Raw genomic sequence first — 57,237 nt, forward strand, 5'->3', positions numbered from 1 at the left:
TAACTAGCATAAGCCAACATGAAAAGTGGATATGGAGTTTGTGTATTTTATTTATCTTCTTTCCTGATATTAGCAATTTATTCCTTATTTGATTCTGCATATATTTTTTCACTAGTTTATTTATGAACAAATAAGCTCAATTTATTTTAGATAGGTATTTGGGGGTGGAAGTCACAAAGTACACACATTCGGTCTATGCATTTTTTTAACATGTATATTTTGTGATACATAAATGTAATATTCAATGTTAATTATTATTTATATCAATATAATTTATATTCCATATATCAAAATAACAATGCATTGAGATAAAAAATCACCCCACGACTCAGTCACATGCAACATGAGTTGACTTCAAGACGTCAATAACTTTCTTTAGTGGCATTGTCATTGGTTTTAAACCCTATATGTAAGGAAAAAGGTGTTTTCTTACTAAAAGGATGTGTAAAATATTGTTTTTTTGAAATCTATAGGGAATTCATGATGAATTGTCATGGAACCAAGAAATTTAATTCGACCACCAATGCACACCTAATCCACTCAAATCTTTACTTTAGCTGGGCCTATGAAAGTATCCAGAAATCTTACAAAGCAATGAATTGTAGTTGGATAAAAGAAGAAAATAACATTTAGGTAAATGCTTAAATTCATGTCTTATATTTATGATATTACATAAAGATGAAAAAATAAATTTTCAAGTTCAATACTCAAGTTTCAAAGACATAAACAAATAATTAGAAAGATAGAAAGTAAGGAAGAAAGACATGAAGTGTATTTGCTCTTATCAATTAGTTTTTAATGATTGATTATATAATTGTATCCAAACGAGCCAACATGAAGAATATTATTTCAAATCTTTGACCTTACAATACAATGATTTTTCAATGAATCTTAAGACACCAATTACTTAAAGAAAGTTGACTAAATAAGGGCACTCTTAAACAAGATGTCATGGACCTTGCATTATGAATCCTTTAGAGAGAAGTATATTCAAATCTTTCTCTATTGCATCACCTAATATTTTAAGTATTTTCTTATTTTATAAATATTTATTTCAAAATTTATGGGTATATAATTTAATTTATTAAGATATTCATGTTTATGGAGTAGCGAGCCAAGTTGTATCCTCCTGGTATTAATTTTTCATTATGAAAATGTTTTAAAAAATTTAAGAAAATTAATTCCTTATTTGCTATAAATACTTTATTTTGGATGTGTGATAAAATCATATTTAATAAATATTATCACAAATATTTTTTTACCGATTTTTTAGTCAAACTAATTCATATTTTAGATGTAAATTTATTTGTATTGTTGGGTGATTAATTGAATAATTTATATTATATGATAGAAGACTGAGGAAATTTGTCTCAGTACAAGAGCTTTCAAAAATTATTTAGTGAAATGTGATGAATGGCACTTCGACAGAGAAATTTTTTTTACCTTTCCTCACAAGTTCAGAATGTCCTTATATTTCTCAATACTTTAAGATTATAATATTGTTTTTCTTATCAGTGAATACAATTATATATATAATCACAATTCACATTGATAATAGAATTTGAAATATATTAAGGTAAAAAATAAATACATGTAAATCCATATTTAATTTACCTTTCATAATTATGACAAGAATTATACGGATAGTTCATCTTACATAGGATTCACATTAGTCTATCTTTCAACATGGTAAATTATTTTTAAGGTCATCAAAAAAAACTCAAACATTGTACATAAAAAATAATAGGGATGAACAACACAAGTAGAAGTGGATGGTTTGACTTATGGAATACATATTTTATTCTCTCTTAGTTTACTAACTTTACACCTATTTGTAAATGAATAAAATGTGACATCCGAATATATCTAATATAAAGTCATGATTTATTGGTTGACTTATAATTGATCTTAAAACATATCTCCTTTCGTTAACTTTAACTTTAAGACATACTGGTATTATTTAACCAGAAGAAAGTGATGGATATTATGTGGTCATCAACCCAATCACACCACCATGTTTATTTAAGTTCATTGAATAAAATATTATATTCATTGTTATTCTAGTGTGTGTTTATAATGAAGTCCATGAATAACTACAATGACATAGTGAATTATCATGAGATCACAATACAATGATCACTAGTCTTTAAATATGTATTCTAAATATTCCTATTCAATGAATAGTCGACACGGACATTGAATTAACCGAATAGAACAACAGTAGCTGATCCTACTTATACGATAAGTATAACTGGTCCTGTGGCTAACAGTGTGGCAACACTAAGGACTGATAGTGTGTGCTCTTTGGAGAAAGAGTTCACTGAATTGATCCGTACAAATCCCGGAATGATATTATACCTAAATCAGGTTGATTCAAGTCATGGTTGTATAAGTGATCCACCGACCTAAGACACCAAGGACATCTCGTGAGTGGACAACTACATTTTGACTACGACTTAAGAGCCTCTAATCATGGGATTCAAAAATATCATAGCTCAGATGTGGTAAGAAGCTCATAGAGATGATTGAGTGGCCAAGAAGGATCATCCGTCCTCGGTATAGGAGGAGATCGACTCAAGGAAGATGATGCAGAAAATCCCTAGCCAGGGCATTGAGGATACTAGAGAAGGAGTTCTCCAATGATCCTCGTTACACATTAGTACTAATCGAATGACGTATTAGGGTTTGACGATGAATCATACCCTAAGTCATTCGAGAGTTTCACGTTGATGATGGATTATTCATATACGGTAACCGATGAAGGTAAAGGTTCCACGAGAGAGTTCAACATTACTCGATATCTTCTAAAACACTAGGCGTAGCTTGGCACCCCACGGGCTAGAAACTTAACCTATTGATTCAGTTAAATCGATCCATAGTTAATTAATCTATATGTTGATATAGTTAATTAATAAGGTTGGCCAATAATTGTTATTGGGCCACTAAAGTTATTAACTAGAACGAAATGGGCCTAGAGGGTCACACACATAAGGTCACAAGGGCATTGGTGAATATATTTTAGTTTTTAGGGTTTTTGAGAAAAACTTAAGTAAAATATAAATAGGGAAGGGGCATTCATTGCAAGCACCTAGGCCAGCTAGATTTGAGAGCCCCTCCCTTTCTCCACTCTCTTCTCCACTCATCCGAGAGTGTCATCATGGTGAGAAGATCTTCCACATTTTCAAGAAGAATTGAAGAAGAAGACGTGGAGATCCAAGCGTCGAGTAATCGCGTGGATACTTCTAGAGGACAGACGCATGAACCACTTCAGAACAATCTCGGATTGGCAAAGTCAAGGGTGGAACGAGTTCCCCTATAGGTAAACTAAATGTATGATTTTAAAGATCAATTATAAATCGATCAACATGCTTCCGCATCCATGGAATCATGTTTTCCATGGACGAACCACGGCACAAAACTCAACAGAAAGGACAAAAGTATACAAAGAAAACATATGGTATCAACTAACTTAACTAGGATATATTAATTTTATATAATTTTTTAGAAGGTCTTACCTATAAATGATAATTTTGTTAAGATATATTTTATATTCTCCATGTCCTGATTTTTTTACCATAAAAAAACAAAGAAATAACATCAAAATTTGTTTTAATGTGAGCTTGAAACTTCTTCAAGTAATGATTCCTACAAAATGTTTTATCAGTAGTAAGAAAATTGAGATATTAATTCTAAACTAAGATCTAAAAGACGTCAATACATATTTTTGAATTCAAATATTTTGCTTTCAATCTCTATGAGATAGGGAAGGCAAGAAATTGTAACCATTTTTCAATAACAAATGTGCAACACAGATTTATCGCATGTACAACTCAAGTATAAATACATGTGGGAAGTGTCATTACTCTAAAATACTATCTTTCAATAAAAAATTGAGAAGGGATTAGTAATGGTGCACAGTCCTTGTTGGGTTAGTAGGGTATGATCTAGTGCTTCAAAACATTTTAGAATGCAGCAAAACGTGGGTGATGAATTCAAATATTATCTATAAAGCAAGAATAATCCGATTACCTCGTGGAAAGTTTCTTCCACCCATAATTTTCTCCTTGGGATAGTGTCCTTAAGCGATTCACATATGCAGTCTCTAGATGTATTGACAATATCAAGGGATTATTGGATCTCCTCTTCTTCTTTAAATATTTTTGAAGATTTAGTTGATCTTCTTGCCATCAAGACCTTTTAGTAGAGTGAGTGGAGAGTAATAGAAAAGAAGAAGGGGAGGGGGCTAGGTCTGGCTGTCATAGGCACCTAAAAGGGGTATCTCCCTATTTATACCTATTTAAAACTTTTTCATAAAAGTCATTATGAATCAAATATATTGACCAAAATCTTTTTATCTTATTTGTGTGATCCTCTAAGCCCATGAATCAATGTAGTTATTATATTAGTGGACCAATAAGATTTATTGTCCAACTTGATTAATTACCTATAAACATATAGATTAATTAATGGAGGATCAATTTAACCCAATTGAAAGGCTAAGTACTGGGCCCGTGGGGTGTCAAGCATAAACACATTATCTAGAAGATATATAATACTATTTATACTTCATCATGTAACCTTTACTATCATCAGTTACCATAAATGTATAATCCTTCATTCATACAAATGACGTAGGGTATGGTTATATGTCAAACCCTAATTTGTCATTCCAATTTGTACTGATACATAATGGGGATTAGAGAGCATCTTGTCTAATATCCTTACTACCTAGCTAAGAATTTTGTGCATCTTATTCTTCTAGTCAATCTCCAATTGTATCAATGGCAAACAATCCCATCTTGACTACTCAATCACCTTCGTGCATTTCTTGCTATGTTTGAGTTATGACATGTTTGAGTCTCCTGAACAGTCCTGCAATTCTTGGTCAAAATATATACATCTATGCACAAGATATCCTTCGCGCCGCATGTTGACTATGACATAAATAACCATGATTGACGTTTAGGTATAATACCATTCAGGTATTTATGTGAATCACTTCAGTTAAAAATTCCTTCAAAAAACATATAATGCATATCCTTAGAGTCTCCACCCTTATTGCCACATGATCAACCATAAGTATGATTATATAGTGTTAATGTAATCAAATAGTTTGATGTCCTTGTCAAATAGCCATCGTCTTAAAATATTTAGAATTTTGGCTTCAATACTAGTGATCAACATATTATGATTTTATCATAATTCACTAAGTCATTGCATGCATTGAAGGACTTCAATATTTACATGACACCAGAATAATAATGAATAAAGAATTATTTCAATGAATCTAGATAAAATATGGAGGTATAATTTACTTAAAGGCCACATTATATCTATAAGTCCCAAGATAGTCACCTACGTTGCATTAAATACAGGTCATTTGAATGAAACTGAACTCAACTAAGTCAATCGAAATAAATCTTGATGGAATCCTTTTTGGACATTGAGTTCCACCAAAGGGAGGAGCGCATTAAAGGGAGTCTATTGTGTGTATTCTCATATTCATATGTATTTAAGGCTAATAAGAAATCTTAGTTATTATCCATTATGTATATATTACATCTACGTAATCCATACGCTTTAATGCGATTATTGAATCAGATTCAAAGTGGGTATCCAATTGATAATATATAAAAATATCACATTGAAATTCATAAATGATTTGGTCTAATTTCCACATCATTCTTACACCAGTATTGAGAAGGGAACCTCAATGATAACCTGAAAGGCAGCGGGGTGATCTCATGAAGTCTACCTGAGGGAGTTGAGATGTACATGAAGCACTAAGCAACTACATCAGAAGTGGCATAATACTAGTGTGCATGTGTTTTATAGTGATTTCCAACGGTAGAATCATGTAGCATTTGGTATACATTTGTTCATGGTCAATTAAAGTTCTAAGCATAAAATATGAGGTAAAGTGATGGAAATATGTAGCCAGATAGTCAATCACACATTACATATTTTATTTAGTGTTCATTAATACAATGTATTCAATATAGTGCACACATGATGCTCAAAATGAAAATGATCACAACGGCGTCTTGTAAATGGATGGGTGTAGTATGACTAAAGTTAACAAGTTTCCATTCAATTGAAGTTCACAAATACAATTTAGCGGTAAATATGGGATCGTGTGCCCTCAATATAAGGGAAAAAACTCAAGGAATATGATGTGATGAAGTCCTTGGATAAGGAAGTGGAATATCAGAGAAGAATTGTTCGATGATTTTTGAATGCATTAGTAGTAACTATGCTTTGAAACTTGAGTATACCCTTTGTCTTGCGAGGAATGCCAAGAGGATGATGGGTTATACATGTAAGAGAAGTGAGACAAAACTTTCATGATTGAACCAATACAATCCTATGTGTCTTCTAGATCACGAGATGTAGCTTTGCACCCCATAACCTTGAAACTCAAACTATCATCTGGGTTAATTCAGTGCATGATTAATTAATCTATGGTAATAATAATAATTAACTTGGAAGGCCAATAAAGGTTATTGGGCCACTAGAGTTGTTATCTACATTGATACATGGGCCTATAGTGTCACATGCCAATGGTCTTCTAGATGTCAGGCAATATACTTAAAATTTATGATTATAAGTAGGAGAAGGATTTTAAAAGAATTCACTGAGGCTAAATTTTTTTGGTGCCCAACCTTCTTATCCACTCTTTCCTTGGCTCCCTTCTACTCCTGACTTGAATGTAACAACATAACAATGATGATGTGATGAAAAAGGGATCATCTAGATGAAGGAAGATATTCCATGTGCTAGGGATCATGTGAATACATTTTAAGGCTGGACCATGAGCAACTCAACACATCTCACTCGAGGAACTGAGAAATTGGATCCACTCTGCGCACAGACGATTTGCTCATAAGCTGTAGAATGTTGTTAGGATTCCATTTCCAATCTTCCACAACATGAATCATATAGGTTTCATCTCAACCCAGGCCCTAGTACCCTGTATAAACTTGGGTAAAGGGATCTTAGGGTCCCCAAACTTAGTTAAAAAATTGTTAGCACAAGCAAAAAATATGAGGTCTATGTAACTCAAGGAATCTAAAAGGAATTGTACCAATAAACATATGCATGTACACTAATTCACCTTGTCTTAGTGAAAACCATTACTTCTAATGTAGGTCATCTTAAGCTTGTCAAGGGTGCACATTTAGATTTCATTTTATTGTGTAGGAAAAACCAGTTAACATAACCTTAATTTCGTAAAAAAATCTCCAAATGAAATTAAAAATCAATAAAATTATCATGAAATGGAAATAAAAAATTATTCTCGACATTTTTTCTGTTTAGACACTCGTAAAGTAAATTATTTATTAGTTAGATAATGGTGGGGGGGATTTGTACCATTAAAGCCAATAATTTGTAATATTTTCCACGCACAAAAGTAAAGTTCCCCATTTCCTATGTAATACAGATAAGTGATGAAAATAATAATTTATAGTAAACAAAACCATTTGTTATCAGTCAGGAATGTAGAGTATTTCACATTTATTAAACATCAATAATTCAATTAAATATTGATTTCTAATAAATTGCTATCTATGCACATTATCATAGTTATAGATAGTTATATAAGAATATAAATTAATAATAAAATCACATTAAATACATATTGCGGTGCGTTAATTAAATTTATTATGGTATTGTCTTAATAACCAAAAAATATTGATTAAGTTCAATTTATTAAATTTGATGCATATTTATTAATGTAAGTAATTTATATGCTCAACCTATCTTGAAATTTCATTGGTACACAATTTTTTGATCATTTTTCAAGAGTTAGCATAACTATTTAATCTTAACTCATTTTCAATATTTTTCATAACTTACAGCCTTTATATTCAAATACCTACACCTGAATAACTCCATGGATAAAACAATTTGTTAAATTTGCCAAAATAACTCTATGTACAAATTTTAGTGGGTTCCTTCATGGCGAGATGTATTCACCTGATAAATATGACTAAAATCTATACCAGAGGTTATGTGGACCAAAGACTAATGGACTAATGGACTAATGCCCAAGCCCCACCGTATGAAGTGATGGCACCACCCCTAGAGGAGGCAACCTAGGTAGTGACATGCCCTCACTGTCATCCCTAAATCTGGGATCTGAAATTTAGTTATTATTAGGATTCAATTTTTGAGTTTTCTGAATTTATCATCTGTCTCCCAATGCTTATAAGTGGGCCCTTGTTGTATTAGACCATTTGGTGATTTTTGGAATTGAGATTTTGTCTCCAGAATTGCGACAGCTTCCTCTTTACTACTATCACCCCAACCTCAGAGTCGGGACAATCTTGTGTAAATCTACATGTTTGTGTTGCCTCATCACTCTATTGTCTCCCCCCTCAACGTGTCATGATGTGGGACACCACCAGTCCTCTTCAGTAGCACCACACATCTCACACCATCTTAGGCTCCATTGCACGGGTTCACCTTGCTCCATACCACGCCGCCTCACTCCCACTATCTTAGGGCCCACTGCACTGTCTCACTAGTTTGCACTGATGTTAGCGCACACCATACCAACACCCTTACCACCGACTTCCCCATTCCTTGCAATCATTTGCATCTGGCCGTATCAAAATGCACATCATCCACCCTCGCCATCGAATGCCTCCCCTATTGTTGGCATCACCCTACTTCTTTATGTTAGTGCTGCATGCCCACTCTTCTTTCTTTGGTAACCTGTATTACTCCGTGCAATTTTTTCCGTGTGTTTCCATTACCGTTAAATTTAGTAGAATAGGTTAGTGGAATATGTTTGTGTCTTTATGTAGTGGACTGTTCAGGATTTCAGATTTGGTATTTTGTTTTTACCGCAGTGGTTGTAAGACATTCCTCAATGAAAGGGGCTGCCGCATCATTCTTTTCTCCAAAATTTCAGGTTTGAATTGATCCTCTCGATTTAAGGACTATTTATTTAGCCTTATTTTGCCAAAGTTCCATCCTGCGTCAGTCCTAATGATCCTATATCAAGATGACCGCGCTATATAAAGTCCCCAATTCAACATGATAGGTTAATGGTTACAAATTATTATATGATTACCATCCCTTTTGATAGATAGTAATCTATTTAATGTAAAACCATCATGTAGATGACATATGTTTATACATAGGGGAGATACTTTTACATCTCATATACAATTAATTTCAATATCATTAGTTACATCATTATTTAATGACAACGCTGTCTTCCTGGTAAGATGTAACTAGTATAACCCATCATGAAATATACAGATCATTTCGGTTAAGGAACATAAGTTTACCGGTCATATGACATGAATTTAAAAAGTTGATTTGGTTTCCCTGTTGATATATTCAGTTTATGCAAACTGAATAGTTGAATTCAAGGACAATGCGCTTGCTCTAAACATAATAAGAGATTTGTCACCCGTAGGAAATTTAAATGATCCGATTCCGATAACATGTTCTGAATATAATCCTTTAGATTTGATTAATTTAACGATTTTTTTTTCACAAGAATTAGATTTATATCTTCAACGTTGGAAAAATAACAACATCTAGTACTTCACTATGGACTGAGGTGACAGAAATGCTGTCTGCCACGTCGCAGCAGATTCAGCATCACAGTTATAAAATATCTGTCAGACACTTGTAGAAGAGGAAAGAGACATCCTATTGTCTTTTCACTTAAAAGCATAGCTCCTTAAATTCTCATTGTCTAACGTATCGTAGATAGCAGGAAAATTTGTCCACTTTACTCTCTCTCTCCAACAAGATTTAAGTTATTTTTAGCGCAAGAGATGGGGAGATGTTTCTGTGTGAAGGAAAAATTGGCAACTTCGGCAAAACTCATATTCTCTGAAATTTCACCGTCTTAAGCCAAGGGAATAGACGTGAAGGAAACGCTACAACCAAAGCCATCAGAGTAGGTAGTCCCTGGGGAAGGCGAAGGGACAGGACGAGACACATCAAGAGGTGGAGAGAGAGAGATACACGCACAGAGGGAGAGACAGAGTGAGAAAGATATACAGGAGGAGAGAGAGAGCAAGAGAGGGAGAGAGAGCCAGAGAGGGGGGGAGAGAGAGAGCAAGAGAGGGAGGGAGAGCCAGAGAGGGAGAGAGAGAGAGAGCAAGAGAGGTAAAGAGAGCCAGAGAGGGGGAGAGAGAGAGAGACACGTAGAGGAGAGAGACGTGGAAGGGAGAGAGAGAGCCAAATAGAGAGACGCAGAAAGAGAGAGAGCCAAAGAGAGAGACACAGACTGAGAGTGAGAGAGCCAAATAGAGAGACGCAGAAAGAGAGAGAGAGAGCAAAAGAGAGAGACACAGAAAGAGAGAGAGAGCCAAATAGAGAGACACAGATTGAGAGAGAGAGAGAGAGCCAAATAGACAGACACAGAAAGAGAGAGAGCCAAAGAGAGAGACACATATTGAGAGAGAGATGCAAATAGAGAGACACGGAAAGATAGAGAGAGAGCGCCAAAGAGAGAGACAAAGGTTGAGAAAGAGAGAGCCAAATAGAGAGACAGAGAAAGAGAGAGAGAGAGAGAGAGAGAGCCAGGGAGAAACACAAACTGAGAGAGAGCCGGAGAGAAAGACACAAAGGGAGTTGAAAAGACCCAGAGAGGACAGCGGGAGAGGGGTAGAGGGAGAGAGAGAGAGAGAGAGAGCCAGAGAGAGATATCCAGAGAGAGATACAGATGGAGAGAGAGAGAAAGAACCAGAGAGAGATGTCCAGAGAAAACACAGATGTAGAGAGAGAGAGATGCACGGAGGGAGAGAGAGAGGGAGAGATTTTGGTGCAATGAGTTTCTAAAGATGTCCATTAAAGCCGGGAGGGAGAAGAAAAAAGCTTTAACCGGTGAAGGCATGCCAACCAGAACTCGAATTCCTCATATTTAATATTGGAGGAAACAAAACATAGTGATAGACGCCACAAATATGTTAGTTGTAAAACAATCTTGCAGATAGCTCATGGTGAAGATGAGAATTTGGTTAATCTATGTTTTAAAAAATTATGGGCTCTTTCAAAAAGCCAAATATAAACAGAAATGTAGGCCTTTCATTGTTGCCGATATAGAGAAATAAAATTTAATTATTTTAATAGGGGAGACGATCATAGTAATTTTGCTGACCTCTGATTGACCTGTTCGATGATATATAGATCAGCTAAGTACAATTTCATGGAATTTAAATAAAGAAATTGTTTCCGCCGCTCAATAGTTGTGGAATTTTAGTAAAAGAATATTGTCCAGCTCCGGTTTCTTTCCTTTATTGTTTCAATTTTTTTTGGCACTTTTACTTGTGCTGCCTACCACTTTTCGTTTAACTTGTCAATATGCGGTGGTCTATTTATCGTTGCTTATTAGTTACAATTGAAGATTTTGTAATACAAAAGGATCCCGATTTAAAAACATTTTTTTTAAAAGTATGTGGTGGACTATGAAGTAGGTGAGTTTTCGTTTAAGATCCGACAGGCTCCTACATTCCCACCAGAGTTATACCTTCTTTATATTCTGTCTATCAAATCGCCCTCTACTGCCTCTTGCTGTTCCTCGTCCCCTCGCATCATTAAACAATCTCTGGGTTGCTCTCCACGCTGCTACTGCCATTAAATCCCACCGAGATTCACTCTCCAGGAAAAGGAACGTCGCCTCACTCTATCTCTATCTCTCTCTCTCTCCCTCCCTCTCTCTCCCTCTCCCTCTCTCTCCCACTCACTCCCTCTCTCTCTCTCTCTCTCTCTCTCTCTCTCTCTCTCTTCTTCCCTCTCTCTGTTTCTCCATTTCTCTTATTTCTCTCTCTCTTCTTCCCTCTCTGTGTCTCCATTTCGCTTATTTCTCTCTCTCTCTCTCTCTTCTTCCCTCTCTCTGTTTCTCCATTTCTCTTATTTCTCTCTCTCTCTTCTTCCCTCTCTGTGTCTCCATTTCTCTTATCTCTCTCTCTCTCTCTCTCTCTCTTCTTCCCTCTCTGTTTCTCCATTTCTCTTATTTCGCTCTCTCTCTCTCTAGCATTCGTATTGTTTGTCTTCCATTGGCCATCGATTATAGCTCTCCCTGCCGCTGCTGCCATTAAGAAGAACGCAAGAAGAGTGCTCGTCTTCTCCCTACAGCAAGAATAACGCTCCTCTTCTCCCTCCCTCTCTGTCTCTTTCCTTCTCTCTCTCTCGAAGCAAACGAAGAAGAAGAGGGAGAAGGAGAGAGTTCCACAAAATGGGGAGGCCAAGCTGCTTCAAATGTTGGCGTATACTAATGGTCGTCTATGCCGTTCTTCTGCTTGGTTGTTCATCTCTCACCAGCGGTGCAAGGGACGAGAATTTTCTCTCGGCGGCGCTTCCAAGGCGACAGATTCTCTCATGGATGCCCCCACGATTTCACCCCCCAAAAATCTCAAGTGGCGGCCCCGCCTTCCCTCTCCTCCCATCCGTGAGCACTCTCTCTCTCTCTCTCCTCCCATCCGTGAGCTCTCTCTCTCTTCTCCCATCGGTGAGCACTCTCTCTGTCTCTCTCCTCTCATCGGTCAGCTCTCTCTCTCTCTCCCCCTCTCCTCCTGTCGTTGAAGACTCTCTCTCTCTTTTTCACCGTCTCTCCCTCTCTCTCTCTCTATCTTTCTCTTATCTCATCTTTCTCATCTGTCTTATTCACCCTCTTTTCCTATCACCACCCTCTCTAAGTCTTCTTCTTCCTTCTCCGTCTTCCCTTCTTCTTTCGTACCTCAGTTCTCTCTCTTCTCTCTCTCACTCTGTCTCTCTCATCTCATCTTTCTCTCCAGTTCTTTGCCCATCGTTGTCATGTGTCTTATTTACTCTCTTTCTCTCTCTCGGTCTCTCCCTCTCTTTCTCATTTCATCTTTCTCTCCTGTTCTTTCCTTATCGTTTCCATCTGCCTTATTTACTCTCTTTTCCTCTCACCACCCTCTCTAAGTCGTCTTCTTCCTTCTCCGTCTTCCCTTCTTCTTACGTATCTCAATTTTCTCTCTCTCACTCCCTTCTCTCTCATCTCATCTTTCTCTCTTGTTCTTTCTCTACCGTTTCCATCAGTCTTATTTGCTCTTCCTTATCACCACCCACTTTACGTCTTCTTCCTCCTCTGTCTCCCCTTGTCCTCTATTTCTCTCTATTTTTCTTCGATCTGATGACGCTCTGAATTTCTTCTCGTATTCTCTATCTTAGATCTTTCTCTTTACGTCTTTATTCCTCATTTTCATTCTTCTCTGTCGTATCTTTCTCTCTCTTCTCCATCTGTCGAATTGTCTTCCTCCTCTCCTAACCTTTTTCCTCTCTCTCTCTTTCTCAAGAAGTCTTTCCCCGTCTTCTACTCTCAGACTCCCCAGTTTACGTCTATTCTCTCTCTCTCTCTCTCTCTCTTTCTCCGTGTCTTTCTCTCGTAAGCTTTCTCTTCCTTTCTCTTTCTTCATCTGTCAATTTCCACCTTCTCTCACCGTCACCGGTTCGCGGGTTCACGTCTATTTTCTCTCTCTCTCTCTCCGTGTCTTTCACTTGTAAGCATTCTCTTCCTCTCTCTCTCTTCATCTGTCAATTCCCTCTCTTCTCATCTCTCTCTCTCTCCTCATTCTCTCATTCTCTCAAAGTCTCAAGAATTCTTTCTCCGTCTTCTCCTCTGTCTCCCTGATTGACGTCTATTCTCTCTCTCTCTCTCTCTCTCTAGTTCTAAAACTCTTTCTCCGCTTTCTCCTGTCTGCCTGGTTCACGTCTATTCTCTCTCTCTCTCTCTCTCTCTCTCTCTTTCTCTCCCTAGTTCTAAAATTCTTTCTCTGCCTTCTCCTCTTTGTCTCCCTTGTTTACGTCTATTCTCTCTCTTTCGCTCTCTAGAATTCTTTCTCCGCCTCTCCTCTCATTCTCGCCAGTCCTCTGTTCTCTCTCTCTCTCTATCGGTGTCTTTCATTTTTAACCATTCTCTTCCCCTATCCATCTTCACCTATCAATTTCCGCCATCTTCTCTCTTATTATCTCTCTTTCTCTCAAGAATTCTTTCTCCGCTTTCTCCACTGTCTCCCCGACTGACGCCTATTCTCTCTCTCTCTCTCACTCAAGAATTTTTTCTCCGCCTTCTCCTCTCAGCCTCCCTGGTTCACGTCTCCTCTCTCTCTCTCTCCGTGTCTTTCCCATTTCTCTCCCTCTATCTCTCTTCTTTCTTACTCTCTCTCTCTCTCTATTTCCCTTTCTCTGTCTCTCTGCTCTCTCCTCTTTCCTTCTTTCTTTCCCTTGTAAGCATTCCATTCTCTCTCTCTCTCTCTCTCTACGCATCTCCATCGTATTCTTCTTTCCTCTCACACTCTTAGTCTCCTTTCCCTTGTATTCTTCTTACACCACACAACTCACGTTACGTATCCCAGTCGGTATCGGAGGTGAGCACCAATCAACGACTGCCACGCGTCTTCCACGTCACCGATTTCGGCGCCGATCCCACCGGGTTGAACGATTCCGCCGGACCGATTTCCCTCGCCGTAGAGGCTGCCGTCGCCGCCGCCTCTTCATCAACTCGTAATCTCCTCGCTGGCATTTCCGACTTGGGAGGTGTCCAGATTCACCTCGACGGTGGAAGATACCTCCTCAGCCGGCCCTTACGCTTACCCACCGGTATTGGTAATCTCAAGGTACGTAGTTACTTCTCTCTATCTTCTAACTGATGATTAATTTTTCTATAATGCTATGGTTGTTATATTTCTCACCACGTAATTCTGCTATTACTTCTCACAATCTTCTAAAGTTTTTAGCAAAGACCTAAATGTTGCTTAGAGTCTGAAAACTGTTTATGTTAGAATTCTGCTCCTGTCTTGTCTGTCAGGTTGACTAGTTAATGTTAAAGTCAAAGTAGAAAACTCATGTTGATGATTACGTTGACCTTAAACATAGCTTTAGAACAACATGTAACTAATGTGCCTTCCTTTTTCTTACTTCTCTTTCTTGCTCTCCCTACTTCACTCAATGGATTCTCTCAGCCCAAGCAGGGTCGGGAAGGTGAAGCAGCCAGGTGAGGGGAGCAAGAGGGAGGCGAGAAGTGTATGTATAGATGACTTTTAGACTTTTACTAACAAATATAAAATAAATATTTAATAATTACTTAAGGTCTGGTCTGGTTTGAATCTCGACCCTTATTCTATCCATTTGGCCAGTCAACCCTGCAGTCCCAGTTTGGTCTGACCAACCCCCGGTCCTAAAAGGACAACCCTAATAGTAAGGTCCCTTGTTACATAAATGTGTTTTGCTTTACGAAAAAATAAGGCAAATTTTAGTCCAACCTACCTTCCCTTGGCTACCAAATTCTTCAAAATGTTATCCACCCTACCTTCCCTTGGCTACCAAATTCTTCAAAAACTGTGTTTTCTCCGAAGTTTACGTTTCCTTACTGTAAAATAGTATATTTTTTATTAATTCGCTTCTTTGCTTTGTCCTTTATATTCTATTACCCGTACTTAAATTAAGTTTTTGTTCTTTCTTTCCCATACCCAACTTTTCTACTATCTTATATCCTGCTTTGTTTGCACGACCCGTTTTGAAAGTTATTTGTGTGAATAGCTGAATGATTATATTCTTTGGGTCTAGATATAATTGTAGAAAAGTTGACTGATTAATTCAGTGATAATTCTCGAACTAACCGTTTCACAGATCTTCCCATTTCGAGTACATCACTTCATCTTGCCTCATACTCTTGGATCCTTTTTTCTAGTTCACTAACAATGAGGTTTCAAAGAACTGCATCTCATTTTGTGGATTGTCTTTGGATGAATCTACACGTGTCATAAATAAACACCAACAACGACTAATAAATATTCCTGCAGAGTTTCTTTATGCGTTTACTAGTCTCTTATTTTTCCCTCTTCCCAAAGATCCAGATCCATGCAGCCAACTTCTTACCTTCTGTAATATTTTGGAAAACCTATACCTATATGTTGATCATCTGTTGATTCAGGAACATGTTTTACTGAAGAGACAAGTTCTGATCGATCAACGTTTCATGGATGATGTTTCCTCCAATAGTCCATTAAGCATATACTTTTAACATACAGTGCATAGAGCCATGCATGACGAATAAAACCGCATCTTATATTAAAACCTATTCCACCAAACAAATTTTTCCAAATATTTTTCCAGTTTCGTAGGTTATCGTCCTCTTTTTCTTCTCCCGCAACCATGCCTGTGTCCTGATCATCTGTAAATTCAAGAACATTTCTACTAACGAGACAAGCTCTGATAAATCATTCTTTCATCGATATTTCACCAAACAGTTTAGAGCGAGAAATGAGGACAAACCCATAATATCATCCCAGTTCTTCTTCATATTCATCATCATCATCATCATCATCATCATCATCTTCTTCTTCTTCTTCTTCTTCATCATCTTCATCATCGTAATCTTCATCATCATCATCTTCTTCTTCTTCTTCATCGTCATCATCATCATAATCATCTTCTATAGTTCAAAAAAAAAAAAATCATCATCTTCTTCTTCATCGTCATCATCATCATCATCGACATCTTCTTCTTCTTCTTCTTCTTTTTCATTTGATAGGAACCACTCATGCATGAGTAAAAATATATACCTCCAGTTAATAAACACAAAAACCCATCTCAAAACATCTCTACCGAACTTTCTTTCCCAAAAAAAAACATCTCCACAGAGCTAAATTTCTCTAAATCTTTCTAATTTCAAACACTATCATCCTCTTTTTCCATCTTCCGCCATCTTCGCTAAACTCCGAGCGTGCATGCATGCAATCCAGATCCAGGACGGATCCCTGCTAGCGTCCGACGACTTCCCATCCGACGGCTATTTCACCAAAAACTTTTTAGAGCGAAAATTAAGGACAAACTCGTAATATCGTCCCTGTTCTTCTTCTTGTTCATCATCATCATCATCTTGTTCTTCTTCTTCTTTTTCATTTGATAAGACCCACTCATGCATGAGTAGAAATCGACACCTCCTGTAAATAAACAAAAAAACCCATCTAAAAAACTTCTCCACCGAACTTTCTTTCCAAAAAAAAAAACATCTCCACCGAGCTAAATTTCTCGCGCGTGTATGCATGCAAACCAGATCCAGGACGGATCCCTGCTAGCGTCCGACGACTTCCCCTCCGACGGCTATCTCATCGAGCTCTCCGGCGGAAACGCCGCCCCCATTCACTACGAACTCATAACCCTAAAAGACTTAACGCTAGACGCCAACCACCGCGGCGGCGGCACCGCCATCATCAACTCTCTCCGCACCACCGTCGACAACTGCTACATCGTACGTTTCGCCACGGACGGCGTCCTCGTGCGCGGCGGCCACGAAACCCTAATTCGCAGCTCCTTCGTCGGCCAGAAGATCACCGCCGGGGGAGACCCCGAAGAGAAGAACTTCTCCGGCGTGGGCATTAACCTTTCCGGCAACGATAACGCAGTCACCGACGTCGTCGTCTTTTCCGCCGCGGTCGGCGTTTTGATATCCGGGCAAGCGAATACGCTCTCCGGCGTGCACTGCTACAACAAAGCCAGCGGCTTTGGCGGTGTGGGTATTTACCTTCGCCTTCCCAGACTGACCCAGACGAGGATTATCAACTGTTACTTGGATTACACCGGAATAGTCGCGGAGGACCCCGTTGAGCTTCTCGTGATGGGTTCGTTCTTCTTGGGCGACGCGAATGTCGTCTTCAAGTCCGTCGACGGCGTCGTCCGAGGCGTGACGATCGTTGATAATCTCTTCTCCGGCGGCGGGAATGGCGTGGAGATCGTGAGCTTGGACGAGACTGCACGTAAGTTCTCGGTGGTGGATCAGGTGATTCTATACTTTTATTTTTATTTTTGCGTTTTGTCACAATGAAGTATTCAACCTTCCGTTCTTGTATCTCGTTTGCTTTGGATTGTCTGTTTTGAAAGTTGCAGTAGTCAGTAGGTAGATTTTATCGGTTTGGGTTTAAGTATAGAAACTTGGCTGATCAATTTAACCACGCTTTCTCTGCCCTTTCTATCCGTCTTCCTCGCGCCACATTTTCTTAGAAATTTTTTTTCTAGTTTCAAATAATGAGATTTCAAAGTACTGCACCTCCTTTTTGTGGATTGTGACATAATGAGGTACTCAACCTTCTTTTTTTGCTTCGGATTGTCTATTTTGAAAGTTACTGAAGTAGGTAGATTTTATCGGTTTGGGTTTAAGTATAGAAACTTGGCTGATCAATTTAACCACGCTTTCTCTGCCCTTTCTATCCGTCTTCCTCGCGCCACATTTTCTTAGAAATTTTTTTTCTAGTTTCAAATAATGAGATTTCAAAGTAATACAACTCCTTTTCGTGGATTGTGTCATAATGAAGTATTCCCTTCTTTTTTTGTACCTCGTTTGCTTCGGATTGTCTGTTTTGAAAGTTACAGGAGTAAGTAGGTAGATTTTATGGGTTTGGGTCCAAGTATCAGAAACTTGACCGATTAATTTAACTGCGCGTTCTCATGCCTCATTTTTTTCAAAAAGAAATTTTAGTTTAAAATAATGAGATTTCAAAGTACTGCACCTCCTTTTCGTGGATTTTTTCACAATGAAGTATTTAACTCTCCTTTCTTGCATCTCGTTTGCTTCGGATTGTCCATTGTTAGAGTTGCAGGTGTAAGGAATTGGATGATATCACTTTGAGTGTGGACAGAATAGCAGAAACTTGGCAGAATAGTTTGATTATGCGTTCTCCACCCTTTCTAGCATTCTTCCTCATGCCTCATTTTCTTCAAAAAAATTTCTAGTTTAAAATATTGAAATTTCAAAGTACTACACCTCCTTTTTGTGGATTGTGTTTGGATTCTTAAGCCATGTTTAAAGTGTTTTCTAGTAAGTATCCCTTGAATATATTTATAACTATTGGATTCCAGTAATTGCTATTTTATCTTATCATTTCTGTTCCAAGACACCCTCCGTTGAATAGGATTATTTGGTCCCCTAATTTAAATTCTTCTTATATTTTTTGGGGTGCATTAGCTGGCGGTGGGGAGGAACGAGGTGATTTATTTTGAAACCTTTATGATAATTTACTATTTTTGTTCGATTATGTTTCCTCGGACCTTTTATTAATTTGCGTTTTGTCGTCATAATATTTATATTACTTCTCTTCCTAGCCGCAAGTCAATGACCTTAATCTTCATCTTGTTCACACATAACCTGCTTCCATCATGTACATCATTCTTATATTTCTATTAATATTATTTCTTATTTTTAATCATTTATTTATCGTCTGAAATTTTTATCAGTTTGTGTTTTGTCGCCATGAATCATTCCCCATTGAATATTTATGACAGTTTCGTACCAGTTATTGCACTTTTACATAATAACTTCTGTTCCAAGCCGCCTGTAATTCTCCTTAATCTCCACCTTGTTCACACAATGTAAATTATTCTTAAATTCATCTCAGTGGATCAGGTGACAAGGGGGAAGAGTGCAACAATTTTAAATACTTTAACTAAAATCATTTGCTATTTTTAACTTTTTCTGGGTTTTGTCATGACAATTGCATTCCAGTAATCGTACTTCTATCTTACTGTATCGTTTCTGAGCAACCCACAATCTAAAGTATTGTTGAATTCATGGCGGTGATCAGGTGACGGTGGAGAGAAATGCAGTGATGGGGATGAAGGAGAAGGTGACATCGGCGAAGGCATCGGTTTCAGGGAAAGGGACGACGTGGACGGTGGATTTTTCCTCTGTCTTGCTGTTCCCGGATAGGATTGAAGGGCTGCAGTATACGGTGGCTGTTAACGGAGGTTTGGGGAAGGAGATTGTTGGTCCGCCGTTTTCTACGTATAGAGTGAGGAGGGTGGAGGGGAATAAGGTGATGGTGGAGTCGGAGGCGGCCGTTTCGGCCACGGTGTATGTGGCGGTGGATCAGTGAAGGTTTGAAGGTTTGAAGGTGCCTTGAAAACTATGGTGAGCTGTTTCCGAACAAGCATCTCAATGTGTCTCTGTCTTTCTCTCTTATCTCTCTCTCCATGTCCCTATATTTCTCTCTTTCTCCTCTCTCTCTCTATGTCCCTGTATTTCTCTCTCTCCTCTCTATTTCTCTATGTCCCTGTATTTCTCTCTTTCCTCTCTCTCTCTCTATGTCCCTGTATTTCTCTCTTTCCTCTCTCTCTCTCTCTATGTCCCTGTATTTCTCTCTTTCCTCTCTCTCTCTATGACCCTGTATTTCTCTCTTTCCTCTCTCTTTTTGTCCATGTATTTCGTTCTTTCCTCTCTCTCTGTCTCTGTATTTCTTTCTCATTCTGTCTCTCTGTCTGTCTGTCTCTTTTTTTCTCTGTATGTCTCTTTCTCTCTCTCTGCATGTCTCTGTCTCTCTTTCTCTCTCTCTGCATGTCTCTGTCTCTCTCTCTCTCTCTGTATGTCTCTGTCTCTCTTTTCTCTCTCTCTGCATGTCTCTGTCTCCGTCTCTATATACATTTCTGTTTGTCCCTGTATGTCTCTCTCTCTCTCTGTATGTCTCTTTCTCTGTGTCAGACTAGTGATTGTCCAACCAATATCCGTCCGATATCCGACATCTGACAACCGATATTCAATATCTGGAAAAAACCGGGACGATGTCTGATATTGGATATCCGGGGGGGGGGGGGGGAAATGAGTATCGGATACCGGGTATCGGATTTCAATATCTAGATATCGGAACTGGTACCCGGAAATCGATATCCAGTACAACATAAAAATAAATTTAATCACCACATTCAAAGACTAATGCACATCAATGTCGTATGCTTTTGATGTATTTTCAACCTCAGTTAATATATAGAGCGCAAGATTTTTATTTTCTTCCACATGGGATAACAGGATTCGAAGTTTAATGTAAACTCCGAATCCTGTTATCCCGCATGGAAGAAATTAGAAAATTCGCTCTGTATATATTAAATGAGTCAGACTACACATTAAATGATAAAAGAATATTTTGATCTACATTCGCTATATTAAAAGCACCTTATATATGTTGGTTATTTTATATATTAACACATCGTCCAATAAATAGAGCTGAAAATTTCCTTTTTCTTCCATATGAGATAAAAGGATTGGAGTTTGATGTTAAAATCCAAATCCTGTTATCCCATATGGAAGAAATTGAAAAGATTCAGCTGTATATATTAAACGAGCCACTTAATCAATCAAAAAGCTCCCCGATTATCCTCTTGCCCACGTTGATATGTTCTAACCGCTGATTAATTATGAGTTAAATATATTTTAAATATCCTCTCTAACTTGGATACCGGAATCCGATATCCACGCCTGACATCCGATATCGTCATCCTCCCCGAGAGATGGAGGCGGATGACGACATCGAGACAGATACTGATATCAGATATCGGTACTGTAGCAACCGATATCCGATATCGATATCTGGTATCTCGATATCGATAAAAATGGATACCAAAAATTTTATTTTCGATCTCTGGTACAGCAGAATCAGCTCCATCCCGATATTGCAATCCGATACCGGTATCGGGATAGGCGAACGCTATGTCTGACTCTCTCTGTATGTCGCTCACCCTCTCTCTCTGAATTTATGGCTAATATAAAAATTAATGAAAGCATCCTGAGAAGCTGTTTCTGCAGAATCATCTTTGTCTCTCTCTCATTATATACCTCTATCTCTCTCACTTCCTTTCTATCTACCTGTCTCCCTCTCTCAAATGTATGGGAAATCATAAACATTAATGAAAAAGCAAATACCAGTTCAACTTCAAAATATACTCAATCATATAAATTCAATACGAGATGAACTATGCATCCAATTTGATAAATAATATAATATTAAATTAATTGAATATGCATCATATAATGTGATATTATCTTAAATTTGCATTAAATTAAACTGAATAAACTTTTAATGAAATGACTGTAATATTAGATTAAATTGATTAATGTATATTAATATTTATGTAATATGATTACAATAATATTTGGTATATTAATACATAGTTTACTTTGATAATTCATATAACCTTCCATGTAATCATATAAATATGGAGTTTAATTTTTAATGTTGAAAATTTTGACGACACTCTACGTTGATGATTGATAACAAACAGTTTCCTGAAGTACAATTTCATTTGTTTATTGCATATCTGAGTGACATAAAAAAGAAACTCATGTTAGCTTTGATAATTATCAAAAATGGGGAAGTTTACTTATTCACGTGACAACAATTATCAATTTCAATGAATAGACAGCCTCTTGATTTTTAGGGAATACATTATCTTACTTTAGGCATTGAAATGGAAAGAGATGTTGAGAATGAATTTCCATTCTTTATGAATTTTATTTAAAATTTGGACTTCATTTCTACAGGTTTTAAGAGATAAAGGTTATGTTACTTTTTTTCCTTCTTCTACACAATATAATGAAGCATAAGTGTAGACTCTTGACCAGCTCAAGACGACATGTGTTGGAACTAAGTGGTGGTGATTTTTATTAAGAGGGAGCAAATTAGTGCTTAGGCTTTGTAGTTTGGTTTTCTAACTTCATTTCTTTATTCCTTGAATTACACTGACCTCCAGTTTTTTGCTTGAGCCAGATATCCTTTACCCCAGATTGGGGACCCTAATGTTTTGTAATCCAGCCACTTAGAAATAAAAAATAATTCTGTAACATCTTATTGGAAATAGTACCTGATCGTACCATTTACAGATCACTTTGTAAATGATCAAGATTGTCTTGTCTCTGACTCATTCAGTATCTTCAAGTTTTAGTGGAATTCAAACATCTCAACTTAGATTTACAATTATAAATACTTTGATTGTGTCAAATAATTTCAAATATCAATTTAATTCATTATTCTACCACAATGTGAATTACATCAAATATATAGTCAAACACCAGTAAGTCCCGTTGAGGTAATATATAATCAATCAAATAAGAGTAAATACCAGATTCAATATACAATTCATACTATATTAATTATTGTAGTTACACCTTATTCAATAGCAATATCAGCTTCAATATCATATTTAAGGTTGAACCAAAATTTTATCATTTCACAAAAGGAATTAATTAAGAAACAAGATAATTTTATGTATTTGATTCACACAAATTATTTCCTAAAAAAATAGTTCACATTTTCAATCATGGATAGTTATTTAACGAATGGACCTTTTTGGAAAACAATATCTGGTGGACCAGGATCATACTTGAAGGTGTCATGACAGTATATATAGATGCTCTATCTCCTTGGCTCATCTCTAGTAGTGGTGTCTTAGATCTGAAACTATAATATGATCCCTATATAGAACCATAAGTCTCTCCCTCTATGGAACACTGTCCTCGACGACCAGGTAAGAAGTATATTCTCAATGGCAAGCCCTAATGATGGTTACCCTATATATGAGGAAATTTATGATGCATCCTTATGGACATTGCACCAACTGTGAAAGTGTATGTTTTGAGGAACACTCAAAGTGGAGTATGTCAAGTCAAACATCTGTGGATGGGTTAGCCATTATATCTCATGTAGTCAATCATATCATAAAGTGATCATGACTTAATATATGTTGAATTATGCAACTTACACTGCATCATATTAATTTTTAGTTGGAAATATATGTAGCTCGAAAGCAAATAGCGTATTCTATATATCATTCCATATTCATTGATATAATATATTCATTACAATGCATGTGTGATTATTATAATTGAAGTCCATGAATACATGTAATGACTAAGTGAATTATGATAAGATCATAATATGGTAATCGCTAGACTATAAACATATTCTCTAAAGATTCTTATTCAAAGAAGATTTGGTAAGGACATCAAAATATCCAGCAATAATAGGACTGTTTAATTCCCCTCATATGATGAGTATGAATGAGATTGTTGCCATTAGTGTGGAGATATTAAGGACATATGGTGGGTGTTCTTTGGGAAAGAATTTACTGAATTGATCAGTCTAAATCCGTGAATGGCATTATACCTAGGGTCAATCAGATTGACTCATTTCACAGTTGTGTGTGTGGTCCATATACCTGAGACAAAAAAGATGTCTGGTAAACATAATGTTACTGTCTTTCAAAACGTTGGATAACTGACTTCTGTTATCTTTACTTCCATAAGAATTTTGGATAACCACTCGTGCTTGTAAAATCATGCTTTCGTGAATAATTTCTCCAATAGTCTCTATGAAAAAAATATTTTTCCTATTAAAAAATCAGTGCAAACTCTCTATGTTTTCCACTCAAGAATTCTGTGCTTATGAATAGACATTAAAAACAGTGAGATTGTTACCACTCTCTATGCTTATCACTTAAAAACAAGTTTCTCCCTTTGGACGCCGAGTGGGTCAACCTCGGGATCATGATCACAAGATGACACATGTGGGCGACACTTTTCTGGTTGTGCGAAAGGTACGAAAAGTGATTGATGGTGTCTCCATACCAGTTAATTTGTGTGGACTTAATTATTTTTTTAATCTTGAGCAAATTCAACCCAAAAGTGGTTTAAAAGAATGAGTGGAAAACGTCCCCATCCAAGGGGATGGAATTCTAGTTTTTTTCTATGTGAGTTGCTTGATTCTGTGCTTCTCTTTTTGGTTATGCTCGACTAAGCACAATAAAGGAAAGAGTATTTCAATCTTAAGAATGGGGCATAAAAATATAAACCAGTGATTATATAATCTAATATTATTTTATTATTAATTTTAAATCAATTTAGTGTACTCTCCTATTTGAAGACTAATAGTGATCTAATAACATTTATATGATCACTACATAAAAGGGAGTCTGAAGTTTCCTCAAAAGCTGGCTCAAACTATTTGATCATGGGTGCATTCCCTTTGGAATATTAGTGTTCAACTACGACCGCACAACTACCAATAAATAATGATTTTTAGTTCTTATTCATCTTAATTGAATTTGTAATATGAATTTGAATCTTAACTCTGTTCCTGAATTTACACTTTCATTCACTATGTAACCTTGATGCATGCCCTCTACTCATAGTACTTTCATGTATCTCTTAGCAGATGAATCTGAGTTTCTTGCTATGTCACTTTTGTTCATAAATCAGTCCTAAAGTCGCACCTTTGGAACCTCTCTGTAGTTGTCTATATACGATGATCAATCTACTTTTCTTCATAACCTAGGGCTGTGTTTTAATCTCCAATGTGCCAACAATAAGGGAAATGAGGAACTTTTTTATTTTTAAAAAGAACCTCAGTCTAATTCCAAGACACAGAAACAACATGACATAAAGTGAATATTTGAGGAGTAGAGCAAAATCTGCATCTCAGATATTTTGGAAATTTAACCAAGTTAATGAAATAGGGCCCCAAAACTTCAAATCGAGAAGCGACCAGTTGGTTCACCACCACAATGGAGCAGCGCAAGTTCTTTAGATCTGAAGGGATCTAGTGCCCCACTATGGACTCCTACTGAAATTAAGTTTTGGAGCTGAGCAAGAATTGGCCGTTAGTGGAAACTAATGCAAATATATGTGGCTGGTAAGCCAATCACACATTCCACATCTTGTTCCATGTTCATTAATAAAACATATTCATTATAGTGCATGTGTGATACTTATAATGAAGTCCATGAATACATGATCGGACTTAGTGAGTTATGATGAGATCACAATATGGAGATCACTAGTCGTTAAGCATGTGTTCTAAACATTCCTATTCAAAGGATACACGAGAAGGACATCAAAGTATCTAAATAGAATAACACTATCTAGCCTCACTCATATGATGAGTATGGCCGGTCCCGTAGCCATTAGTATGGAGACACTAAGGATAGATAGTGGGTGCTCTTTAGTGGAAAGAGTTCACTTAATTGATCCGTACAAATCCCTGAATGGTATTATACCTAATTTTCAATCAGGTCGATTCACGTCACAGTTGTTTAAGTGGTCCTTAGATCTGAGACACCACAGACGTCTTGTGGACAGACGGTTGTACTTTGACTATGGCCAACGAATCTCTAATCATGGGATTCTAAACTGTCTTAGTTCGGGTACATCAAGAAGTTCACGAAGACGATTGAGTGGCCAAGATGGGATCGTCCACCCTTGGTATAAGAGGTGACAGCTCAAGGAAGACGATGCGATGAAGTCCTTGGCCAAGGGAGTGAAATATCAGAGAAGAGTTCTCCGATGATTTCTGAATGCATCAGTACTAACTCGGAAGATTGATTAGGATTTGATAGTTGACCATACCCTAAGTCGTCCAAAGAGCGTCAAGTGGATGAGGGACTATACATACACGATAACCGATGACAAACATGTTCCATGAAGTGAGTCGCTACACACTCCTTTTTATCTTCTAGAACACGAGGTGTAGCTTGGCACCCTACGTGTTGGAGACTCGACCTGTCGATTGGGTTAAATTGATCTAACATTAATTAATCTATATGATGATATAGTTAATTAATTTGGAAGGCCAATAAAGGTTATTGGGCCACTAGAGTCGTTAATTAAACTGATACATGAGCCTAGAGGGTCACACTCAAATGGTCTTTTGAACGTCGGAAGATATACTTAAGTTTTGGGTTTTTTTATGAAAAATACCCCATTTAGTATAAATAGGGAAAGGCCCTGTAAGAAATTCACCAAGGCAAGAATTGTTCAGGGATCTTTCCCTTTCTTCTCCTTTCTCCCCATACCCCCTCTCCATCCCCGATACGATCGGGACGACGTAACGACGTCAACGGAGAAAGAGCGAAGCTCATCAACGAGAAGGAGGAGATTCGACTTGTCGAGGATCACGTGGATACGTCTAGAGGCTGCACACTTGAGCAGCTCGACTCGTCTCGCTCTAGGATCCAAGAAATCACGGATCCAATCCGTGCAAAGGTACTTCATTTTATGGTTTTATTGATGTCGTTCAATTCTGTTCAAGTCTTTTGCTGCGGAATGTTTTGATTTATTCATCCATGTCAAGGCCTCTAGAACTCAAAAAAATTCCATTTTTACATTGGTTTAAGACCATGATTTATGCATACATGATTTTCACAGGGGCAAGAAATACTTGATCATATGATTTAAGACCACCTACATGTTTGTTAAAAAACCACTTTAACTCCAGGTACAGGGGAGAGGAAAATGACAACTTTGCATCCCAAAAATATGCACAGAAGTCACAATGAATGAGACACGTGTTTCCAAATGTTTTGTAGCAAAGTAAATGTTATCCAATTATTTCAGAACATAAGGTGTGACTTTTTAAGCATAATATGAAGCAAATGAAGAATCAAATTCATAATACAGATTAGCTAAGATGAATATGAAGGTTAGAAAGTCAATAAATATTCGAGTTTATGAGCGAGAGAAGAGTAACATATAAAGAAGATGAAGATTCACAAAGTTAGCATTACATCAATGATGCACGACTAATGGAAATCTAGTAGCATCGGTCTGGTGCCAGTACAAGAAAAGCAATTAAGGTTGTATGCCGAAATCACTTCATGCAATAGCCTATTAGAGTGGGGAGAGAGATGGAGAAGCTGCATGGTAACATGCAAATAAGCATGATAATTAATCCTAGTTTCATGCATTTAAGAGCATAATTAAGCTAATTTATGAAAGTTATTATGAATTTTAATAATTTTCACCAAAAATAGATAAATTCACCAAATATCCATTCTCCACATTTAAATGATTCTATTTTGAGTTTTTTATGATTATAGTGAAAAATAGGTTTAAAAAGAATTAATTTGGTGAAACTTTTGTGTAAAATGGAGTTGTAAATTAAAAGATATTTACTTTTGAATTTTAAGAAAATTTTTATGGAATTTATTGAAAAGTTTCTAAATGTTTCTCATGTTAAAATTACAAAATGGGGATTAGCCATCGGGCTGACATGGCAGGCGCACCTAAGTTGCGTGCAATGTTAGCATACACGGAGCAGATGTGGTGCTGATGGGGCACATGTGTGTGCACATGTGCGCACTTATAAGAGGATCAAGGGGCGCGCCTGTGCGCGATTTCAATTAGCTAAGATATGCCCTATTTTTATAACCAAGATTATTTTGAAATTTTTCCATGTGGGACTAACTCCATTTGGAGAAATGTGGGATGTGGATGCATTAGATCCATCAGATCAGGATATTAGGAGGTAAACTCACCTCCTCTTCTTTTGTCCTTTTCTGCAGATCAAAGGGCAAACCGATTGGACAGTCCATGACCGATCAGATCATAAGAGAAGCAGATCCGACGGCCAGAAAAGAACTCGCATTGGAAAAGGAGGATCCAACAGCCAAGATTGATTCCGCTCTTGATGATCAGATGATCCAACGGCTGAGGATTGATCCGATCGTCAAAAATCAACAAATTGGCCATAAAAAATCAACAAAAAATTGGAAAATGCCTAAAAAATAGGAAATTGAGGCAATTTTGAAAGGGCCATAACTTCTCATTCTAGAAGAGTTTGTGGCTGAAAGTTTTTAGACAGTTTCCTCTCTTCCACTAGAATCCAATGGACTGGTCCCCCTATAAATAGAGGTGCATAGGTCCTAAAATTCCTTCTACTCTTTTGTCTTTATCCATTTAGAAGACATTGTGAAACAAAGGCTTTGGAGTCCCAATTTAGGTGTTTTTTCTTTATATAGTGAGTTCATTCCCTCTCTGGATCTATCTTTGTGTCTGATGCAACATAGCAAGGCACCGGGCGCAATATACGGGCTCATGAAGGGAGATTAATGCTTGGGAGCATCACCAAAAGAAGAGGTCAGTTCCTAACACTTATTTCGGAATTTTATTTCATTTCTAGTCCATTTTATTCATCCATTCCACGTTTGCCTATCTCTCCACTCTCTGTTATAAGTTATTAAACCCTATGAGTAGGAATTAAAAGCTTATGCAATTCATTCCTAGTTAGGGCTTTCATAGGAAATCCTTAATTAGGGTTTTTCATTTTAATTACTTCATTCACTCATCCAATTATAATTCCATGACTTTGGTATCATCATAAACTCTGTTATTAATTCTTAATACCTATGAGTAGGACTTAAGAACTTATAAGTACAAATTATTTACTTAGAATCACTCATACACATTTAGCTATCTCTTCTTTCCACACTCTCTCATCTTAATCCCCTTCTTAATCATTGATTTGCTTTAAATATCAATCTTAATCACCAAGTCTTCTCTTTGGTTCGACCGCTTACTCAGCAATGTACTCTAGTAATAAGTGAATTAGGGTTTATTATAAATTTTATTGCATAAATTTCAGAATTACACATCGACTAGGTTAACAACCTAAAATTTGACTTATCATTGCATTAGCATTCTCTTTACTTAAAAAGAAAAAACACATAAAGAACTTGAACTTCTTTACTCCATAATGTTTATCCGCCATCGCCTTTGTGACTTCATTTGATTTGTCACTTCGCTCCCACTTTCTCTAGGAAATTTGCCCAAAAGTTGGGGGCCGAAATGAGGCCACCTTCACAACCTTCTGCCTTCTATCCAAAAAACGTAAGTTCAGTTGACTTGAGTTGCTCAACCACCCCACCTCTTTCTTACCCAGTGCACATGATGCACAATGGAACCTCCCTCATGCTGGGAGACAGAGTGGGGCATAGCTAAGAGCATATAATCCTACTTGGCATAAGTGGCTTCCTGCCATACTAGAGTAGTCCAATATGCGGTTCCAAGGATTCCACCACATCTACATTCATTTCCAATATGATCGTGAAACACCACAACTTGTAGGATGCTGAGGTCTGGAATTGAAAGTAAATTTTTTTGTTTGCATCTTCCTATTTTTCGTGGAAAAGAAAGGTTCTGTTCTGAAAGATATTATTTCCGTAGAGCTTGTCCCGTATGACCAACCAGTACTAAAAATACACCTCCTTCTATGCCACCACTCATAAACACTCCTAAAGTTGTGTCACAAACAAAAAAGTCTAGAGTTAAAGGTTAAGCATCTAAAGAAAGTAGAAAGGTACAACTTTAGGAGTGCGGGTGAAAAAAAATGTTTGGGTGAATCTGAACTCAGTAAGCATCATGTGGTATTTCAAGTAGTTTAACTACCAATTGACGATCCCAATGCGTATGATGAAGGGAAAGCATCAAATGGTAGAAAAAAATCAACAACTGCAAACCTATTTTCAACATGCTTGGAAAAGGTAGTAGGTTCCTAAAAGAATTAACCATATAGATATAGTTTTATTTGTTGTTGCTGTAATAATGAACATGAACTTGTATATTGTGAAATTATGAAATGGGCAAACAATAGGAAATACCCACGCATGGTGAACTCAAAATCCACCGGCTTCACCCACTGCTACATCTGCCCTTCCTGCATAACCTTCTCTAAGAATAGGTAAAGCTTACAAAGTGATGGCGAGGACGCCAACACATCACCGTCGAACGCGTCGCCACGGTCAACCGGAGTCAACACGCTTGCTATGGACCCAACGGCGAAGTCAACTTAAGTCAACCTGCCACGGTCAACCAAAGTCAACACGCCGCAGCCGTCGACAAGCACGTCTCCACCCGTACACGTCCCTACGCGCGTCATGACACGACGCTAGAGACAGATCCAGAACTGCCTTTTGGCGTGACACGGCGCAAGTCTTTACTTTCTCTTCTCTAATTTCTCGTCATTTTCTCTTTCCTCCAAGGCCTATATATAGGCCATTGTTTTCACGAAACATTAGGCAGTCATTCTTCAAGAATTGAGTTTTTGTTTAACTCTTCTTGGAGGACTGCCCAGCCTCCCTATCCTCCCTCAACCCTAGCACCGCCGTCGTCGTCGCCGCCGCTGCCACTTTGCGTTGCCGGCCTTCCACCTCTTCCCCCAGCCACGCAGCCGCCCACACACGCCGCCCACACACGCCGCACATGCCGGCGCAGTGCACGCGGCCACCTGCATGGGCTGTGCGCCGACTGCCCGCCCGCACCGTGCATGCGGCCGCTCGCACACGCCGTGCACCATTCGCCTGCCCACATCGCGCACGCGGCCACTCGCGCACGCCGCACGCCGACCGCCTGCCCGCGCCACGCATGTGACCGCCCGCACATGCCGCGCGCGCGCGCGCCGTCGCGCGCTGCGCTGCGCTGACCGCCCTACCGCGCGCGCATCGTCACGCGCGCGCGCGCCGATCGCCTGCCTGCATCGCGCACGCGGCTGCTCGCACACGCCGCACGCCGGCCACCAACGTCATCGAGGTCGTCCAACGGTTCGTCGTCGACGCCGTCCAACGCTTCGAGCCGCGCGCGTGTCGGCGCTCCGCGCACCCTACGCGCATTTCACATGCGGGGGTATTCGCCTACGCCTGACTCTACAACAATGACATCTACTCTCCACCGCCGTCAGACTTAGATTTGGTTTGGATTTCCCCTTCTTCTCTCTCTTTCTCGAGTGTTTCTTCACGACGCGAATTCGGATATTGATTTCAATGCTTAGGCATCGTCACGGTGGGGGAAGACAGTACTCCCGCCCTCGACAAGGGTCGGAGCTGCACCACCAGTTTTTCATCAGTTTTAAAGTCCAAATCCGACCGCGTGTATTTCTGTGGCTGTTTTATCCCTCCCTACAAACCCGTCTATTACCCTTTACCTGTCGTCATCCATCCATCTCCTCAATCGCCCTTTTTCCTTAGTCGTCCTACGTCACAAAGTCAAGTCAATATGTATTTATATATGAATATCCAATTATCGTATTTATTCCAAATCGCCTTGTCTAGGATTTTGTCCCATATAAATACATTTTGTCCACTTCCAATCTCGGGTAGGGATTGGAAAAAAGTATCGTTTATTTGCGAACATGCAAAAAAATGAACACGAACACGAACACGAGCGCTAATAATGGGAGACAAACCTGTTTGCAAATGGGTCATGAACAGATGGATCATTTGCAAAAAGGTTCTGTTCTCGAGGCACATCATTTCCCCTCTTTCCCCATCTCTTCATGTTACTGTCCAGTACCCCTTCTTGGTTTCTCCGCCTTGTTCCCACCGGTGTTCTCTCTCTTCATCGTTACCCTCGCAGCGTTCTCCCTCTTGGTGTTCTCCCTCTTGGGTGTTCTCCCTCTCCGGCATTTTCTCTCTCCGTCATTCCCCCTCTTCGGCATTTTCCCTCTTGGCATTCTCCCTCTCCAGCATTCTCCCTTCTCCGTCTTTGGCATCTTCTTTTCCCTCATTCCTCCTTGTTCTCCCTCTCCAGCGTTCTCCCTCTTGTCATTTTCCCTCTCTAACGTTCTCCCTCTCGGTGTTCTCCTTCTCCGACATTCTCCCTCTCCGACATTCTCCGTTTCGATGTTTTCCCTCTCTGGCATTTTCCCTCTCCAGCATTCTCCCTCTTAGTGTACTCCCTCTTGGCGTTCTACCTCTTTGGCGTTTTCCCTCTCCACTCAGTTTCCCTCCAACTCCCATATCCCTCTCCTCTCCTGCTCCCTTCTGCCTCTCCCACCAGTTCCCCCTCCTGCTCCCTTCTCCCTCTTCATTCCCTCCCTTTCCCTCTCCCTTTACTTCTCCTCCTGCCCCCTTCTCCCTCTTCCCTCCTCTCCCCTTCTCCCTGTCACTTTAGTTCCCCTCCTGCCCCCTCCTCCCTCTCCCGTCAATTCCCCTCCTGCTCCCTTCTCCCTCTCCCATCAGTTCCCCTCCTACCCCCTTATCCCTTTCCTATCAGTTCCCCTCCTGCCCCCTTCTCCCTCTCACGTCAGTTCCCCTCCTGCCCCCTTCTCCCTCGTTGTCAACAAGTCGTTGATCCTATTCCACCTCATTGATCTCGTTTCTGGCAAGACCCTGTCTTCCTTTCATTCTCTCGTTCCTACTTTGGGCAAGCCTCTATCGTCGGCTCTTCATCCTCACTACGGCCCTTTGCCAAGGCATCCCCTCCGGCTAAGTACAAAAAGATACTTGATAATCCACATTATTTTGATTATAATGCTCCTTATGAATTATGAATTTCTATGTTTTGTTGCTAAGGGTTTGTCATTGCTCTCATATAAAGTATATTCCAAATGATATTCTTATTTATTGATTGGTAGCCTGTAATGAATGTTCATATGAAGCAGCATTTATGTGTTTGATCTTTCAATTGCATAATGAAAATTGCTTATAGCTATGTTTGATCTATCAATAAATATATCTATGACATATGGTATTTGATAATGAGAAGTGATACAACACATAAATAGTTGCCTTCTTCTTAAATGAGATGCCCTAGAAAGGCTTTCTAAGGCGTCTCAATATGTAGAGTCATTTTCTTGGGATAGTGTTGTTGTTGATCCATGTCTACATGTGATTTTTGTAATATATCCAACAACAAGGAACAATATAGTTATCCTCTATGAGCATTGACGAAGGTCAGACCAGCAGCAATTCAAACCCGAGGGATGAAAATTTTGAAAGGGCACAAGGTTGTACCCGTATACGAGAGACCTACACAAATACGACTACTCCGACAACCTAATATAGAAAGCGTTATGGGCGAGAATCAGCGGCCATGCAGTATTTTGAAGAGTTTGACCTAAACCAGTATGAATGAATGGTGTGCAAGGAGAACAACCCTCCAATGATTACACCAATTGGGAGAAACAAAGATGGGACGACAACTATATTTTGGAGGCACTTGCAAAAGAACCATAAGGAGCTACACGATTGGCTGAAAGGTAAACAAGTTCCAGGGACAGAGGATGAGTCGAGTTCTGGTGGTCGAAGATCTATTATTGAAATGTTGGGTTTTCCAGTAGAGTGGAATACCTTCTTATGGGTATCACATTTGAGAGAACAAAGAAGATGCTTACCTGATTTTTATGTCTCACGCACCAAGCGTGGACCATTGTTGACAACAAACATTTCAGAGAAGTATACCTTTCTCCTGCACAACATAAGATGAGAATACCATGATAGAATACCATTTGTGAATACACAAAGGTCTTATTTGGGGGAGAGAAACAAAACTCTGTACACTCACTATCAAATGTTAGGAATGTTTGCCTAATAGTAGATGCATGGAGAAATGAAAATATGATTTGCCTATTGGGAATCACAGTGCATTGGGTCACAAAGATGTGGAGACTTGAAGAGCGTGTCTTGGCCGTAAAGAAAATTGATGGACCACATACCTGGAGTTACCTCGCACAACTGGTTATAGAGGTGCTGGTCGACTTTGGCTTGGAGAGGAAAGTGACCACTATTACGATAGACAACACCGGTAACAATTGATCAATGATTACATCCTTGACAAATGCAGTAAGAAAAGTGAACCCCAACTTCGACCAAAGTTGACACATGCCTTGCATTGCCCATGTCATAAATCTTGTAGTGCAGGTTGGATTGAAAGCATTGGGAATTCCACCACCACTTACCATTGACTAGGCAGCGGAGCTAGTGGATGGGGAGTCTGAAGAAGCATGAGATGATGGGCCGGGCGATCTACCTCATTGGGAGAAATGGTTACAAGAGTTCATCAAATTGTTGCAGCTATTCGTTCATTAGATGATAGATGGAGGAGCTATGTCCAATGGTGCGCAATCAAAGATGTCTAATAGCAGAAAATTGGTATTGGATGTGAAGACTAGATGGAACTCCATACATGAAATGTTGTAGGTAGCATATAAGAAAAGAAAAGTGTTGTACAAGATGGTTCTTTTAGGCTGGAGATCATGATAGAGAAAAAAATTGTGATTGAGGAACATGAGTGGCAAATGGTAGCACATTTTGCTTGAAATTTAAAGGCTTTCTATGAAGAGTCAGATTTTTTTGAAGCTCTAAACATGTGATGGTGACAACAGTTTTATCATTGCCCAAAGTTCTTGATGACCTTTATGAACATATTGATGCCATAGACCAAGGACTCCTTTTCCCGAATAGTATTATCTTCATAGTGGAACAACGAGCTGCCATCCAAATCACATGTAGAGCCATGAGAGCAAAACTGTCTATGTGCGAGGCTCGCGTTCGGAGAAATACTGCATTCTCAGTTGTGTTAGTTGTAGATCCGCATATTAAATTAGACTCCATCGCACCAAAGGATCGTGAAAACTTGGTGGCATATGTTAGAGAACTACTGAACGACGTTAGTGAGGAGGAAGTCCCAAATTTGAAGGATGATCACAACATAGGAGGTGACGGAGGGAGTCAACACCAATGTATGGGTGATGACAAGCATGCCAGAATGGATGAGAGCTATGCACCATCCATCAATACACCATGCCAGGTTCATCCCACATGAATGGTGTTGTTGTAAACGAAATAGAATGCTCTAAGATATGGTTTGAAGTATTTTTTAAGGGGGAGATATAGTTCATGACATTGTCTTTAAAGAAGAATTAGCGGATGCCCCTTTAGTTTTTGCTGATGACCACAAAGATGAATTAATCACACTTGGTGCTCCAACCAAGGCACCACTAAGTCAAGACAATGCTCCATCCTCCTCTATTTTAGTTAAACAAACATCACAACCTCAAATACAAGTGCCCTTAAGAAGATCTACTAGAGAAAGAAAATCTGCAATTCCGGATGACTATATTATTTTCCTCCAGGAATATGAGGCTGATTTATAGATCATGGAAGATGATCCCCTTAATATAAGACAGGTCATGCAGAATTTCTACTCTCAAAAGTGGATAGATGCCATGAAAGAAGATAAAGAATCTATGGCCTGACAATGACGTTTGGATCTTGCCCCGTTACCCAAAGGTAAGAAGCTGATTGGATGTAAATGTATATTTAAAACTAAAAGGGATTCAAAGGTTAATATGGAAAGATATAAAGCTCATCTTGTTGCAAAAATTTTTACTGAACGAGAAGGTATAGATTATAATGAGACTTTCTCTCCAGTTTCATCGAAAGACTCCTTTATATTTACAATGATACTTGTAGGACATTTTAATCTTGAGCTACACCAGATGGATGTCAAGACCGTATTTCTTTATGGAGACATTGATGAGACCATATATATAGTTTAACCAGAAAGCTTTCTCATTTGAGATCCAAAGTGAATGGTATGAAAATTAAAGAAGTCCATCTATGTTCTAAATCAAGCTTCTCGATAATGGTATAAAAAAAATCATCAAATTATTGTATCTTTCAATTTTGAGGCAAATTTAGCAAATGAATGTGTGTACCATAAGTTTAGAGGGAGTAAATAAATATTTCTTATATTATATGCTGATGACATATTACTTGCCATAAATCATAAAAACCTACTTCATGACAAGAAGTTTTGTTCGAGTCATTTTGAGATGAAGGATCTCAGTGAAGCCTCATATCTATTGGGCATTCAGTTATATTGTGATCACTCTCGAAATATCTTAGGTTATCTCAGATGGGATATACTGAAAAAATCCTTAAACGATATGGCATTGAAGACTGTAAACCACTAGACACTCTTATTGTTAGAGGAGACAAGTTTAGTCTTGATCAATGTCCAAAGAACACTTTTGAAAGTCAAGAAATGCAAAATATTCCTTATGCCTCAGCTTTGGGAAGTCTTATGTATGCACAAGTTTGTACACGCCCAGATATTGCTCATATTGTTGGTCTACTTGGCTGATATTTAAGTAATCTAGGTATGGATCATTGGAAAGAACCAAGGGAGTATACCTTCAGAGAACAAAAGGACATATGCTCACATACAAGAAATCAGATCATTTGGAGATCATTGCGTATTCTGGTTCTGATTTTGCTGGATGCGTTGATAGTAGACAATCTACTTTAGGTTATATTTTTTACTGTTAGCAGAAGTAGCTATGTCTTAGAGAAGTGTAAAGCAAGCACTAATAGCATCCTCTAATATGGAAGCAGAATACATAGCATGCTATGAAGCATCAAATCAAGGGATTGGCTGAAAATTTTTGTCACAAGCTTGAGAGTTGTTGATGGCATTGAGAAACCATTGAAGCTCTATTGTGATAATCATTCAGCCCTTATGTTTGCCAATAAAATCAGGGGCTTAACAAAGTCTAAGCACATTGATATCAAGTTCCTAGTCGTGAAGGAAACGGTTCAGAATGGGAAGTTGTCTATTGAGCATATCGGGACAAACTCCATGATAGTGGATCTACTCACGAAAGGACTACTGACACTTTGTAAATTATAATGTTAAATTGATGAATATTACCTACATGTATGTGTTTTACAAGCCATATTTTCATGTTATCATAATTAAATGGACATAAATGACTTGCACTATAGTTTTATGATTGTTTTTAATTTTTTAGTATTTTTTGCATGATATTTAACCTAAGTGCATTGAAGAATTTTTTTTGTAGGGCATAAAATAATTGGCTAAAGGTTGTTAAGGGTTTTAATAATTTTTCTGGAATTTTTCCATATTTTTTTTATAATTCTCTCACCATTATATAGCCAAGAAATGATATTTAGAATTTAAAGAATATTTTTTATTTATTTGGCATTTTAAAAAGTATTTTTTCATATAAATCATGTGGCATCCACATCATTCGCCCAAAATTCGGGCGAATAATTGGATGCATTAACCGAGCGCTTTATTGGCTCAGTGTAGCATCGCAATGTGCGATGCCATAATGAGCAAATCATTATCTTGAAAACTACATGGCACAGGTGGCGAGGAAAAATGTATGCTGTGTTTTTTATTTGACTTGGATTTTTTTGCAATAAATGCACATGGAGAATCGATCTTCACGTGCATTTATTAAATAAGAATCTTCGACATAATCAATGAACGCGGAATCGATTTACCGCGTGCATTGATTGCACCCGGTAATCGATCCTGGGCGCATTAATTTTAAGAAAATGAGAAACGAGAAAAAAAACACGTGTTTCTTTTCTTAACCTTTTATAGAGAATCGGAATAGGCAACGTGGCGCGTTCTTATCCACTCAAAAGGTATGTTTTTTATATTCATTTTGTTACACAAAAATCAATGCTTTGTTTTCCGCACAAGAATGTGGTAGCGCGCGATCTGAGCACGGAGAAAACAAGGGGACGAACAAGATAAAAGGGCATTTTATTACCGCGTGGAGTAGAGATAAAATATCCCAAAACTATGATTAATCTCCAGTAAAATGGCAATATCTTGAGATCTAACAGTTCGATCGAGCTCAAATTTTGAGGGTAGGTTTGTCTTTTCACCCTGTACGATCCATACGGATGGATCTTGAAATAGAGGCCAGGAAGATGGGAAAAATCACCGACGAAGCTCTCCCCCAAGAATTTGGCCAGGAAGGACACAAGTGCTGACTTCTAAAGTCGACAGATCTTGGTCAATCTTCAAAGTTGTAAGTTTCTTCTTCATTGTTTGATCTTCTTCTTGAATGATTTTAAAATGCCAAGGCATGGGCAAATGTACATGCCCTTTAAGTTGATTTTAATGGTGATTAGCATTAAAATTTGATTCTGATTCAAGATCTGACTCTTAATTCCCAGTTCTACATTGATTTCTAACTCAAATTGCATATTACATCTTTAAATTAGGGTTGAATTTAATATCTAATTCATTTTTTCCCCAAATTCTTCTACTTTCTCTCTCTAGGTTAGATCACCTACTTTCTCTCCCTAGATCTAAAAATTTATTGTTGGAAAATTCAATTCAACATCTATAATACCTAAATCCAGAATTTCATCCAAAACTTTGGCCATCTTCAAGTCCAATTTTAAAATCCCCTTTCTTGCCTATTAATTCCCAATTTTAATACATAACAGTTGTCTTCAGAAATCATCTTGATTTAAATATTGGAAATCCGAATTGATCTGATATAAGAGTCAAAAGTATACTATCTAGAGTGTCCTGATCAAAAATACTAAGATCACTATGAAGCTTTTGCTTAATTTTGATTAATTACAAAACAAAATTGAACACAATTATGGCCCATTAAATGAAAAATTAATTCATTGTTGCATTAATTGATTTGAAATAGGATAAAAATTCTTGCAGAGTGCCTCCCTTTAGTGCGGCCCCTTGCTTGCTCTATACATAGTATTTAATGATTAAGGGCTATTATAAATGTTAATGCAGGTCTAAAAGCGAAAATAATGACATGTTTTACATACCAAATTTCAGGGTTATCAATTGGCGCTGAAGGTCTTTCATGAGTACACTGCTCATATGGGTTTAATACCTCATGAGGATATGTAATTCAGTGGGAGTTTTTATTTTGATGCTCATTGAGTAATAGACACATTTTGGAGTTCTTTTCATGTATGAGTTATCTCCTAAATTTAAGCACGTCTGAACAAACTTCAGTCGATTTCCATTCAGAATCCGGAGGACTAAGTTGGAAATGTACACGTATCACGTGTTGTGTAATTTTCATGATACACATCCATACTTGATCTATGTCATTCATTGAATTGGTGTATGTAATCATTGTTTGGGTTTAGTCACAATTATTGTGACAAAAACCATGTGGTTCTATGCCAGTTTATGATGGACGAGATTAGTTGAAGTGTCTAAATAATGATAGCATGAATTTGAGCTCCTAAAGTGATAATATGAAATACTTTTATTAACATATATATATATATATATATATATATATATATATATATATATATATATATATATTGTCCAAGTGGGAGATTGTTAGATTAATTTAATTATCTATGGATAATTATATATATATATATATGTATATATGTAATTGCATATTGTTAAGCTATGAATTACAAATCCCAATTTATATGTGATTCACTTAATGATGGGATTAAGACATTTATAACAATAAGTATGGTTATTAAATGTGTAGAGACTAAGCATGTCTTAATTATAATGCTGGGATTAATTAGGATATACTAAAGAGGATTAAGTATCACCTCTCCCTATAAATAGGGGCCAGGTCCTAGGGTCATTAGGGTATTGACTTTTCTTGTGAGCATCCCATTACTCAAAGAGAATTGAGAAAGTCATCCTGTATTGATCCAAAAAGTCTCCCCTCAAGATGGTTTGATTCGACTAAGAGGAGACGCGATGGATCGAGGTATGTTTTACATTCATTTCCATTCATGTACGATCTTCCTCATCCTTAAAAATCGGTGCAAGCCTCTTGCGGACCTCACAAGTATCACCCCATCAGTGGAAGATGAGTAAAAGAGTTACCTACAAATGTCCCATGTGTCGACTGATGCTCTCTTGTGGTGGCAAGGTGAAGGATGCAAGACATTCCCTAAGCTTTTTGTGTTGGTGCGAGATTTTCTTCCTGTTTGTGCATCCACCGCACCAATCGAACGCTTCTTCTTTCTTGGCCGTGGAATTTTCTCGTACAAACATTCAAGGCTTTCGGTCGAAAACATGTCCATATTGATGACATTATAATGTTGGTTGAGGCAACAACATATAGAAAGCAACATAGCAGAACCATTGCCTGAGATTGAAAAGGTCGAATTGGAGGAAGGGGACTCTGATGAAGAAACTGCACAGGAAGGATGGTTCATTGAAATCTCCACGTATATCTCATTTTTATTATGCATTCATTTTATTTCTTCATAGTACAATAATGCACATATTGATTTTTTTTCCTTCCATTGTTTACCAAGTACCACAGGGGTTAGTAGTTGAATACATCAATACCCTCAAAAGGCTCTTGAAAACATTTGGCATACATGACATTTGGATGTCTTCATTTTAAAATAAAAAGTTTCATTTTGAACATTTTTTTAATTACTTTGGAAAATAATTTCTTTCATACATTGAATGTGAATTGTGGAAAATCAAGTACCATGGATTATGTTACACCAAGTATTAAGGGCTTGCCCAGTGTCGATGGTGTCATTGGGATGGAGGAGGAAGCACGAGTCCAACCAAGATGCATACCATGGCGAAGTGTACAACTTCTCCAATGGAGACTTCCAAAGCAACCCCGAGACTCTATTGTTATCGTCATCAGCTCAGAGTCTGAATACGACAGAGGTAGTGATTATTTCACCAAAGCCATGAATAATGCCACCAGAGACGACAGAGTCTCTAAAAAGCAAATCACACTAATTGGGGTAAGTACATCCTTACAGAGATCCGTTCCCTCACTCCACCAGACTTCATGTTTGAGGCCCACATCCCTGCAAGGCGTGGAAGAGAAAAAGACACCACTCCATGGAATGATAGCATATTTTGGGATTGTCCCAACTTCACACCGGCAATGGTTGCCTCAGTCCAATGTAATGTCATCCACTTGGCCTCTCCAGAACTTGCCCAATTAATCCATAGGGCTGGCAACAGATGGCTCATCAGGTAATCCACTTTGTAACCTCAACGTACCTTTTTAATGTTTGTGAAACTCCATTGATAGAACAATCTATTTACTTTTGGGATAGAAATATCCTTTAAAAATTATCCAGCGAATACATGTTTCATAGTTTCTACTATATGAATCTTTCTAATGATTGAGTCATTAAATATAAAATAATGCTTCTAGACTTTAGAATAAATTGTGTCTACACACTACATAAATACTATTTTTTATTTTTTTCCACCTAGAGATTATTTCTAGGAAAGATACCTATAAATCATCTAGTGATTAACGCCAAGGAAAAATACCTACTGATAAAAATGATTAAACCATCCACTACCTAAAAATATTTCAAACATAGTGATTATTTCCATGAAATACATTTCAGAGACCAAGTTCTACTACATTATTAATATTCCTGTAATTAATTATAATATTCAGTTAGACTACCAAATTTAAAGTGACAGATTTATTTCAAACCACTTTTAGTATTCAACATTTAAACACAAGTTTTGATACCTATTAATACAGATTTAATATTCATCACTTTCGTGTCTTCAACATCCATCACTTGCCATTTTTTCCACAGAAAATATAGGTTTCGAAAATACCTCTCGTTCATGTTTGGTCGCGAACGAACACAAACGAAACGAACACGAACAAGAACATAAAATTTTCCCTGTTCGTTCGTCAACAAGCAGTGTTTCGTTTGAGGCTGAACAAGGAATTTCCCATCCCTAATCTCAGCCCCAAATCATCCCGTCCAAGTTTTACTTGTCCCGTCCCACGTCCCGGACGAAAAAATGGGTCTTGAAAATAATCCCCTCTTATCAGCTACCTCTACCCCTCGAATATTATTCTCCCTCTTGCTGCAACGCTGCCTCTCTGAGTAATCTACTTTTACTTCTCAATTTTAATCTCAATCTGTGTACGTTGTAGAGTTTCAGCAATGTTTGGGGGCAAAATTTTCCTCCCGGCAAAAGCATCTTATATTTAATATTCTTGATGTTATCTAGTTTTAGTTCATCCTGATTATTTTCCTATCCTAAGGTCAGGCTTCCGTAAAATCGACGTAAGGCCTGTCTGTTGCAGTTCTCTCTTTTGTTGTTACCTTTCAGACATCAAAACGGATGAAAGAAACAGTAGGTGGCAAAACTGAAGTATAGTCATACAAATATTTATTGTCACAATGGATAATAACTTGGAATGATGCATATTTTTTTTGAAAGATTGGAATGACGAAGATATAAAATTCCCACGTTCTCATCCATCTCTAATTTTGTTTCGAGATGAAAAAATGGGGTTTCAGCTTTTTATATGTTTGTAGATTCTCCTACCACCATCCTGATACCATCCCACAAGCCCAAGGTTTGAGGATAAATGGGTCTTCTCCCTGTCTTTCTCTTTCGGAAAGCATCACCTTTCAAAGAGAAAAAACTCTCTTACCAAATGATGAATGCTCATATTCTTTATTTTTCTGCCATTTATAATTCCGCCATTTATAACTCAAATGTTGGTTTTTTCTCTTGATATCAGAAGAAAAAGTATCAAGAGTCATGTGGGTGCCGCCAGGCTTCCAAGATTGCGGCGTTCTATGCCTTGACAACCCCCCCATATGAAATAGTGAGAGAATACTTTTATCGTTATTGAATCTGATTTTGTTTTAGATTAAGAGAATTCCCCTCTCACAAAAGGGGTCTTCTCTCTATCTTTCTCTTCGCCCTTGCCTTATTGTCCCTCGTCCGAGGCCACAGGAGGGGAAGGTTTTTGCGTCTCAGGTTTTATTGCATAACATTTCTTAGAAAACCAAAAGCTTGGAGGTACATCTTTACAAGCGGGCACAACTTTAGGAGCGTTTTTTAAAAAGAAGAGAATAAAAATGAAATAAAGGTCCTAGAGTCAAAGTCAATGTACCAAAGTAATGTAAATAGCTTGAAAGAAAAGGTTATGAAGTTTGATAGAGGATGAATTTGTAAGAAAATACTAAGGTTCTCCAACAACACTGATTTCTAAGAACAAAGGCACGAGGAGCATAAAGCAGCTTAAGCAATGTGAAAATTTATGAGCAGAACAACAGAGTGGTTTATATTAAAAAATTAAATTGATGACGTAGCTTTAGAGGGGGGATTCGCTCTCTGGCTTTGAATTCATCGATAGCGGGTAGCAAGGATACTTCTTGTATAGTAAGTGATGGCGCGTCACCACCGGACGTCATCGAGCCAGCAGCAGAGGAGCAGCAGGACTTCCCCGACCCAGCACCCGAGGAGCCGGCACTACCCAGCTCGCCACCGAGACGAGTCCAGCCACCACGACGAGCCGCCGCAGCAACACGGGATCCCGCATTCCGTTACTCGGCATGACGCGGACGCCGACCACCGGAGCACACCGTTACAGTCAGTTACTTTATCTTATAGTTTTCCCTTTATTCGTATTGTCGTGTAGCGGGGGAAGGGCCCATGGGAGGAACCCTTTCCCCCCTTTTTTTTATGTTGGGCCTGACAAGCCCGTTTCCTATTTTCTTGCTTATTTTCTCTCCCTTTTATTTTGTGTTATTGGACTTAAGGAAGGGCCATCTTCACCCATATATAAGGGGAAGAGGTGGGCTCTTCCCTTACCTTGACCTAAATTTTTGAAGAATGGCATTTTGAGAAAGAAGGGTCAGGTCGTGGAGAAGAATAGAAGAAAGAAGAAGAAGAGGAGAAAGAAGAAGAAGAAGAGAGGAAGAGGAGAAAGGGAGAGGAAGGAGGAAGGGGAGCCGCCACCGCCGCCGCCGCGCCGGCGCGCGCACCGCCGCCGCGCCAGCGCTGCGCCGTCCCGCACCGCCGCCGTCGCGCGTGCCGCCGCGCGCCATCGCCCGCCGCGCCGCGCGCCATCGCCGCGCGCCGCCGCCGCCGCCGCGCCGCTGCGCGCCGCCCGCTGCGCTGCGCCCGCCAAGGCCCGCGCGCTGCCGCGCCGCGCCGCCGCGCCACGCCGCTGCGCCGCGATTGCGTACCCGCCGCCGCGCGCCGCGCGCTGCCGCGCGCCGCCGCCAGCGCGCCGCTGCGCCCGCGCCGCGCCGCCGCGCCGCCCGCCGCGCCCGCCCGCGCGCTGCCGCGCCGCGCCGCTGCCGTGCCGCCTCGTCGCCGCCGCGCCGCGTGCCGCCTGTTGCGCCGCGCTGTGCGCCGCGCGCACGCCGCCACCAAGCTGTCGCTCGGTCGCGCTAGCCGTGACCGCCGTCGTCCGACCGCGGCAACATCGCCGCCCGTGCTCGCGGCGTCGTCCCACCGCACTGCTCGCCGTCGACCACGCCTCCTGCATCGCTCCGCGCGCCGACTGCGCGCAACCGCCCTCGCGCAGTCAACCTCCGGCGCACCCGACAACTCCCTCCTCCGGAACCAGTTGGTACGAAGATCCTGTCGCCAGCGCGGCGAAGGTACTCTGCTTCCTCGCCTCTTACGTCATTTATTTCCTTCAGTATTCTTTCGTATTGCCTCCACCGCTCGGGTTAGATAGGTGAGTGGGACAGATTGAGAGAACGACGAAACAAAGACGGCGTCTTACCTGTCCGATGCAGTCGGGGCGCCCGGCAGCGTGTGAGCATTCCAGTGGAGTTACCCCATTCGGCGGCGTGCGCCCTCGACCCACCTCGGACGACTTGGAGGGCTGGTTCGACCCAGCTTGGCGACCCCGTCCCCGCTCCGGGTTGGCTCTCATAGCTTGTCGGCGCATTGCACGTACCATCGTAGAACCATCGTCCTCGTTATCGTCATACATGTATTTCTGTTCTCCGCATATCCATCGGTTGACGTCGTGGACGTAACCCGATTAGTTAGTGATACGACACCGAGTTCCTTCCCTCGGTGACGGTCGGACGCCGTTGAGACGACGTCCGGCATCAGTAAGTGATGGGTCAAGTGACATCGGTATGGGGAATGAAATCCATTCATTCTGAACTTTCCTCTCAATATAAAGATCATCTTTGTCCTTTACAAGCAAGACAAATACAATAATGGAATGAAGGAATGTATGATTGCAACCCTTCAAAATTAGTCATATGCAGGCTACCCCAGCTCCCAATTCAGATGAAGAATGAATTCTTTCAGAACTTGTGTTCAGGATCTACTATTTGATTGAGAGCTGGCTCCCCATTTTACTCATACTGAAATCGGCCTTGAAACCAAAATGACGGCTCAGCACAAGCGACCAAATCTTGGGAGGTTTCACTTGTTGATATTAACTATGTTAAAGTAACAAAACTGTGCTCTCAAATAATATTCCAATAGAGCTGTCACTTTTTTACCTTTCATAAAAATTATAGAACAAAAGATTTACACATTTAAAGAAATAAACCCGATGGTCTACTTCTATAGCTTGGTACACTTAGAGTTGGCAAAGTAGTTGAGACTGATTCCTGTTTTCTAGCTCAAATCATCGAGTTAGGAGATTACATACCTTGGCACATGGTAAGTTGGTTTTTCAAAATAAATATTACTTATTGATAATTAAAAATTCATAGGATCCAAACTCATGTTACTTTATGCAGGTTTGGTGGAAGTACAAGAGAAGCAAGATTTTCCATAGGAGATTACTCTCTGTGGCACCTATGTGATAATATCATTATCTAGAGATTCATACTGATTGTTTTTTAATTTTAATAAAATACATAAATTATTTTTCAGAATAATACAAAGACTTTCTCATATGATTCATGTTATACGGCTGAAGAAGATTATTAGATTATTAAGATTACCCTTCACGAATTGCACACTGTGTAATCTATATTATCATATCATTTTCTTCAGATGTCTAAACACAATTTTTGAGGGTTTATTTAATGATTCTTTTTCTAAGATCAATCTAATTCTTAATCATTTTACTTGGGTGTAGACATTCAGAAGATATATCAATTTAAATTGGAGATGATTGAATAACAGAATTAATATGCCATTATTGAAGAACGATAAAGATCTATAAAAACCACAAAGTCCATCTTATCATGTATCAGATTCCAAAGACATGAAAATAATATGTAAATTAGTTGCCTAGTTTATGATTAATAATTTTTTAAGAAGAACCTATTCCACCCCCTCTAAGGTCAGCCCTGTGCAAAAACCATAAAATAACTTAGAACCTTCTTAGTAACATGATATTTCACAATTCCATGAGCACTTCGGTATTTTGATAGACATCTAGTCACTGAAGCAAACTCAGGCACTAAAGAGATTTTGGCATAGTTCAGAAACACAACTACTACAACCATACAGATTTTCCTTCATCTCAAGCCTTACATCACCAGAATTGGGGCATTATAGATTGTTTCCCTTAAGCACAGGAACTTTACAAAGATAATAGATTTTCGTAAACAGCTTTGCAACAGATTTGATATAGTCCAAGATATATTGTCAAGATACATATCTTAATCATATATTTAATTATTAAAAAAATAATAGTGAATTCTTTTTTTTTACTACCCTTATCTAGAAGCTTTATTTGACCCATTTCTAGATTTTTATGGTTTGAAGCTAGATGCTCCTTCCCACTGACTTAAAACCTAAAGGGCATGAAGGAAAGTCAACCACCAGATCCAGCTCTTAATTAACTGATTCCATTACTCTTCTATCTAATTCCTTTATCAAGACATAATAAAATGTATAATAATAGTCAATGTGTTAGCTCTGTACTCAAATTTAAGGGGTTTAGATATTCATTTATATTTGAGTTAATCATTAAAATTTATGATGGATATTATATGGCCATCAAGCCAATCACACCACCATGTTAATTTAGGTATAATCATTGAATAAAATATTACTTTCATTATTATTCCAGTGTGATGTTTATAATAAGGTCCATGAATACAGAGATCACTAGTCTTTAAGCATGTATTCTAAATATTTCTATTTATTGGATAGTCAAGATGGACATTGAATTATCCGGATAGAATAACACTAACTGATCCTACTTGTATGATAAGTATATTGATCCTGTGGCCATTTGTGTGGTGACACTAAGGACTGATGGCGCGGCGCAACACGAGCCCCCAGAAACATCTTCGGAGACGTCACCATCGTCATCGACATCACCGCCAGTTCGCGTTCAGCCCGCCTGAAAAGCCAAGGCGGCGGTATGTATGCCCGGATTCAAGTACTCTGGGTGACGGGTATGCTATCTTTGTTTTTTTTAGTTCGTCGCGTTCATTTTTAGTTCATCGTTCGTCGTTTGATCCCCGTTACGATCATGTTGTGGCGAGGGGAGATCCAATCTATAAGGATCTTTCCCTCCACCTTCTAATTGGATGAACCATCTTCTCCAACCCTTCTTATTTGGTTTATTTTGTATTTTTAGGGGTCCATCCATGTTCCCTATAAAAGGAACGATGGATGCCCTAAAAGAGTTACCCTTTGTTTTGTTGAAAAAAGAAATCTCACGAGAGACAAGGAGGGTCACGATCCAAGAGGAAGGAGGAAGGAGTAGGAAGAAGGAGGAAGAAGGAGAAGAACGGAAAGAAGGGAAAGGAAGAAGAGCTCCGTCGCCAGCCTCCACTGCCGCTGTCCAAGTCATCTGCGCGCTCGCGCCGCCGTGCGCGCGTGCGCCGCTATGAGTCATCCGCGGTCGTTCCCCCTATTTTCCCGCGCTCCGCCGCTCTCGCCCGCACGTGGCGCCAACTCCGGCCACCGCGGTCACCACTTAGCCACGCTGTGATGCCGCCATTCGCACGCACGAATCTCGGGCGCCGCCGACCGCCGACGTCGCTCACTCGCGTGCGACTCCAGCCTTTGCCCGCCATAGCTGTCCGCCTACCGCGCCGCAACCCCACCGCCCGCGCACAGACTTGCAGCTCCAGCTAGCTGCCGATGCTGCCCTTCAGCGCGCGTGGCGCCGGCTCCACTCGTCGTGGTTACTCCTGTGACGTGCAACGACCGCCTCCCGTGCACACGTCCGCAGCGTAGTCTGCCGCTGCCATCCACCTACCGTGCACCGACGTTGCGTCCACGCGTGAGCCGACAGCAAGTACGCTACCGACACTTGTGCCGTGCGCCTATGCCGGCGCCCGCGTGCGACCTTGCGGCACGACCTGCCGCCGTCGTGCGCCTACCTGCGCGCCGGTGCCGCCCGCCTACACGCAACCGACACCGTGACATCATGCCAGCCATCCTTCACCGGTTCGTAGAACTTCCTCCGCACCTCAGCTCCATCGTCCGTAGTGACACACCAGGCCAACGCGCGAAGGCGAGATGCTCGTCCCTGGACATTGATGAGGTACGCCCGTTCCGTCATCGTCTCTTATCTCTTTCAGTGAATTTTTGGTTTTCCTCCACCGCGCTCGGGTTAGACGTAGGTGACCGAGATAGGTTGAGTGAATTACATCGAAATACAAGAGCGTCTTACCTGTTTGGTACGAGTCGGGTTCGCTCGTCCCGTGATAGCAACGCCCGACGGGCTTACCCCATTCGGCACCATAGCCATCCTTGTCTCCTCGGACGAGGTTCGAAGGGTCTACCCTATCTTCCTGGGTGACTCCGTCAATTTCCCAGACGTCAGAAATTCCCGTGAGTCGGCATTTGCACGTACCATAATTTACCGCTTTGCATTTCCATTGTCATTCGCTCATTCGCATTCACCGTCAAACGGTGCCCCGTCAAAATTTGACTTTTCTTACATGACATCGGCACCGAACCATCATATTCGGTGTCGATCGGACGACATCCCGACGACGTCCTACATCAAGGACAGATTGTGGGTGATCTTTGGAGAAAGAGTTCACTGAATTGATCCGGATGAATATCTGAATGGTATTATACCTAAATGTCAATCAGGTTGATTTATGTCAGGGTTTTATAAGTGATCAACTAACCTGAGACACCAAGGACATCTCGCGAATGGACGACTACATTTTGACTACAAATTACAAGCCTCTAATCATGGGATTCAAACAAGTCATAGCTTGGATGTAGTAAAAAGCTCATGGAGATGATTGAGTGCTCAAGATGGGATCATCTGCCCTCGGTATAAGAAGAGATTGACTCAAGGAAGATGATGCAAAAAGTTCCCTGGCCAGGGTAGTGAGGATATTGGAGAAGGTATTCTCTAATGATGCCCATTACGCATCAATACTTATTGAATGAAGGAGTAGATTTTGACGATAAACCATACCCTAAGTCATTTAAGAGTCTCGCGTGGATGATGAATTATACATATATCATAACCAATGACAGTAAAGGTTCCATGAGAGAGTTCAAACACTACTTAACCTATCAATTAACTTAAATTGATCCTTAGTTAATTAATATATAAGCTGTTATAGTTAATTAATAAGGTTGGCCAATATTTGTTATTGGGCCACTAAATTTATTAACTAGATGATACATATGCTTAGAGGCCATACACATGAGATCATAGTGGGATTGGTGAATATATTTTACTTTATAGGGTTCTTGAGAAAAAAATAAGACAAATATAAATAGGGGAAGGGCCACCCACTTTAAGCATCCAAGCCAGCAAGAACTAGGAGCTCCCCCCCTTTCTCCATTCTCATCTCTACTCAACCAAGGAGAGTGTCTTCAAGGAGAGTTGAAGAAGAAGAGGTGGAGATCCAAACGCCTAGTGATCGTTGGATACTTCTAGAGGCCGGGCACCTTAACAACTTCAAAATGATCTCAAAGTGACCATGCCAAGGGTGGAATAAGTTCCTCACAAGGTACATTTGATGTATTGATTTTAAAGATCTATTATGAATCGATATCACGCTTCAACATCATGGAAACCATGTTTTCTATGGTTGAACCAAGGCACACAACCCAACAACTTATATGACCTTGACTCATAAAATAAGTATAATAACTAATGATGAATAAGTTAGGGTTGTCTCCATGGGGAACACATACTAGGGATTAGTGCATTTTTAAACAGTGATTAGGGGATGATAAGCGTTACTTTGTATGACATGAAACCATTGTAAGATGACAAAGATGATAACTAGGGAGATATACATGTGATGATTAATGTATACAAATGGGTATGGCGGATGATAATGACTACTGAAATGGTTGTGAAATGGATAGTGATGGATGGATGTAGATAGATCAATATTGAAAGGTCTAAATGGATGGATGTTCAAAAGAAGAAGATAATTTAAGGATAAGGGAAATCACCTTAAAACGTAATATTCTGTCAGGATAAGGTGATGTTCATCGGGGGGATATCACCTTCAAGTCTCTTTTGACTTCTAACTTCAATCAACAACATGCACTCATAAACATGATGAATTTCAAAGTCACTTTCTATTAGACGACTTAGAATTTTTTTGAAATATGTGCCATAAAATTCCACAAATGTAACCAAAAACCCAAAAAAACATAGTATCACTCTAAAAATATATTTAATAACTTATTCTTGATAAAAAAACATAATTAGTTATTTTAATGCAAATAAGGTGTGTGTTTCTTATACTCATGTAATTAATGTGTACTCAACTATCACAACACATTTATGTTTTTTGCTCAATTGTCCTGCCTGGATTAAGTTTAGTCCGGTATATTGATAGACCTCAACTATGGCATGGAATCATACATTTTTTCAAGTCATTTTGTGTATTATCTTCAACTTTACAAGAATTTGCATCTCACACACTTAATAGAGCAAGTGATAAAACAATGAATTTTGAATGTCATTTTTACATATTTTACAAGCCCAAGTATTTCTTAGTAAAACTATATTTAAAACATTGTTTATTATAATGAGATTAGTGCTCTATTTAGTATTTCATCTATGTCATTGCAGGGTGAAAGTCAAGGTTGAAGAAGAAAATAAAGAGAATAGGACAAAGGAAGAAAGTTTACATAGATAAAAAAATTCTTTCTTGTGGCCAGATCAAGACCAGCTAGGGGCATTCAACCTAGTCACTAGCCAGGGACTGCATAGCGTTGAAGCCGCCCAGTAGTCAACGAGCACCGCCGCACAACAGCCCACCAGTTGGCACACTTAACACAAATAGAGAGGCACCCAAGAGGCCCAACAACAGGCCCACGGGAGCACGGGGCAGTTCAGTCACAGAGAGGGAAGTAATTTATTTTCAATCTATACTTCTCAGTGAAATGTTTATAGAGTAGCACTTTCTTGAATTTTCTGATATGGAATCTATATCCCATAGTTTATTTTAGCTCTAGGGCTGAACCGATGAGCAACAAAGTGATCGCAGCTTGCTGGGCTGCGATCTTATGCAATTCCAAAATTAAATTATGACCGGGTTTCGAGCCGACCCGGCCCGAAGCCTGTATCGTGTTGGCCTGTTTTTAAGTAAACAAACGCTTCTCAACTGTCAGATATTCTTTAAGAAAATTGGACAGTGAGATCAGCCTCATTTTATCTAATTTGTGAATGGCTCAAGCAGCTGACAAGGATAGTGGGGCTCACCAAACAAACAAATCAGAGCATGCGTTGCCAACATGGAATGATGACATGCCTAAAAGGGGTATACAAATTAGAATGGGTCCACGGTTGTGATTTAATCGCAGCCATTGACCAATATCAAGAGAGGATCAGATGGCTGGGGGGAAATCTGGTCCTTCACAGCCAGAGGTCAACCTCATCGGCCGTTCGGCAAAGGCAGCAGACGAGGGGATGAGTAGCTGATCCAACATCCCCTAGAGGGCGTTGGATCGAGCCTCATGCATTGAGGGTGTTGCGTTCTACAGGCCTTGAGATGGATGAACAAATAAAAAATGCTCTACAGCGGAAGACTTAAATGGAATCGTAATGATATCAATAAAACATGAAATGAGGAACCTATGCACGGATTGCATGCATGATTTCTTGGATCCTAGTGCGAGATGAGTCAAGTTGCTCAATTGAGCAGCCTATAGACATATCCACATGGTCCTCGGCATATCAGATCTCCTCCTTCTCATTGATGAGCCCCATTGAATCTCTGTCCCCATTGTTACCTTGTCTCAATCCCATTGGGAATGGAGAGGAGTCACGGGAAGAAGGGAGAAGAAGGCAAAGGCCCCAGAAAAATTCTGGCCTGGGTGAATTTCATTCAAGGCCTTCCCTATTTATACGAACTAGGTATTTTTCATAAAAAAACTCCCAAAACTTAAGTATATCTATCGACACCCATATTTCGGTCCAGTTAACGACTCGAGCGGCCCAATTACCTTTTTTAGCTTTTTGAATTAATTAACTATATCATCACATAGGTTAATTAAATTCGGATTGATTTAACCCAATCTATAAGGTGCCAAGCTACTCCTTGTGCTCTAAAAGATACAAAGGGATGTGTATCTTCTCACTTATGGAACCTGTTCGTCATCGGTTACCATGTAGGTCTAGTCCCTCATCCACTTAACACTCTTAGAATGACTTAGGGTATGGTCAACTATTAAACCCTAATCGATCATCTGAGCTAGTATTGATGCCTTCAAAAATCATCAGAGAACTCATCTCCAATATTTTACCACCTTGGCCAAGGACTTCATCGCATAGTCTTCCTTGAGCTGTCACCTCCTATACCGAGGGTGGACGATCCCATCTTGACCACTCAATCATCTTTGTGAACTTCTTGATGCACCCGAACTAAAACCATTTGGAAACCCATGATTAGAGACTCGTAGGTCATAGTCAAAGTACAACTACCCGTCCATAAGACGTCTTTGGTATCTCAGGTCTAAGGACCACTTGCACAACGGTGAAATGAATCAACCTAATTGACAGTTTGATATAATACCATTCATGGATTAGTACAGATCAATTCACTGAACCCTTTTAACTAAAGAGCACTCACTATCTATCCTTAGTGTCTCCACAGTATTGGCTATGGGAATGGACATGCTCATCATATGAGTGAGACTAGATATTGTTATTCTATTTGGATACTTCGATGTCCTTCTCGCATATCTTTTGAATAGGAATATTTAGAACACATGCTTAAACACTAGTGATCTCTATATTACGATCTCATCATGATTTACGAAGCCAGATCATGTATTTATGAACTTCATTATAAGCATCACAAGTGTACTATAATGAATATGTTGTATTAATGAACAGGAAACAAGATATGGAATGTGTGATTGGCTTGTCAGCCACATACATATCCATCAGAGGGGTCGAGACTCGGCCCCTTAAAGGGAGAGTCGAATCTGCATTTGCTCTCATCTTTCGACCATTTCCCTTGCGGCGGTGAAGATCACATCCGGCGGTGGCGAGAGTATGAGGGGCATGACACCCCTCCAACCGCTTTTGGACCTCCGAAAGACGCCGAAGGAGGTCTGGAGCATCCTAGATTCACGCTAAGACAGAGGAGACAAGCGAGGGAGACCACACACCGAAGCTAGGCAGCGCCGACCGGCATAACCACTCTTGCTCATTGAGTAAGGGCGATTCAGGTTTGTTTATGACTTTTATCTGTTGATTCCTATGAGTTCATCTATTCTGAATGCTTGATCGTTATTCACGATTAGAGATTGATCAAGTTTTCATAGAAATTTGGTATCGGGGCCCCTATGAGGCATTTCATCAAATACATGATATGCACTGGGGGATTTCCCTGATTTTTCATGTTTTTACTGCTTTCATTTTATAAAAATTCTATTAAAAAATTATCTATTTATCTTATTTTAACTCCATCAGGCATTCTGTTGAACACCTCTCATGTATCAACATAATTGCCCTTATAACTCCAGATGTTATACAATAAAAAGTATATAAAATAGATATACTAACTCTATAATAAATATACGTATATAAATTGTTTTCTATTATTATAGGTGACCCAATACTAATATAGATACTTCTTAATTACTCTCTCCCTTTATCCTCTTATTAATTTCTCTCTCCCTATCTAGCTAGCCAGATAATTATATCATAAACTTACCAAACTCTCTCAAGAATAAAGTCTTAGGATATATATATTAGTATCTATCTATCGCCTTAATCTGCATCTTAATAGATATATAACTCCTTATTTTACCTATCTAAGATATACATATTATTAATTAAGTAAACCCCTAGCCTCTATTGATAGCACTTTACTATTTTATGTATCTTATTAAACTTCTTTACTTATTCCATTACTTATACTAACATTAGTCATAACTCTTGCTCCATCTCACACTTCTTTATTATTTCTATAATCTATAATATATATATAAGTAATAACTAATATTCTCTCAGATCTAGTTCTATTATATAATTAGTATTTTCTCACTTACTAACTACTTATATTCTACTATTCACCATCTTCATTATTATTATTATTATTATTATTATTATTATTATTAGTAGTAGTAGTACCCCTTAATTATTCAACTATTAAATACACCTCTAAAGGCCAGTCCGTGTGGAGACAAGATTACTCTAACTACACTTCTAAGCCTCTATATTTTTTAGGAAATTTATTTGATTTGGGAAAATTAAAAATTACAACGACATTCAAAATTAATACGCAATTTGTCTTCATCATATATCCAGTTACTAGAAGTCGGTTTTTTACCATAGCGTGATTTCGCAAATGTCCAAATTTTGTTCATATTGATTGATTCAATTCCGTCCTCCATAAATTGGAAAAAATGGTCATTCTTCAGAACATGTTATGAGCTGTTGAAATGTTTTAGGGTCATTTTCCCCCTGAGCCACATCATCTCTTCATCAGAATACCACATAATCTGATGAAATTTATAGTCTTCATTTTATAGTATATCTTCGTAGGATAACCTCACATTCTTGATCTAAATTCTATGTGTTCCTCGAATGATTCTATGATGTTATTCTTGGTTTTTCACGCAGACCCAAATAGTATTATCCATGGTTGGGATAATACTTGGTGTGTCATAAGATGAGTGGATGTACCAATATTCTTTGTACCATGATGAGGCTCAATGGCATCTTATAAAATCTCATCAAAGAAAATTTATATTTGAATATTCTCATTAACACAACCTACTTGTAAGAAAATGGCTTGATTAGACTCGAAGTTTAATGGTTTATGCACCAAAAGAGAGCTTTTTGCCTCTGACCTCCCTTTGTATCCACTATACTAACCACTTATTATCCTATAATCTAAATTTTATCATCTGGTTGTAAAGCATGAGTTTACTTTTGCAACCTTAAATATTCATGTAAGCTTTATTTCTCTTTGAATCCAAATAACCTACTCTGCAAGATATATCATTTATTGTTTTCCAACGTTCAGAATAAAAAATGGTTGTACCAGGGAAATCTGTGAAATGACACATTTCTCAATGTATCCATCAATAGATCAACTAAACAATTTAGTTGTGACTCTGAAATATATATAGAGATAGAGGGATATGTAGATAGAGAAGAGAGATATGTAGATATTTATCTCTCCCTGTATCTCTCTCTTCACTAGAAAATATATATGTAGGCGAAGAGAAATAAACTTAGAGAGAAGAGAGAGAGATATAGAGGGAGAGGAGAGATACATATAGAGAATAGATATAGGGATAAAAGAGAGATGCATAGAGAGAAGATAAAGCTCTAGGAAGAGATAGAAAGAGAAGAGATATGCATGTAGAGAGGAGAATTCTTGGAAGAGATAGAGATAGAGTAGAGATAAACATAGAGAAGAGAGATAGAGGGAGAAGAGAGAGCTCTAGAGAGAGATAGGGAGAGAAGATAGATGCATATAGAGGAGAGAGATACATAACGATAAGAAAAGATACATATAGAGAAGAGAGAGATAGATATAGAGAAGAGTGAGAGAGATACATATAGAAGAGTGAGAGAGATTCATACAGGGAAGATAGAGAAACATACGTATGATAACATGCAAATTAATATACTTAATTACTGAATTATACATTCTATTTATGTGTTTTAATGGTCATATTTGCATGTTATCATGATAAAATACATTGAAATCAGTTAACATGTCGTTTTTCTATTATTTCATATTTTTTATCAATTTTTACATGGAATTTGACCTTGTTTCAGTGAAGAAATATTTTTACATGATTTTATTTGCTTGGTTTAAGGTCAGTAAATCATCTCCTGATTTTTCTGAATTTTTCCCATATTTTTATGAATTTTTCTGAATTTTTCTGACCATTATTTAGGCAAGAAATGATTTTTATTTAATTAAATAATATATTGATTATTTATTTTGCATTTTAAATGCATTTAAAATGAATATCCACGTCATTCGCCGAAATTGGCGAATGAAGGGATATATTAATTAAATAAGAAAGGAGAGAAGAGAGGAGAGAGATAGGAAAAGTCAAATAGAGTGATTAAAAGAGAGAGAGAGAAAATCGGAAGAGAGAGGAGAGAGAGTAGAGCGGCTAGAGAGGAGAGAGAAGAAAAGATATTTAATAGGAGGAGAGAGATTTGAAAAGTCAGAAAGAGCGGCTAGAGAGGAGAGAGAAAACAAAGGCGGAAGAGAGAGAAGATAGAAAAGTCAGGAAAAGCGGCTAGGAGGAGAGAGATTAAAAAAAAAATGGAAGAGAGAGAGAATAAAATAAAACAAAGAGAGATGCATATTTGGTCGGTGGGCCGCGTGCAATAATTGCACGCGACCACGTATTTTGTTAAATTAAAAGATGCCAAATGGCGTCGATTTCCGCATACGCGGAAATCGACGCCCAATGATTGCTTTTAAAAGCAATCAAACGGCGTCGATTTTCTGCGTACGCGGAAATCGACGATCATTGGCGTTTATTTAAAACAATGATTTTTTTTTCTTTTTCTCTCTCTCTCTTCTAACCAAGTGAAAAAAGCACTATTTTGTCCTTTTCTGTTTTCTTAAAAAGCAGCGAAAAAGTGCGGCCGACGCGGACAACGAGGGTGCACGTGTCCCAAAACACGGAAAGCGAGAAAATCAAGCCCAGCCAATAGGAAATTCCAATTTTTTAGAGAAAATAAAAGAGATCCAACGGCCCACATTTGATCTCACTAAAACTGCGATATCTTGAGATCTACAACTCCAATTGGGCTGAAATTTTGAGGGCAGGTTTGTCTTTTCCTCCTCTACAATCTGGACGGTTGGATCTTTAAATAGAGGTCAGAAAAAAAGGCGAAATTCACTTTTGGAGGTTCTCCCCAAGCAATTGGCCAGGAAGGACACAGGAGGCATTCTGGAAATCGTCAGATCTGGATCTCTTTATCAAATTTGTAAGTTTCTGAATTGTATTTGATCATCTTCTAG

General features: G+C 38.9%; 1 protein-coding gene and 1 long non-coding RNA gene across 4 annotated transcripts; both read left to right on the top strand.

The window, feature by feature from the left end:
• Positions 1–11,534: 11,534 nt before the first annotated feature.
• LOC144704907 (polygalacturonase QRT3-like) lies at positions 11,535–20,203 on the top strand. 3 transcript variants are annotated; one of them, XM_078577489.1, is made up of 4 exons: positions 11,535–12,418; positions 14,349–14,609; positions 17,051–17,773; positions 19,572–20,203. In XM_078577489.1, the coding sequence occupies exons 1-4, from the start codon at positions 12,206–12,208 to the stop codon at positions 19,860–19,862; spliced, it is 1,488 nt and encodes a 495-aa protein (XP_078433615.1). In that variant the 5' UTR covers positions 11,535–12,205; the 3' UTR covers positions 19,863–20,203. The 3 variants fall into 3 exon arrangements, with proteins under 3 accessions (XP_078433615.1, XP_078433616.1, XP_078433617.1); XM_078577490.1 differs by having other exon boundaries at positions 17,057–17,773; XM_078577491.1 differs by having other exon boundaries at positions 17,051–17,750; positions 19,572–19,827.
• A 21,742-nt stretch (positions 20,204–41,945) lies between these two features.
• On the top strand, positions 41,946–42,811 carry LOC144704566 (uncharacterized). The gene is made up of 2 exons (XR_013581847.1): positions 41,946–41,982; positions 42,630–42,811. It is a non-coding gene; the product is annotated as an uncharacterized LOC144704566 (long non-coding RNA).
• Positions 42,812–57,237: the final 14,426 nt, after the last annotated feature.

Source organism: Wolffia australiana, chromosome 6 (assembly GCF_029677425.1).
Source record: "Wolffia australiana isolate 7733 chromosome 6, ASM2967742v1".
NCBI lineage: Eukaryota > Viridiplantae > Streptophyta > Magnoliopsida > Alismatales > Araceae > Wolffia > Wolffia australiana.

Bases quoted from the DNA above. Each gene is read 5' to 3' on its own strand.
- LOC144704907 (XM_078577489.1), top strand. From the start codon at position 12,206: ATGGGGAGGCCAAGCTGCTTCAAATGTTGGCGTATACTAATGGTCGTC. The intron at 14,610-17,050 runs GTACGTAGTTAC...CATGCAAACCAG, and splicing joins CCGGTATTGGTAATCTCAAG to ATCCAGGACGGATCCCTGCT. The intron at 17,774-19,571 runs GTGATTCTATAC...GGCGGTGATCAG, and splicing joins AGTTCTCGGTGGTGGATCAG to GTGACGGTGGAGAGAAATGC.